This window comes from Nerophis ophidion, linkage group LG16, assembly GCF_033978795.1.
Source record: "Nerophis ophidion isolate RoL-2023_Sa linkage group LG16, RoL_Noph_v1.0, whole genome shotgun sequence".
NCBI classification, from domain to species: Eukaryota; Metazoa; Chordata; class Actinopteri; order Syngnathiformes; family Syngnathidae; genus Nerophis; species Nerophis ophidion.
In genome coordinates this window covers 27,678,392-27,750,480 of record NC_084626.1, presented here as the reverse complement: position 1 = coordinate 27,750,480, position 72,089 = coordinate 27,678,392, and the positions used below count along the sequence as shown (strand labels likewise).

The 72,089-nt window shown below is 40.9% G+C and overlaps 1 protein-coding gene across 1 annotated transcript; it reads left to right on the top strand.

Annotated features, from left to right (window-relative positions):
• Positions 1 to 13,752: 13,752 nt before the first annotated feature.
• Positions 13,753 to 43,682, top strand: lrrn1 (leucine rich repeat neuronal 1). The gene is made up of 2 exons (XM_061874775.1): positions 13,753 to 14,069; positions 40,655 to 43,682. Exon 2 carries the CDS (start codon positions 40,800 to 40,802, stop codon positions 42,951 to 42,953), a length of 2,154 nt encoding a protein of 717 aa, XP_061730759.1. The 5' UTR covers positions 13,753 to 14,069; positions 40,655 to 40,799; the 3' UTR covers positions 42,954 to 43,682.
• The last annotated feature ends 28,407 nt before the right edge of the window (positions 43,683 to 72,089 follow it).

Genomic DNA, 72,089 nt, shown 5'->3' with positions numbered 1-72,089 from the left:
CCAATGAGCCGCAGCTAAGGGAAAACAGCGCACAGGGGGAAAAAAAGGAAACAGACCAAAATAAGACCGCTGACAGGAACTAAAAACAGGAAATACTAAACACGCAGAGAAAAAACTAACACACAAACAAATTGTCAGTGGCAAGCCTGACAGCGTTGTTATTTTGGTGATCCTTCCTGTTTCGTCGGTGTTCTCCTGTAGCAGCTTCACGCCTTTCTTTGAGTGCTATTGCCCGCACCTGCTTTGTTTTCGCACTCAAGACTATTTAAGTCGTGAGTACGCTATCCTTCTTTGTGGGGACATTGTTGATTGTCATGTGCTTTGTGGACGCCATTTCTGCTCCACACGCTGTAAGTTTTTGCTGTCGTCCAACATTCTGGTTTTGCTCACTCAAGAGACGCAATATACTTTGCACACATTCAGTAGATCAGCTCTGCGTGTGCTATAAAGTTTCCATGTGTTTTAGCAGACGCAAACTTTTACTAAATCAGGCCCATATTGTTATCCTAATCATAATTTTGTCGTCCCCTACATTCTTCATCAGAATTAAACCTTTACACTTTTAAAATGTTCAGCTTGTTCATGACAGGCGTGCTACCATTTTTTAATTTTCCCCAAAAAATCCACAATTCCCAGGACATTCTTTCCCAGTTAAAATGGGTGGAAAATTTTGTAACTTGCAGATTTCTCGCATGTCTTAACTGGGGTTGTACGGTACACCTGTATTAGTATAGTACTGCTATACTAATGACTCAAATTCGGTACTATACCTCCTCTAAAAAGTACCTGTGCCCCACCCGGAATGAATCATATTCGGTACTATACTTCCTCTAAAAAGTACCGGTCCCCCACTCTTCGTTGTCTCGTCGTGTGATGCAGACGAGCATGTCTGTCCACAGTCAGCAGTGTTGTGACACTTTCATAATCACTAATCATATCAAGTACATTTAGTTGACAAATCATCCCTGTAAGATCAGAGATAGCTATAAATGATTTACTAGTCACCACAACAATCCAAGGTCATGACATTGGATGTGATTAATATTGGCCATTGTTGACAAAGTCAAGACAAGATTTCATCATATCCGATTACACAACTTTAAGACAGTCATTTTAACTTTGAATACACTACACATAGTTAATTAAGGTCATACTTATACAACAGCCATACATGTCACACTACGGGTGGCCGTATGAACAACGCCAACACTGTCATGAACATGTGCCATTGCCATATAGTGATACCACACTGAACAACAATGACAAACACATTTTGGGAGAATATTTGCACCGCAACACAACATAAACACTACCAAACAAATTCCCAGAATTCCCTGCAACACAAACTCTTCCGGGACGTTACAATATAAACAAACGCCATTGGTGGATTTACACTTAACATCCATTGAAATGATACAAACTACAGGAGGTATCTAGTAGATACTGCTAGGATTTCATTGATATTTTTTAGTATTACATAATCTTCTTTATTTAAAAAAAAAAAAGTGTATTATGTTTGTAAACTCCCAGAAATGTGTCCCTGGACTCATGAGGACTATTACTATGACCAATGTCTGATCCTGTAACTTCTTGGTATCGGATTGATACCCAAATTTGTGGTATCAACCAAAACTAATGTAAAGTATCAAACAACAGAAGAATAAGAGATTATTACATTTTAACAGAAGTGTAGATCGAACATGTTAAAAGAGAAAGTAACCAGGTATTAACAGTAAATGAACAAATAGATTAATAATTCATTTTCTACCACTTGTCCTGAATAACTTTGACGAAATAATAGAATGATAAATAATGCAATATGTTACTGCATACATAGGCAGACTAATTAGGAGCCTTTGTTTGTTTACTTACAACTAAAAGACAAGTTTTCTTATATGTTCACTATTTTATTTAGGGACTTAACTGCAATAAGAAACATATGTTTAATGTACCCTAAGAATTGTGTTAAAATAAGGCCAATAATGCATTTTTTTTGTGGTACCCTTTATTAAGAAAAATACCAAAAAGCACCGGAATACATTTTGGTACACTAGTCTTAACCGATCCAAACCATTCTAAAGTCAAAATGCTTCTTACTCATGTTAATGCTAACACTTGCTGCTGGGTTTTTGTTTTTTTTAGCTATATTTGCACGTAGAAACATCAGAGTCATATATTTTGATAGTTGACACATGCTAACTGTTTGCATGCTAGTTTTATTTAAGCTAACTTTGCACATATACACCTCAGAGCCATATATATTGGTACTTAACATATGTTAACAATAGCATGCTAGCCTTTTTACCTTTTTTTTTAATCACAGGTACGCCTCAGAGTCAAACATTTTGACACTTGAAGCATTTCTAATGGTAGCATGCTAACATTAGCATGTTAGGTTTTTCAAATATCTTTGAAGGTATACACCTAATCATATTTTTGTACATGACACATGCTGTTGAGTCATATTTTTGTTACCTGACGTTTTCTGGCTAGCGTGCTAACTGTTAGCATTTCAGTTCGGCTTTGGCTGTTCAGCAATGACATGAAATCTCTACTGGAACTGCAATTTCTAAACGTGTTTAGTCTTTTTTATGATTGGATTTAAACCCGCCATAATATATTTGTTTATTAGCTACAACTACACTAAACTATAAAGTTAAGTAAACTGCCAAAAAATACAAACCTGTGGGCTACGAATAGCCCACGCTGTTTTAGCCAGGTAATATAATTAAGGGTCTCTCTTTGCATATAGCATTTAAGGACTGACCAATCAGTCTCACTTATTTTCCTGAAAGAGGTCCATAGATGGCACAAATCAGATAACAATGTAAACATTTGCTTTGACAGTGTCAAAATGCACTCATTGGTTAGCTTGGACTAAGCTACGGTTAATTGACATCTCGGCTCACACTTACTGAGAGTTGTAGTGATCTCCATCTGCTCCTGGCCTCTCTTGTAGCTTGGTAAAAGTCCAGCTGACTGACAGTTGTCCGGACAGTCTGACCTCCAGAAGGCTCCAAAACCAAATTTCACAACACATCAGGCTCCAATCGCAGGTTGGTCTGGTCCCTCACACCACATCTCACCACGAGTACCTTTCAGGCACCTAGAAGTGAATCCATGCATGCAGATTTTAATGATAAATTCCGTTTTGTACAATGAAGGACTGATAGGCTACAGAGTTGACACAACAAAAAAAGATAACAGTGACATTTAATAGCAGTGTGATACCCTTTTTAGAGCAAGACGTTATCAGTAGCTTCAGCTGTTCAAACATACAAAGACCCCTAAAAATAAAACCAATCAAAGTCTGCTCACAATTGTGTGCAAGGCCTGGATACACCAGATTCGTTGTTGTTTTCGACTTTTTCAGGTTGACGGCATGATCAAAAGTCTGCATGGAGACTTCCGAAGTTTATATAGGTTGGCAGTGACAAGACTCGTCACAGCTCTTTGAATCTTGAGCTTCTAAATAAAGAGCTGCAAATGGGGCTGCGGTAGAGCACACTGCAAAGGTTGAGGAGTTTATACATAAAAAGCAAAGAGGTAAAGACACCCATTCTTTGTTCTCCTCACCCTTTGACCGAGGGTTGATGTTCTTTCTCAGCCCTTCAACTCAGCCGGTTGTGAGATTTTCTTACAATGAAAGTAAATCTGACAAAAGGTTCGTGCAGTTCTGTACAATTATTTTATTCCTCATGTGTTCACACCGAGTTTGTTCACACGGCTGCATTTTCATTAGGACGCTGTAACTTTTCCTTCGGTCCGAACTGTTGGTCTTGTGTTTATACCTAATTTGCCGAGCACAGAACTATTGGAGGATACAAGTTTATGTCCCTTAAGGTACCCTTAGAACGGGGGTTTCCAACTTTTTTTTACACCGCAGTCATGGCTGCCCTGAACTGTAGCTGCCATTACTATATGCAGTGATGTTCTCAAATGACCGTGAGTCTTGAACTATACAAACTATTGGAATGGTTGGAATCTGCGCTTTTGTATGATATACTAGTTTCTATGGTAATCGAAATCACAGCAGCTCAGACGAGGCCCCAAGCATTGAGGGTGGAGAGCGTTTCCACGGAGTGTTTCCAGAGCGAGCCTGAAAAGGCAGGTGTCAGGGACAGACGCGTAAGGAGATTTTTACAACAAAGTTCTAAAGCTTAGTGATGCATCAGATTGTTAGTGTTTTTTGTACCCATAGTGTTCATATTTTGCTGCGTTTGTTGCATTTTTGTTGTGTTTCGCTTGATTGTGAAATATGTCGATCGAGAGGGGGTGTCAATATTCAATGTTTTATCGTTCACAGTTAGTATTGTATATCCCACATTCTTTATTTTCATCAACATTCTGGGCGTCTCGTTCAGTTAAAAAAAGGAAAATTATATCCTGTTTTTTAAGGCGGTCTGTCAAACGTTTTTAGCATTCAACTCGTCTGCATCTTTTCTGATTAGACTAGACAACACATATTTGCAAAGCCATTTTCAAGAAGGATATTTAAAGAGAAAAAAACATCTTGTGAGACGATGTCGGCAGACTTGAGGGGTACCACTGGCTTATACGGCGTCAATGGGTTCTACAAATTGTGAGTTCAAATATTTTACTTTTTGACATTTAATGTTTTTTGCAATTCTAATTTTGACAGTACCACATAAGATATGTTTTAATTGCTGATGCGGGTTTATTGATTTTTAAATCCGCCAGATAACAACCTGTTTTGTACACTGTTGAGGTGTGCCAATGCCCAGTAAATGTGTTCCTGTACAGTATTTCTCCAGCAATGGTCGTGCGGTGACATAAATGATGGTATTTTGAGAGGTAGTTATTGAAGTCAGACATCACTGAAGGCCTAGGTGGGAAACGTGCAGCTCGCCAATGATATTTGCTATAAAACAGGGTTGTCAAACTCAAATACAGAGTGGGCCAAAATTTTAAACGGAACAAAGCGGCGGGCCAAGGTTGAACAAATTAACCTTTTACTAGGGACCCAAGCAAGTTTTACATTAAATATTGAACAAGCAAGGCTTATATAACTTTAGTGACATGCAAAATCCAGTTTCAAATAATAATAATAATAAATATCAATGGCATATCAAATAAAATTTGAATAAAAATATGATGTTTTTTTTTCCATTTGCAATCTTCTGAGGTAAATATCAAATTTTTTCCACAGGCTAATAATACATTTGAAAATAAAATAACAATAATGAATGAACCAAACATTCAAGCCTTGAAGTAGCAAGAGAAAATGCAAGAATAAAACGTTAATTATTGGTCAGTTTGCTGGAAGTTTCCCGGAAGAGTTAGTGCTGCAAGGTGTTCTGGGTATTTGTTCTGTTGTGTTACGGTGCGGATGTTCACCCGAAATGTGTTTGTCATTCTTGTTTGGCGTGGGTTCACAGTGTGGCGAATATTTGTAACAGTGCTAAAGTTGTTTATACGGCCACCCTCAGTGTGACCTGTATGGCTGTTGACCAAGTATGCATTGCATTCACTTGTGCGTGTGTGTGTGTGTAAAAGCCACAAATATTATGTGACACGCTGTTAGTATGGAGGAAAAGCGGACGTGACGACAGGTTGTAGAGAACGCTAAAGGCAGTGCCTTAAATGCACGCCCCCAATATAGTTGTCCAGGTGGAAATCGGTAGAAATTCGGGAGAATGGTTGCCCCGGGAGATTTTCGGAAGGGGCACTGAACTTCGGGAGTCTACCGGGAAAATTAGGAGGGTTGGCAAGTATGAGTATTAGCGGTGAATGCGGTGTTACAGCGGCACCGATATTGCCTAAAGGGCCAAATTAAATTACACGGCGGGCCAGATTTGGCCCACGGGCCAGAGTTTGACACCCATGCTATAAAACATTCAACCAGTCTGTTTTTTATGCGATTGCTGCTCTTTCATTTTGCAATTTTTTTTCCTGTTGCATTAGGTTGATTGGCAACACTAAATTGGCTGAAGTGTGCGAATGTGAGTGTGAATGTTGACTGTCTATCTGTGTTGGCCCTGTGATGAGGTGGCGACTTGTCCAGGGTGTACCCCACCTTCCGCCCGAATGCAGCTGAGATAGGCTCCAGCGACCCAGAAAGGGACAAGCGGTAGAAAAAGGGATGGATGGATGGCATTCGTTTTAAGTGTTTTTTTTTTTTTATGCTGGATAGGTTGATTGACAACACTAAATTGGCCCGAGTGTGTGAATGTCAGTGTGAATGTTGTCTGTCTAACTGTGTTGGCCCTGTGATGAGGTGGCGACTTGTCCAGGGTGTACGCCGCCTTCCGCCCATATGCAGCTGAGATAGACTCCAGCGACACCCCCCGCGACCCGGAACGGGAAAAGTGGTAGAAAACGGATGGATGGATGGAGGTTGATTGGCAAAACTAAATAGGCCCGATTGTGTGAATGTGAGGCAGCACGGTGGGAGAGAGTTTGGTTTTGCCAATACGGCGTATTTAGTTTACTAAATTGCACGGACTGTAAGGAAATATTAGCGCTGCACCAAACACGGCTAAAAGTCGTCTCTGTTCATGGCGTAATTACACAGTATTTTTGACATCTGTGTTGCTGAATCTTTTGCAATTTGTTCATTTAATAATGGAGACTATGAAGAAGAATGCTGTTGGTGGAAAGCGGTGGATTGCAGCTGTCTTTAGCACCGAGACACAGCCGGTGTTTCTTTGTTTGTTGTGAAGCTTTAACACAGGGCGGTCAAGCGAACATGTTTTCTCTACGTCAACCAGCATTTTTTGGATGGGGAAATTGTGATATATATATCTTACCAGAGACATCAGTGGATTATTCGTCGTCCTGCAGCAGCTGTTAAAAGGCAGCTGTGAGTTTGGCTCCTCGGCTTCTCTCTGAGACACTTCGTGTTCACCGCAGCCATCCGACCTCGAGGTATGTCTTTAGAATCTTTGAAATCTCACTAAAACACTATTAAAACAATAAGCAGATAAGGGATCTTCCAGAATTATCCTAGTAAATGTTTCTAATTACATCTGAAACGCTCACACTGCCGCCGCCCGCAGCCGTCGCTTTTTTCTAGTCCTTCACTATCAATATCCTAATTCACAAATCTTTCATCCTCGCTCAAATTAATGGGGAAATTGTCCCTTTCTCGGTCCGAATTGCTCTTACTGCTTGTGGCTCTCATTTAAAACAATGTGAATATGTATGGACCCCTGGAACTAGTGACATCACGCACACATACTTCCGGTAAAGGCAGGGCTTTTCTATTAGCGACCAAAAGTTGCAAACTTTATCGTCGATGTTCTCTACTAAATCCTTTCAGCAAAAATATGGTAATATCGCGAAATGATTAAGTATGACAAATAGAATGGACCTGCTATCTCCGTTAAAATAAGAAAATCTCATTTCAGTAGGCCTTTAAAGGCCTAATGAAACCCACTACTACCCACCACGCAGTCTGATAGTTTATATATCAATGATGAAATAATACCATTGCAACACATGCCAATACGGCCTTTTTAGTTTCCTAAATTGCAATTTTAAATTTCCCGGGAGTTTTTTCTTGAAAACGTTGCGTAATGATGACGTGTACGCTTGACATCACGGGCTATTAGGAATATGAGCACTGCACACACACACAGCTATTTTGGAGATCTGTGTTGCTGAATCCTTTGCAATTTGTTCAATTAATATTGGAGAACTCAAAGTAGAAAGATGGAGTTGGGAAGCTTTAGCCTTTAGCCACACAAACACACAGTGATTCCTTGTTTAAAATTCACAGAGGTGAAACTTTATTATGGATCAGAGTGGACATGTATCCCAACCGAATGTCAACCAGCAGGTTTCGGTGAGAAAATTGTGGTAAAAAGTTGCTTCTTACCGGATATCAGCTGAGCTTGCCTCATCCATAAAGCTGCCGTCGACTTCGCTGAGACACTGCGCGTCAACACACCCGTGGACACACCCCTCCGACTGTCAGGTACTGTTAAACTCACTAAAACAATAACAACACAATAGAAAGATAAGGGATTTCCCAAAATTATCCAAGTAAATGTTTCTAAAAACATATGAATTCCTCTCTATGCAATCGCAAATTTTTTTTTATTTTTTTTTCTAGCCCGTCGCTATCAATATCCTCAAACATGAATCTTTCATCCTCGCTCAAATTAATGGGGAAATTGTCGTTTTCTCAGTCTGAATAGCTGTTTTTGTTGGAGGCTCCCATTAAAATCAATGTGAATATGTGAGGAGCCATCAACATGTGACATCATCGTCTGCGACTTCCGGTAGAGGCAGGGCTTTTCTCTTAGCACCGAAAAATGCGAACTTTATCGTCAATGTTCTCTCCTAAATCCTTTCAGCAAAAATATGGTAATATCGCGAAATGATCAAGTATGACACATAGAATGGACCTGCTATCCCCGTTTAAATAAGAAAATCTCATTTCAGTAAGCCTTTAAATTTAGTACTTGATCATTTCGCCATATTGCCATATTTTTGCTGAAAGGATTTAGTAGAGAACATCCACGATAAAGTTCGCAACTTTCGGTGTTAAGAAAAATGCCCTGCCTTTACCGGAAGTCGCAGACAATGACGTCACACGTGTGGGGGCTCCTCACATATTCACATTATTTTTAATGGGAGCCTCCAACAAAACGTGCTATTCGGACCGAGAAAACGACAATTTCCCCATTAATTTGAGCGAGGATGAAAGATTCATGTTTGAGGAAATTGATAGCGACGGACTAGAAAAACATGCACCTGGGGATAGGTTGATTGGCAACACTAAAATAGCCCTAATGTGTGAATGTGAGTGTGAATGTTGTCTGTCTATCTGTGTTGGCCCTGTGATGAGGTGGCGACTTGTCCAGGGTGTAGACCGCCTTCCGCCCGATTGTAGCTGAGATAGGCGTCAGCGCCCCTCCGCGACCCCAAAAGGGAATAAGCGGTAGGAAATGGATGGATGAAAGATTCGTGTTTGAGGAAATTGATAGCGACGGACTAGAAAAACATGCACCTGGGGATAGGTTGATTGGCAACACTAAATTGGCCCTAGTGTGTGAATGTGAGTGTGAATGTTGTCTGTCTATCTGTGTTGGCCATGCGATGAGGTGGTGACTTGTCTAGGGTGTACGCCGCCTTCCGCCGGATTGTAGCTGAGATAGGCGCCAGCGCCCCACCGCGACCCCAAAAGGGAATAAGCGGTAGAAAATGGATGGATGGACTAGAAAAAAATAAATAATAAAAAACAAAAAATAAATAAGTAAAAAAAACAAAACGTGATTGCATCGGGACAGATTCCGATGTTTTTAGAGACATTTACTAGGTTAGTTCTGGGAAATCCCTTATCTTTCTATTGTGTTGCTAGTGTTTTGGTTAGTTAAATAGTACCTGATAGCCGGAAAGGTGTCTCCACGGGTGTCTTGACGCGCAGTGTCTCAGGGGAGTCGACGGCAGCTATGGACGGCACAAGCTCAGCTTTTCTCCGGTAAGAACTGACTTTTTAACCACAATTTTCTCACCGAAACCTGCTGGTTGACATTTGGTAGGGATCCATGTTGGCTTGACCGCACTCTGATCCATAGGAAAGTTTCACCTCCAGGAATTTTAAACGAGGGAATCACCGTGTGTTTGTGTGGCTAAAGGCTAAAGCTTCCCAACTCCACCTTTCTACTGTGACTTCTCCAATATTAATTGAACAAATTGCAAAAGATTCAGCAACACAGATGTCCAAAATACTGTGTAATTATGCCGTTAAAGCAGACGACTTTTAGCTGTGTGTGTGTGCAGCGCTCATATTTCCCTAAAACCCGTGACGTCTTGCGTACACGTTATCTTTCTACTGTGTTGCTAGTGTTTTAGTGAGTTAAATAGTACCTGATAGTCGGAAGAGTGTCTCCACGGGTGTCTTGACGCGCAGTGTCTCAGGGGAGTCGACGGCAGCTATGGACGACACAAGCTCAGCTTTTCTCCGGTAAGAACTGACTTTTTAACCACAATTTTCTCACCGAAACCTGCGTGTTGACATTTGGTCGAGATCCATAGGAAAGTTTCACCTCCAGGAATTTTAAACAAGGAATCACCGTGTGTTTGTGTGGCTAAAGGCTAAAGCTTCCCAACTCCACCTTTCTACTGTGACTTCTCCAATATTAATTGAACAAATTGCAAAAGATTCAGCAACACAGATGTCCAAAATACTGTATAATTATGCCGTTAAAGCAGACGGCTTTCAGCTGTGTGTGTGTGTGTGTGCAGCGCTCATCTTACTATTGTGTTGCTAGTGTTTAGTTAGTTAAATAGTACCTGATGGTCAGAAAAGGTGTCTCCACGGGTGTCTTGCCGCGCAGTGTCTCATGGGAGTCGACGGCAGCTATGGACGAGACAAGCTCAGCTTTTCTCCGGTAAGAAATGACTTTTTAACCACAATTTTCTCACCGAAACCTGCTGGTTGACATTTGGTAGGGATCCATGTTGGCTTGACCGCACTCTGATCCATAGGAAAGTTTCACCTCCAGGAATTTTAAACGAGGGAATCACCGTGTGTTTGTGTGGCTAAAGGCTAAAGCTTCCCAACTCCACCTTTCAACTGTGACTTCTCCATTATTAATTGAACAAATTGCAAAAGATTCAGCAACACAGATGTCCAAAATACTGTGTAATTATGCCGTTAAAGCAGACGACTTTTAGCTGTGTGTGTGTGCAGCGCTCATATTTCCTTAAAACCCGTGACGTCTTGCGTACACGTTATCTTTCTATTGTGTTGCTAGTGTTTTAGTGAGTTAAATAGTACCTGATAGTCGGAAGAGTGTCTCCACGGGTGTTTTGACGCGCAGTGTCTCAGGGGAGTCGACGGCAGCTATGGACGACACAAGCTCAGCTTTTCTCCGGTAAGAACTGACTTTTTAACCACAATTTTCTCACCGAAACCTGCGTGTTGACATTTGGTCGAGATCCATAGGAAAGTTTCACCTCCAGGAATTTTAAACAAGGAATCACCGTGTGTTTGTGTGGCTAAAGGCTAAAGCTTCCCAACTCCACCTTTCTACTGTGACTTCTCCAATATTAATTGAAAAATTTTGCAAAAGACTCAGCAACACAGATGTCCAAAATACTGTATAATTATGCCGTTAAAGCAGACGGCTTTCAGCTGTGTGTGTGTGTGCAGCGCTCATCTTACTATTGTGTTGCTAGTGTTTTAGTTAGTTAAATAGTACCTGATAGTCGGAAAGGTGTCTCCACGGGTGTCTTGCCGCGCAGTGTCTCAGGGGAGTCGACGGCAGCTATGGACGAGACAAGCTCAGCTTTTCTCCGGTAAGAAATGACTTTTTAACCACAATTTTCTCACCGAAACCTGCTGGTTGACATTTGGTAGGGATCCATGTTGGCTTGACCGCACTCTGATCCATAGGAAAGTTTCACCTCCAGGAATTTTAAACGAGGGAATCACCGTGTGTTTGTGTGGCTAAAGGCTAAAGCTTCCCAACTCCACCTTTCTACTGTGACTTATCCAATATTAATTGAACAAATTGCAAAAGATTCAGCAACACAGATGTCCAAAATACTGTGTAATTATGCCGTTAAAGTAGACGACTTTTAGCTGTGTGTGTGTGCAGCGCTCATATTTCCCTAAAACCCGTGACGTCTTGCGTACACGTTATCTTTCTACTGTGTTGCTAGTGTTTTAGTGAGTTAAATAGTACCTGATAGTCGGAAGAGTGTCTCCACGGGTGTCTTGACGCGCAGTGTCTCAGGGGAGTCGACGGCAGCTATGGACGACACAAGCTCAGCTTTTCTCCGGTAAGAACTGACTTTTTAACCACAATTTTCTCACCGAAACCTGCGTGTTGACATTTGGTCGAGATCCATAGGAAAGTTTCACCTCCAGGAATTTTAAACAAGGAATCACCGTGTGTTTGTATGGCTAAAGGCTAAAGCTTCCCAACTCCACCTTTCTACTGTGACTTCTCCAATATTAATTGAACAAATTGCAAAAGATTCAGCAACACAGATGTCCAAAATACTGTATAATTATGCCGTTAAAGCAGACGGCTTTCAGCTGTGTGTGTGTGTGCAGCGCTCATCTTACTATTGTGTTGCTAGTGTTTTAGTTAGTTAAATAGTACCTGATGGTCAGAAAAGGTGTCTCCACGGGTGTCTTGCCGCGCAGTGTCTCAGGGGAGTCGACGGCAGCTATGGACGAGACAAGCTCAACTTTTCTCCGGTAAGAAATGACTTTTTAACCACAATTTTCTCACCGAAACCTGCTGGTTGACATTTGGTAGGGATCCATGTTGGCTTGACCGCACTCTGATCCATAGGAAAGTTTCACCTCCAGGAATTTTAAACGAGGGAATCACCGTGTGTTTGTGTGGCTAAAGGCTAAAGCTTCCCAACTCCACCTTTCAACTGTGACTTCTCCAATATTAATTGAACAAATTGCAAAAGATTCAGCAACACAGATGTCCAAAATACTGTGTAATTATGCCGTTAAAGCAGACGACTTTTAGCTGTGTGTGTGTGCAGCGCTCATATTTCCCTAAAACCCGTGACGTCTTGCGTACACGTTATCTTTCTACTGTGTTGCTAGTGTTTTAGTGAGTTAAATAGTACCTGATAGTCGGAAGAGTGTCTCCACGGGTGTCTTGACGCGCAGGGTCTCAGGGGAGTCGACGGCAGCTATAGACGACACAAGCTCAGCTTTTCTCCGGTAAGAACTGACTTTTTAACCACAATTTTCTCACCGAAACCTGCGTGTTGACATTTGGTCGAGATCCATAGGAAAGTTTCACCTCCAGGAATTTTAAACAAGGAATCACCGTGTGTTTGTGTGGCTAAAGGCTAAAGCTTCCCAACTCCACCTTTCTACTTTGACTTCTCCAATATTAATTGAACAAATTGCAAAAGATTCAGCTACACAGATGTCCAAAATACTGTATAATTATGCCGTTAAAGCAGACGGCTTTCAGCTGTGTGTGTGTGTGTGTGTGTGTGCAGCGCTCGTCTTACTATTGTGTTGCTAGTGTTTTACTTAGTTAAATAGTACCTGATAGTCGGAAAGGTGTCTCCACGGGTGTCTTGCCGCGCAGTGTCTCAGGGGAGTCGACGGCAGCTATGGACGAGACAAGCTCAGCTTTTCTCCGGTAAGAAATTACTTTTTAACCACAATTTTCTCACCGAAACCTGCTGGTTGACATTTGGTAGGGATCCATGTTGGCTTGACCGCACTCTGATCCATAGGAAAGTTTCACCTCCAGGAATTTTAAACGAGGGAATCACCGTGTGCTAAAGGCTAAAGCTTCCCAACTCCACCTTTCAACTGTGACTTCTCCAATATTAATTGAACAAATTGCAAAAGATTCAGCAACACAGATGTCCAAAATACTGTGTATGTATGCCGTTAAAGCAGACAACTTTTAGCTGTGTGTGTGTGCAGCGCTCATATTTCCTTAAAACCCGTGATGTCTTGCGTACACGTCATCATTACACGACGTATGGAAGACGAAACTCCCGGGATATTTAAAATTGTAATTTAGTAAACTAAAAAGGCCGTATTGGCATGTGTTGCAATGTTAATATTTCATCATTGATATATAAACTATCAGACTGCGTGGTGGGTAGTAGTGGGTTTCAGTAGGCCTTTAAGGAATTGGTCTATTTTCCCCTCTAATAGCATAGTTGTACCCGCCCGTCCATCCCCCACCCCACCCCGGCCCCGCCGCCCTCTGCTGCCTTTGTTCTCCTCCCACCAAGCGGGAGCAGATGGTTCTCTGCTTGGCTTGGTGCGGGCTGACAGACAGCTGCTCTCCGCCAATAGGCTGCCCGGGAATCAGCTGACTGGCGTGGTTAGCGCCAGGTGTTTTTTTTTTAATCATTTTTTTGTGTTTTTTTTCCGCTTCTGTCGGAGTGTTAGCAGGGTGTCAATTTGCTCCGCGAAGGCTAGCAGCAGGTCGGCTCGTCTCCTCCGCCGACCACCGTGCATCTTTTCCGGCAGCAGCTGTGGAGGAATACACGTTTATATCCGTCTTTTTTTTTTGACAACAATTACAGTATTTCATGTTTCGACGAAGGACCCACGCCTTTTAATGACATTGACATGAAACGTCAACAAGGTGAGACCCACTGGAAAAACACCTGCTTTTATTCACATTTGTATTTTTTTGGACTTATTTTAAAAATGTCACTAATGGCGGGGAGTGTCGGGCACGATGTGTTTATTGTAACTAAGCACTTTGTTTTATCTCCCAGTGCTTTTATTTTGGACACACTCAAGGGCATGTAGCTACCAATTTACCTCAATAAAACCATTATTCATAATTAGACTTACCGAAAGTCCAAAAGGCAGCAGTTCGCCATAATAGAGAATATTATGAAATACATCGAGGCAGCAATGCGTCAAAAACTAACTTTGATCTCTTTGCGGCGCCGGGGGCTTGTACGCATGCGCAGCATCGGCTAAATGTGATTTGCATATTAATGTTAAAGTGAGAATGGGCAGATGTCTTCAGCTTCACAACAAGTGCGAGGAGGAGTTGCCTTTCTTGGAGATGCTGCACTGGGAGATATGGGGGGGTGTGTTGGCAGGGGGTCCTTTGTGGATTGTGCGGCTTCTTGCTGCAGCTGTTAGACTATTGTGATAGAACGCAGGTGTCAAAGTCAAGGCCCGGGGGCCAGATTTGGCCCGCCTCACCCCATTTGTGTGGCCCCCGAAAGAGTAAAAATAATGTGTAAATAAGGTGCCTTATCTTTTCTTAATAAATGTACTACAAAAATAAATATACTGCATACAATTACAATGTTATGTCCCGAATGCACATGAGATAGGTTCTAGCGACCCCAAAAAGGGACAAGCGGTAGTGTGTGTGTGTGTATATAAATATATATATATTAGGGCTGCGTATCTTTAAGTGTCCCATGATACGATTCAATATCAATTCTTGGGGTCGCGATTTGATTATATATCGATTTTTTTTGATTCAACACAATTCTTGATTCAAAAACGATATTTTTCCAACTCAAAACAATTCTGTATTCATTCAATACATAGATTTCAGCAGGATCTACCCCAGTCTGCTGACATGCTAGCAGAGTGTTAGATTAAAAAAAAAATAAAGCTTTTATAATTGTAAAGGACAATGTTTTATCAACTGATTGCAGTAATGTAACTTTGTTTTAACTATTAAACGAACCAAAAATACGACTTATTTTATCTTTGTGAAAACATTGGACACAGTGTGTTGTCAAGCTTATGAGATGCGATGCAAGTATAAGCCACTGTGACACTATTGTTTTTTTTTTTTTTTTTATAAATGTCTAATGATAATTTCAATGTGGGATTTTTAATCACTGCTATGCTGAAATAATAACTAATATTGATACTGTTGTTGATGATATTCATTTTTGTTTCACTGCTTTTGGTTTGTTCTGTGTCGTGTTTGTGTCTCCTCAATTGCTCTGTTTATTGCAGTTCTGAGTGTTGCTGGGTCAGGTTTGTTTTTGAAATTGGATTATATCGTTATGGTATTGCTGTGTATTGGTTTGTTGGATTGATAAAAAAATAATAATAATAATAATAATTTAAAAAATGAGAATCGATTCTGAATCGCACATCGTGATAATCGATTTTTTCCCAGACCCTTAAAAAAAAAAAAAAAAAAATATATATATATATATATATATACATACATATATATATACAGTATATATGTATATAAAATCCATCCATCCATTTTCTACCGCTTGTCCCGTTCAGGGTCGCAGGTGTCTATCTCAGCTACAATCGGGCGGAAGGCGGCGTACACCCTGGACAAGTCGCCACCTCATCGCAGGGCCAACACAGATGGACAGACAACATTCACACTCACATTCACACACTAGGGCCAATTTAGTGTTGCCAATAAACTGTATATTATGTATGACAAAAATAAATGTACTGCGTACAATTAAATATATATACACTTTAATCATCTCTAGTAATAAAACAAAATATATCATCATACATTTCAAAACAATTTTATCGTTCAAATAAAGATAACTTGTCACACACACACACACAATTACACTCAGAAATTACTCTCTGCGTTTGACTCATCTCCATGTTCCACCCCCTGGGAGGTGAGGGGAGCAGTGAGCAGCAGTGGTGGCCGCGCTCTGGAGTCATTTTGGTGATTTAACCCCAAATTCTAACCAAATAAGAAACAACAACCGTATATTTTAAAGTATAAAAAACTTGCTTGAATTTGGTACCGTTTTGCCAGTCCTTTAATTTAATTCTATGTATTTCTTTTTATTTCATATGCTGTAAAAAACAAAAAAAACCCTGCAAATATTACGGTAAAATTGTGGCGACTGAGCTGCCAGTTTTATACAGTACAATATTTAAGATTTGCTTTTGTACAGCGTATGTAAAAAAAGACATGTTTTATGTATACACATTTATATTCATATTGTATATTATTCACTGTTAAAATCGACCCTCTGAGGGCAACCGTAACTGCAATGTGGCCCTCAAAGAAAACAAGTTTGACACGCCGGCAAAGATGCTGACTAATATCCACCGATCCGGTGGCCATGTACTGCTTGCCTGTGTATCGGCTGGGGACATTTCTGCGCTGCGGATCCGCCTCCGCTTGGGATGGTTTCCTGCTGGCTCCGCTGTGAACGGGACTCTCGCTGCTGTGTTGGATCCGCTTTGGACTGGACTCTCGCGACTGTGTTGGATCCATTGTGGATTGAACTTTCACAGTATCATGTTAGACCCGCTCGACATCCATTGCTTTCCTCCTGTCCAAGGTTCTCATAGTCATCATTGTCACCGACGTCCCACTGGGTGTGAGTTTTCCTTGCCCTTATGTGGGCCTGCCGAGGATGTCGTGGTGGTTTGTGCAGCCCTTTGAGACACTAGTGATTTAGGGCTATATAAGTAAACATTGATTGATTGATTGATGTATTTTGTTGCTTTTCAAAATAAAGGGCACAGCAGCAAATTTCACTAGGAATAGATAGATATGTTTCTTATTGCAATCAAAGAACAATTACGGTATTAAATAACATAGTGAACATACTAGAAAACTTCTCTAAGCGAACGGGTTGCCAAAACTCCTAATTTGACTGCTGACATATGCGGTATATTGCAGCATTTCCGTATTATTTTGTCATGATTATGAGGGACGTGGTAGAAAATGGATGGATTCTACTGTTCCCTCTAATTTTTCACGTGTTTGAGCAAACGTAAAAACTCCCAGAGTTGAGCATGCGAGCATGTGAGCAATATCAGGCGTGCACACAGTGGCCATACCAGCATCACACCCGTCCCAGACCTGACTAAATAACAAGTTACACGTTTTATTTTAATAATCAAATGACAGTAGTCATTTTCATGAGATTATTTTTGTGATATAAGTGTTTTGACCCCTTTATGATTAAAATAAACATTTAATGACATTGTTTGTCTGGGTGGGGTTCCAACTCTGTAAATAATTTGTACCTCTTTCAAAAAAAACATTTAGTCCCCTTAAAACATTCTCATGTTACACAATGTGATGTAAGCATGGGATAAAGCAGACCTGGGCAAATTAAGGCCCTTTTTATTATTATTATTATTAAAATGGAAACTGTAGCTGCCATTATGATGTACAGTGATGTTTTTAAATGATTGTAAGTTTTGAACAATACAAAGTATTTTGATAGTTGCAATCTGCACTTTTGCATGATATACCAGTTACTATGGTAGTCTAAGTCAGTGGTTCTCAAATGGGGGTACGGGTACCCCTGGGGGGTACTTGAAGGTATGCCAAGGGGTACGTGAGATTTTTTTTTAAATATTCTAAAAATAGGAACAATTCAAAAATCCTTTATAAATTCATTTATTGAATAATATTTCAACAAAATATGAATGTAAGTTCATAAACTGTGAAAAGAAATGCAACAATGCAATATTCAGTGTTGACAGCTAGATTTCTTGTGGACATGTTCCATAAATATTTTTTGTTTAAAATATTCCTTTTTTGTGAAGAAATGTTTAGAATGAAGTTGATGAATCCAGATGGATCTCTATTACAATCCCCAAAGAGGGCACCTTAAGTTGATGATTACTTCTATGTGTAGAAATCTTTATTATAATCGAATCACTTGTTTATTTTTCAACAAGTTTTTAGTTATTTTTATATCTTTTTTTCCAAAATAGTTCAAGAAAGACCACTAAAAATGAGCAATATTTTGCACGGTTATACAATTTAATAAATCAGAAACTGATGACATAGTGCTGTATTTTTACTTCTTTATCTCTTTTTTTCAACCAAAAATGCTTTACTCTGATTAGGGGGTACTTGAATTAAAAAAAATTTTGAAAAAAGGTTGAGAACCACTGGTCTAAGTCAGTGTTTTTCAACCTTTTTTGAGCCAAGGCACATTTTTTTCATAAAAAAAATACGGAGTCACTCCACCATCAGAGAAGGTTAAAAAATGAAACTCCACCAGGTTGTCTGACCTTATTTTGAGTTTATTGTTGTTTCCTGTGTGTCATGCTTTAGTTCCTGTCTTGCGCTGGTATTTTGGTGACATTTCCTGTTTTGTTGGTGTTCTCCTGTAGCAGCTTCACGCCTTCTTTTGAGTGCTATTTCCCGAACCTGCTTTGTTTTCGCAATCAAAACTATTTAAGTTGTGCGTAGGCCATCCTTATTTGTGGAGACATTGTTGATTGTCATGTCAAGTACAAGCTGTAAGTTTTTGCTGTCGTCCAGCATTCTGTTTTTGTTGACTTTGTAGCCACTTCAGTTTTACTTTTGTTTTACATAGCCATCCCTATGCTTCAGTGCCTTTTCCTCGCGGGACTTGCCTTTTTGGTGATTTTTAGTTTAAGCGCTACATACCTCTTTACCTGCAGGCTGTCTCCCGCTGTGCACTGCATATTGGGATCACGACAAACCATCCTTGACGCGTTCCGACAACACAATGAACTAACTACCTGCTGCCACTTACTGATATGGAGTATTACAAGATTACCCTGCCAAGCTCTAGACAGCACAGGCACTAGACAATGGCACATTATTATGATTATAAATTTGCAAAAAATATATTTTGGACCAATTAGGTGAAGTTGCATAATTTCCCACGGCACACCAGACAATATCTCACGGCACAGTGGTTGAAAAACACTGGTCTAAGTCACAGCACCTCAGACAAGGCACCAAATAGTGTGGGTGGGGAGCGTTTCCACAGAGTTCTTTCCAGAGCGGCCAGCCTGAAATGCGGGTGTCAGGGACAGACGCGGAGGGAGTTTTTTACTACAAAGTTCTAAAGCTTTGTGATGTATCATATTGGTGGTGGGTTTATTTTACCCTTCACATTCATTTCAATGTGTTTGTTGCATTTTTGTTGCGTTTCGCTTAATTGTAAAATGTCGATCGAGATAGGGTGTGACGTTCATATGTTGTCAATATTCAGTGTTTTATCGTTCGTACTTAATATTGTAAATCCCACATTCTTTATTTTCATGTACATTCTGGGTGTCTCATTCAGTAAAAATATGTACAATTCCAGTCCGTTTTTTAAGGAATTCAATCAGACATTATTTTGAGGTTTTGAATTAGTGTTCCTAAAAATAGATATACCCGTCCACAGACACATTTTTTCTCTAAATTTTGCCCCCGAGTCAAAATAATTACCCAGGCCTGGGATAAAGTGTATAATCCTGTCACTTTCTGTCCGTAAAATATATCTTTTCATGAGCATTTCTATAATCTAGTAACAGCATTTCATGATTAATATCCATATATTTACATTCTTAATACATGACAGTGGGATAGGCACACATCTGATTGAGGAACCATTGTACAATGACCTGGAATTTACACTTTATGTGGTGTTTGAGGTGTCCGACTTTTTGTATGGCCGTAAAAACGTCAGCAGCTAAATGCCGTGAGTGTGTGTTGGTGCTAGTGAGAGAGAGAGAGCGGCTACTGTTGTTATGACAGATGACTGAGTTGGTTTAAGCCTGGTTAGTAAAGCAGAACATGACCAGTTTTGCTAGATGTATGTTTTTTACGATGTTTTTGGTGTGGTTACGGCCGAAGAGAAACTGTTTTGTTCAATATAGTAATCGATGGAATTCCTGTCCTATTTAAAGCGTCTCAACAGACGTTACAACGATCGAACGGTGTTGACGATCATTGTTTTATCTGTTGTTGGCCGCTTGTTGTCACCTGTCACTCACAGAGTTGCATTGCAAAATTCTACAAAACAAATTACCGTATTTCCTTGAATTGCCGCAGGGCATATAGTATGCGCCTGCCTTAAATTACTGCCGGGTCAAACTCGCTTCGCAAAATAATTAGTATTACCGCCTGGTCAAACTCGTGACATCACGAGTGACACTTCCCCTGTCATCATTTTCAAAATGGAGGAGGCTGGTTTCACTACAGGTAATTTGAAATCGCATAAAGGGAAGAAGATTAAGAGCTATTCAGTAGGATTTAAGGTCCAGGCTTACATCACACTCAAATTTTGACTCCATGCCTTTGGTAAGTGCCGGAGTGAGAAGAGGTTTTAAAACAATTAGCGCATGCTTACTTTTACCGCATGTCTTTGGTAAGCGCAGGAGTGAGAAGAGGTTTTAAATTAATTAGCACCCCGGCGGCAAATCAAGGAAATACGGTATGTGTTAATTTCGTGTGGAGTTCAGATTGGATTTTATATTGTGCGTGGCATAGTTGCTGTGCACACAGGATTTTTAATCCACTTGTTCTTTTTCGGTTAATATTTGATTATTTTCTGTATTAACATGTTGAAACTACACTTCTGTTAAAATCTACTATGCACTATGTAATTACAGGATCATACGTTGGTCATATTTAAAGTCGTCCTGTGTCCAGGGACATAATTACTTAGTCTATAAACAATAAAAAAAAAGACAAAGTATTTTGTATTATTAAAAAATATCGATGTCATTATTGTATTGTCGACTATAGTATCGTTAAAATCGATATTTGTGTATATTCACTCATTTGTTTGCATTCTGAAGTGCTAGCTTGTTGTTAGCGGTTAGCTTTTGTTTCCTCTTACGGTGTGTCATGAAGCATGTTTAACTATCCCTTGTCGTTCAGGGATGATACTTAAATATCGTAGTTTTTTTTGTCGCCATGGAACCGGGGAATAGTGATGTAGAAGTAGCTAAAATCACTGTGTGGACAGACGTTAGCCGCTAGCTAGTTAATAGCAAGCTACTAGCTAGCTATTTGTTAAAGCACTGCTTGAAAAGCGGCGCTTAATCGTTTATAACTCCATTTTTATCGTTAGTTTTGAAGCCAAAATATGTCCATTTTCCTTCTTTTGTCTCAACACTGTTTCTGCTTGCAAGTGGTCTGTGCGTGTGTCACGACATGTGCCTCAGCGCGCCATCAGACGCATGACAAAAAAACTAACTATTTTTCAATGGCAGTTAAGCATGTTTTTTCAATTTATTAGTACTGCGATACTTTATTATTACTGGTATATCATACAATCCTACTTGTATCCTTACTTTCAACGGCATCCATGTGACGAGTGGAAGGATGATAATGGGTTCTTTTTCAACAAGTTAGTTGCATATCTTGTATTATGATATTTGTTACTATGCCGTGCCCTTTTATATTGGAGGTGATTGTCTGCGTTGAATTTGTGACGTGTAATTCTCTGCCGAAACACTGGAGGTGGTGTTTCCCATAGAGACACCTCCTTTTTTTTGAAACCATTGCCGGCTATTTTTTATCTTTCTTAGTTCCTTACCGTCCTTTGTTGAAAATAGGGGTGTAAGGATAGGACAATGTGTTATCACGGTTATTGTTATAATTGTAAGATTGTTGAATGTGCTCGAAAAGTACTTAAACACACACTGAAATATTTTAACTAAGTTTGAAAAAAAAAAAAAAAAAAAATCAACATACTCGGCAGAAGAAACATAAAATATTGTTCTGGCTACTTAAGAGCCCAATCATTTCTATTGGAGGGTTTAAAATGTTTTTCCGTTGTAATTTGTAAAGGTGTTTTAGAGTGTTTTTTAAATGACAAAGGCAAAAATTATAGTATAACTATTAGGGACGAGCGATATATCGATATACTCGATATATCGCGGGTTTGTCACCGTGCGATATAGAAAATGACTATATTGTGATCCAATCCAATCCAATCCACTTTATTTATATAGCACATTTAAACAACAATAACGTTTCCAAAGTGCTGCACAGCCATGTTAAAAACAATTGTAAAAAAAATTAATAAATAAAATAAAATAAAAAAAGTATATATATATATATATATATATATATATATAATGCTCCACCAATGACTGAATAAAAACAAAAAATAAATAAATATAAAACAAATAAAAACAATATAAAAACAAATATGATTAAAAACTATTTTAAAGGGTAAAATCAATTAAAACAGTAAAATAGAAATCAAAGTGTATAAAAAACACAGAGGACAACAGAGGACCACACAACTCACATAGTGTTAAAAGCCAAAGAATAAAAGTGGGTCTTAAGACGAGACTTAAAACACTCCACTGTGGAAGCAGTTTGAACATGGAGGGGCAGAGTGTTCCAGAGCTTAGGACCGACCACAGAGAAGGCCCTGTCTCCCCTGGTCTTAAGTCTGGTCTTGGGCACCACGAGCTGGAACTGGCTCTCGGACCTCAGAGCGCGCGCAGGAATGTAAATTTGGATGAGGTCCGAGATATATTGAGGTGCCAGTCCATGTAAAGATTTAAAAACAAACAGCAATGTTTTAAAATCAATTCTAAAATGGACAGGGAGCCAGTGCAAACTCTGAAGAATTGGGGTTATATGCTGCTGATATTCGAGTACCGCATTTTTCGGATTATAAATCGCTCCGGAGTATAAATCGCACCAGCCGAAAATGCATAGTAAAGAAGGAAAAAAAAACATACATAAGTCGCACTAGAGTATAAGTCGCATTTTTTGTGGAAATCGATTTGATAAAATCTAACATCAAGAATAGACAGTTAAAAGGCAATTTAAAATAAATAAAGAATAGTGAACAACGGGCTGAATAAGTGTACGTTATATGAGGCATAAATAACCAACTGAGAAGGTGCCTGGTATGTTAACGTAACATATTATGGTAAGAGTCATTCAAATAACTATAACATACAGAACATGCTATACGTTTACCCAAACAATCTGTCACTTCTAATCGCTAAATCCGATGAAATCTTCTTCCTCGGTGTCGCTTCTAAATAACTCTGCCAACTCCAAAGGTAGACAATGCGCCGCTTCCTCTTCTATCAGTACATCCAGTTTCTTACGTGAATGAGATAAATTATATTATTTACTATTTTACGGTAATGTGTTGATAATTTTACACATAAATCGCTCTAGAGTATAAGTCTCACCTTTGGCAAACTATAAAAAAAACTGCGATTAATAATCCGAAAAATACGGTATATGTTCTCACACAGTTGCTTTTAGCTGCGGGCATTACACTACATGTGTTTCCCCACTCTTTCTTGTCTCTCCTTCTCACAGTGACATAAACAAGCGCACCTTCTTACGCACGTCACGCGTGCAATGTCACACTTTCTCCCCGAGCAGAGAGGTAGCTACATTGGTAACATTAGCAGTTAGCGGTGCGCTGCGAGTGGTAATACAAGAGAGAGAAGGTGCGAATATGGTAACAAATGGAGGAATAATTAATTTAAAGAAAACCAGCAGGGGGTCCATCGTCTGGCGGTGGTTTGGCTTCAAGCGGGAATACCAGTATGTTAAACAATTATGCGGCAAAAGCGTTGCTACAAAAAGTAGCAGCACTGCTAATGTAGCATCATTTGAAAAGTTACCCGGTGTAGCTCGGTTGGTAGAGCGGCCGTGCCAGCAACTTGAGGGTTGCAGGTTCGATCCACACTTCCGCCATCCTAGTCACTGCCGTTGTGTCCTTGGGCAAGACACTTTACCCACCTGCTCCCTGTGCCACCCACACTGGTTTAAATGTAAAAATTAGATATTGGGTTTCACTTTGTAAGCGCTTTGAGTCACTAGAGAAAAAGCGCTATATAAATATAATTCACTTCACTTCAGTACCCGCTAGAAAATAGAGTTTTTGAAACTGCATGTCAACATCTCCGTTCAGTGCCACACCCACAAAATGCCCAAGCAACAATTTCCAGATCAACACCGTAAGAAAAAAAATCAACAACAGGAGATAACGTCCGCAGGAACCTACTATAGAACCAAGGACATATATACACTGTTTGATTTCCTATTATGCAGCTAATTTTTGACAGTTTTTGAAACATCTTGTGTGACATCATGCACAAAAGTGCACTTTATTTGTTTTTAACTATTGTAGTGGCGTTCTGTACAACACGTGCACTTTAATTTAGAGTTTTTTGATATGTCATCTTAGTAACATTATGCACAAAAGTGCACTCTTAGCTTATTTAAAAATGTCTCTGACAAGCTTGCACTTTCTGTTTTGGAAATGACAATGTTTGTGCCATTGATTAATAATTGTTTAATAAGTACAGTTTTTGTCAATTGACTTAGTTGTGATTTCCTTATCTGCATGAAAGTTTAAAATGAGCATATATTAATGCAGTATGAACAAGAATGTTTTAATGTAGACACATTGAATCATCATACTGCTGTGATTATATGCATCAAGTGTTCATTCAAGGCAAAGGCAAAATATCGGATTCTATATCGTGTATCGGGACATGGCCCAAAATTATCGTTATTTGTATCGTATTAGGGCTTGAGGCATGGGTAACTTACACATCTGTGAAGGCACCATTACTGCTGAAAGGTACATACAGGTTTTGGAGCAACATATGTTGCCATCCAACCAACGTTATCATGGACGCCCCTGCTTATTTCAGCAAGACAATGCCAAGCCACGAGTTACAGCAGCGTGGCTTCATAGTAAAAGAGTGCGGGTTCCAGACTGACCTGCCTGTAGTCCAGACCTGTCTCCCTTTGAAAATGTGTGGAGCAATATGAAGCGTAAAATACGACAACGGAGAGCCCGAACTGTTGAACAACTTAAGGTGCACATCAAGCAAAAATGGGAAGGAATTTCACCCGAAAAGCTTCAAAAATTGGTCTCCTCAGTTCCCAAATAATCAATCTGTTTGTGTCTGCAGCAATCACTTTGTAAAATGTTTGTTTGAACATTTGATTTGTTTGAGAAACTTTCTGTGAGGCACTCGAGTTTATCCTCGACTATAGTCAGTGTTTGAGACCAGAACTAAACGTAAAGAAAGGACAAGATGCCTACATATAACTACGAAGACCTGGTTGTACAAATAAACTAACGTCTTGTTAAGTACTGTGTAATGTCATTGTCTATTTTCACAGCAGAAACTAAAAGCTTGGTTGTAGTTGTGCAGGAAAGTCAGAATGTTTCATTCGACACAGATGACCACATTAAAAATATCCTTAATAGTATTAGTAAACTAAATAAAGACATCTCTCATAGATTTGACAGCATATACTAAATCTTGATATCGCTCGCAAACATTGCTGAACAACTGGGACATCTTTAGCTAAATAATGTGATAACATAATAACTTTGCACCATGAAAAACAACTGCTGACAGAGATGAAACTAATATTTGCAGCAGGAGCTCATTAGCTTCACTTTTACAGCAGCACAGCACTCAATCATATCAATCAATGACGTTACTTAGCGATGCATGAACAAGTCCAACATTGTATTTCACAGATGAATGCCTAATTTGTGGACCTTTACAGATGTAAAGACATGATGTATCTCTAATCGTTTCTTCTTTATGTCCTTTTGAGTGTCAAAGAATGTAAGGTAGAGGCGAGCAGTAATGTTGTGGTGATGATAAATGGTTTGAATCTTTCAAAAATATTTTTTTCTTTCGAGTGTATAAATCCGTCCATTCCAATTTTGTTTATGATCATTTATATGTCTGCCTCTAAACCAGGGTTGTCAAACTAATTTTAGATTAAGGGCCACATGGAGAAAACTCTACTCTCAAGTGGGTCGGACTGGTAAAATCACGGCACGATAACTTAAAAATGAAGACAACTTCAAATTGTTTTCAAAATAAAACAAGCACATTCTGAAAATGTACAAATCATAATGTTGTTGGGGTTTTTTTACATTTACATGTTGCGGTTAATAATATTCCACCTTTATTTGTCGTTATTTATACTTTCTGAATACATTATGTGATCATGTTCATCAGTCAACTCATTGGTGTTCATTTTTTATCCATCAAGATACAAAAATATCAAAATCAAATTACAAGATGTTATTTATGTAGTTTGCTCATTTTCCTCGACTGGTGCACTAACATATGATTTATTTTTTTTACACGTAGCATATTCTCCCGAAATTGCTATTATGACATCTAGTGGACACATTTAGAACAGCAGTTTCTTTCTTTGAAAAATTTCGGCTCATTTTTATACTTTGCAAACTCATCCCACGGGCTCGGATAAAACCTGTTCGCGGGTCTGTTACGTTTGACACCCCTGCTCTAAAACGTTCAAGATACGCCCAAGTTAGCACTGATGCAGATGAATAAACAGTAGCCTAATGGAACTCTAGAGCGCCATCTGAAACCCTGTAGGTCAACACTGACTCTCCAATTACGTTACCTCTAGGTCACGTAATTGCAACACAACAATAGTTTATCTGTGATTGTTATTTTTTTGACCCACCAAAAAGAAAACTGTTATATTTTTTTCCAAATGTCTTTACCACATAAGTGTTTTACTTTGAAGTAGGACTGGGCGATATATCGATATACTAGATATATCGCGGGTTTGTCTCTATGCGATATAGAAAATGACTATATCGTGATTCTCCAGTATACGTTCTCACACGGTTGTTTTTAGCTGCTGGCATTACACTACAGGTGTTTCTCACTCTTAATTGTCTCTGCTTCTCACGGAGACGTAAAACAAGCGCACTTTCTTACATACGTCACATACCGTCGCGGAACAGAGAGGTAGCACCATGGGTAACGTTAGCTGTGGTGTGAGTAGTAATGCGAGAGAAAGAAGGTGAGAATCTGGTAACAAATGAAGGAAGAATTAATTTCCAAGAAAAACAGCAGGGCGTTCATCGTCTGGCGGTGGTTTGGCTTCAAGCGGGAATATGTTGAACAGACAACCATAATATGTCAAGTGTGGGGCAAAAGCCTTGCTACAAAAAGTAGCAGCACTGCTAATATGTAGCATCAATTGAAAAGTCACCTGCTAGAGAATGAAAAGTGCTTACTCCGCATGTCAAGATCACCATTTGGTGCCACATGCCCACACCATCAAAAGGCCGAGGCAACCATTTCCACATCCACACCGTATGAAAAAATAGTCAACAACAAAAGGAGATAATGTCCGCAGGAACCTACCACATAGCGAAGGACGAACACTATTTGATTTCCTATTTTGCAGCTCATTTTTATTTGACAGTTATTGAAATATCTTGTGTGACATCATGCACAAAAGTGCCCTTTATTTGTTTTAAACTATTGTAGTGGCGTTTTGTACAAAAAGTGCACTTTAATTTAGTGTTGTTTTGATATGTTTTCTTAGTGACATCATGCACAAAAGTGCACTAATAGCTTGTTTTAAAATGTCTCTGACAATCTTGCACTTTCTGTTTGGAAATGACATGAATGTTTGTGCCACTGCTTAATAACTGTTTAATAAATACAGTTTTGGTCCATTGACTTAGTTGTGATTTCTCTCTCTGCATGAAAGTTTAAAATGAGCATTCCGTATTTCTTTGAATTGCCGCCGGGTATATAGTATGAGCCTGCCTAGAATTACTGCCGGGTCAAACTCGTTTTGCAAAATAATTAGCGCATGCTTAGCATTACCGCCGGTTCAGGATTAACGCCGGGTCAAACTTGTTTCGCAAAATATTATTTTTATTAGCGCATGTCTGGATTTTCCGCCGGGTCAGACTCGTTTCGCAAAATAATAGCAAATGCCTCGAATTTCCGCCGAGTCAAATTCGTCACGTCACGAGTGACACTTCACCTGTCATCATTTTCAAAATGGAGGTGTCAGAGTTTGTTGGTGACGAACCCCAAGATGCAGAGAAGGAGGCAGGCATTGGGTAAGAAAACATGATTTCATTAAACACTAAAACAAGAACAAACCAAAAGGGTACCAATAAAAGCCGCGCACAAGGCGGATAACAAAATTGGCTAAGAACAAAAACACTCACCGTGACACGACGGAACTATGGCATGAGCAGAGTGAACAAAAGTAGACTAAGCTACAAGCGACAAGACAGGTAGTGGTTACATCGACACAACAATAATCCAGCATCTGACTGGAAGACAAAACAGGTAAAAATAGGAGTGGGCTGATTGACACCAGGTGTGGCCAGGTGCCAATCAGCCGCAGCTGAGGGGAAACACCGCCCAAGGAGAAAAACTGGAAACATACAAAATAAGAGCGTTGACAAGAAATAAAGACAGGAAACAAAGACACATGCAGAGGAAAAACTAAGACATAGACCAAACTGTCAGAGACAAGCCTGACAGGAGGAGGCTGATTTCAATTATTTGAAATCGCATAAAGGGAAGAAGATTAAGAACTATTCAGTAGGATTTAAGGTCCAAGCTATTGAATATGCTAAAAAGAACAGTAAGCAACTATGTTTTATTAATATACCGTAGCTGTGTGTGTCAAATATGAGTCTTTAAATGACTACCGCCTCCTGGTGGTAGAGGGCGCTAGTGATCCTTCTTGCGACTACTCGGCTGCAGAAGAAGTGACAACAAGCAGCAAGAGTGTGCAGCGATCGCTTAGTTTTTCCTCTCGCTTGCACTTTTAACATGGAGGATTAGATATCTAAAATAAAACAGATTTCTAAACTGGACTTCTAATCGAAGCAGAAGGTAATAAAGGAAAATCTCCATCGAGACAGACAAACTTTTAAAACCGAAGAAAGATAAGGAAGACTTCTATAAACAAGTTATCGTTGCTTTTGATCAGATAGAGCTGCGCATGGACTTCATTTATAAGTAAATGTAAAACCATAATAACGTTTTTTTTAATTAAATGTGCTTTTCATGATGGTATCCTTACGTCACACTCCAATTTATAAGCGCAGGCCTAAATTTACCGCATGCCTTTGGTAAGCGCCGGAGTGAGAAGAGGTTTTAAATTAATTAGCGCCCTGGCGGCAATTCAAGGAAATACGGTATATTAATGCAGTATGAACAAGAATGTTTTAATGTACTGCTGTGATTATATGTATCAAGTGGTCATTCAAGGCTAAGGCAAAATATCGTTATATAAATATCGTGTATCGCGATACGGCCTAAAAATATCGAGATATTAAAAAAAGGCCATATCGCCCAACCCTACTTTGAACCATGATGACACGTGTGTGCTTAACTAGCAGGTGTCTGTATTTATCACAATGTAAGTAGACAGCAGCGCTCATGGGGGTTGGGACCTATACTGCTCCAAGCGGTATTTAGTCCGTGTGGGCGTAAGGCATAGGGTGACTAGAATGGCGGGGGTGGGTATATTGAGCTAAAGCCTCTGACCATTATTCATAAAAGAAAGACGAAGGCATTAGCCCCTTTGTCCTATGTGGGCTAGAGGTCTCAGAGACAACAGATGTAGTTCCAATCCACTACCAGGGATCTCCTTAGGCATCATTTCACCAGTGATTCAAATGGTTAAACACTGATGATACTTTATAATCTCAAGGCTGTGCGTGCGTGTGTGTGCGTGTGTGTGTGTGTGTGTGTGTGGATGTTTGACCTTGATATGTCAGTGCCATCTGGCTCGGCTAATTTACCTGTGCTGCTGTTGGGTTTCTGGTAACAGGTGTGCGTGTGTGTGTGTGTGTGTGTGTGTGGTCAGACCAGGCAGTTTTGTTTTTCATTATCTATTGATTATCTAGTTCAGGAGTAGGGAACCTATGGCTCTAGAGCCAGATGCGGCTCTTTTGATGACTGCACCTGGCTCTCAGATAAATCTTAGCTGACATCAATCAATCAACGTGTACTTATATAGCCCTAAATCACTAGTGTCTCAAAGGGCTGCACAAACCACTACGACGTCCTCGGCAGGCCCACATAAGGGCAAGGAAAACTCACACCCAGTGGGACATCGGTGACAATAATGACCCAGTGGGACGTCGGTGACAATGATGACTATGAGAACCTTGGAGAGGAGGAAAGCAATGGATGTCGAGCGGGTCTAACATGATACTGTGAAAGTTCAATCCATAATGGATCCAACACAGTCGCGAGAGTCCAGTCCAAAGCGGATCCAACACAGCAGCGAGAGTCCCGTTCACAGCGGAGCCAGCAGGAAACCATCCCAAGCGGAGGCGGATCAGCAGCGCAGAGATGTCCCCAGCCGATACACAGGCAAGCAGTACATGGCCACCGGATCGGACCGGACCCCCTCCACAAAGGAGAGTGGGACATAGAAGAAAAAGAAAAGAAACGGCAGATCAACTGGTCTAAAAAGGGAGTCTATTTAAAGGCTAGAGTATACAAATGAGTTTTAAGTTGAGACTTAAATGCTTCTACTGTGGTGGCATCTCAAACTGTTACCGGGAGGGCATTCCAGAGTACTGGAGCCCGAAATGAAAAAGCTCTATAGCCCACAGACTTTTTTTGGGCTTTGGGAATCACTAATAAGCCGGAGTCCTTTGAACGCAGATTTCTTGCCGGGACATATGGTACAATACAATCGGCAAGATAGGATGGAGCTAGACCGCGTAGTATTTTATACGTAAGTAGTAAAACCTTAAAGTCACATCTTAAGTGCACAGGAAGCCAGTGCAGGTGAGCCAGTACAGGCGCTTAACATGATAAGTAATTAATATTTCTGCTGGTAATCACAGTGTTAAAAATAACGTTCAAATTATAAAACATTCTCATGCATTTTAATCCAACCATCCGTTTTCTAACGCACCTGTTCAAGATGTCGCATTAATGGAAAGAAGTAAAGTCTAGCGGCTGCTAGACTTTTGACAAGAACAAGAAAGTTTGATCATATTACGCCTGTACTGGCTCACCTGCACTGGCTTCCTGTGCACTTAAGATGTGACTTTAAGGTTTTACTACTTACGTATAAAATACTACACGGTCTAGCTCCATCCTATCTTGCCGATTGTATTGCACCATATGTCCCGGCAAGAAATCTGCGTTCAAAGGACTCCGGCTTGTTAGTGATTCCTAGAGCTCAAAAAAAGTCTGCGGGCTATAGAGCGTTTTCCGTTCGGGCTCCAGTACTCTGGATGCCCTCCCGGTAACAGTTCGAGATGCCACCTCAGTAGAAGCATTTAAGTCTCATCTTAAAACTCATCTGTATACTCTAGCCTTTAAATAGACCTCCTTTTTAGACCAGTTGATCTGCCGCTTCTTTTCTTTCTCCTATGTCCCCCCCTCCCTTGTGGAGGGGGTCCGGTCCGATGACCATGGATGAAGTACTGACTGTCCAGAGTCGAAACCCAGGATGGACCGCTTGTCGGGACCCAGGATGGACCGCTCGCCTGTATCGGTTGGGGACATCTCTACGCTGCTGATCCGCTTGAGATGGTTTCCTGTGGACGGGACTCTCACTGCTGTCTTGGAGCCACTATGGATTGAACTTTCACAGTATCATGTTAGACCCGCTCGACATCCATATCTTTCGGTCCCCTAGAGGGGGGGGGGGTTGCCCACATCTGAGGTCCTCTCCAAGGTTTCTCATAGTCAGCATTGTCACTGGCGTCCCACTGAATGTGAATTCTCCCTGCCCACTGGGTGTGAGTTTTCCTTGCCCTTTTGTGGGTTCTTCCGAGGATGTTGTAGTCGTAATGATTTGTGCAGTCCTTTGAGACATTTGTGATTTGGGGCTATATAAATAAACATTGATTGATTGATTGATTGATATATTTATTATTGGTTAACTTTTAGAATAACAATGTTATTAAAAAGAATAAGAGACTTATTGTACCTTAAAATGTTGGTCTTACTTAAAAATGCATGCATTTCTTGTATTCAATGTTAAAAAATATTATATGGCTCTCATGGAAATACATTTTGAAATATTTGGCTCTCATGGCTCTCTCAGCCAAAAAGGTTCCCGACCCCTGATATAGTTGATGGTGACAGCATGAATGATTATACATTTTAGAAAATAAAAAGGTAAATTGTTAAAAAAAAATGCCAATCTCTTTGCTAAAAGAGATTGGCATTTTTCATCTGTATTTAGTTTCCTTTAGTTTTGTGGTTCTCAAATGGGGATACGCGTACCCCAGGGGGTACTTGAAGGTGAGATTTTTTTTTAAATATTCTAAAAATAGCAACAATTCAAAAATCCTTTATAAATATATTTATTGAATAATACTTCAACAAAATATGAATGTAACTTCATAAACTGTAAAAAGAAATGCAACAATGCTATATTCAGTGTTGACAGCTAGATTTTTTTGTGGACATGTTACATAAATATTGATATTAAAATTTAGTTAAATGTTTAGAATTAAGTTGATGAATCCAGATGGATCTCTGTTAAAATCTCCAAAGAGGGCACTTTAAGTTGATGATTACTTCTATGTGTAGAAATATTTATTTATTATTGAATCACTTGTCTGTTTTTCAACAAGTTTTTAGTTATTTTTATATATTTTTTTCCAAATAGTTCAAGAAAGACCAAATGACAAATGAGCAATATTTTGCACTTATTAAATGTAATAAATCAGAAACTGATGACATAGAGCTGTATTTTACTTCTTTATCTCTTTTATCCAACCAAAAATGCTCTGCTCTGATTAGGGGGTACTTGAATTAAAAAAAAACATTTCACAGGGGGTACATCACTGAAAAAAGGTTAAAAACCACTGCTTTAGTTGCTCCATCCTGACACTCTTATGCTACATTTGCACTGCATAGTAGAATGTTTTTTTTTTTTGTGTACCGTATTTTCCGGACTATAAGCTAGGCTGACCATATTCTGAAATCCCCAAAAGAGGACACATATACGCGTGCCAAGGCGGGCAGCATGCCAAGGCCGGGACTAGGTGAAAATTTGACAATGATACTTGAACTTGGTTTATAAATAATATATTCATTTAAATATAGCATTTTTATCCTCTGTTGACAGCAGTGTTGGCGCGAGGAATTTTTAAAAATTGGGTCCCATGTGCCCCATCAAGTCATTTAAATGGGGTCCCACTTTTTTGTAAGCATTTTGAAATCAAATGATAAAACGTATGCATTGTCCTGTTATATCTCACATTATATACCGTATTTTTCGGACTATAAGTCGCAGTTTTTTTTCATAGTTTGGCCGGGGGTGCGACTTATACTCAGGAGCGATTTATGTGTGAAATTATTAACACATTACCGTAAAATATCAAATAATATTATTTATCTCATTCACGTAAGAGACTAGACGTATAAGATTTCATGGGATTTATCGATTAGGAGTGACAGATTGTTTGGTAAAGATATAGCATGTTCTATATGTTATAGTTATTTGAATGACTCTTACCATAATATGTTACGTTAACATACAAGGCACCTTCTCAGTTGTTATTTATGCCTCACTATTCTTTATTTATTTTAATTTGCCTTTCAAATGTCTATTCTTGGTGTTGGGTTTTATCAAATCAATTTCCCCCAAAAATGCGACTTATACTCCAGTGCGACTTATACATGTTTCTTTCCTTCTTTATTATGCATTTTCGGCAGGTGCGACTTATACTCCGGAGCGACTTATACTCCGAAAAATACGGTGCTGTGTTTTGGAAAAAGGCTGTCATAAACGTTACTTAATCCATTAAAAGAAATGATGTAAAAAGAAGACACATTTGTATGCATATGGAAATGTATTCAGTTATTCACTTTCTTCTTTCCTTCACAGATCTAAACTTGACCACTGCTGGTAGTTTTTTTCTATTTTTTTTTATTTGATAAGTTGTAGGTGTATTTATTTCAGTATAAAAGTGTAAAAAGTGTTTTGTTTCGGTCATGAAATGATGGTAATGGTGTGCCAGGGCATACATACATTTTATATTTAACGCTTAAATCTCGGGAGTATACATCAACTTTAGATCTATTCCTCATTTAAAAATGTTTTAGTTTTTTGGTTGTTTTTTTGGTGGTTGTTTTCCGCCCTTTTTTTGTCAAACAACCCTATGTTTTTTATGGCAAACACACAAAATATGCAATTGTAGCATCCCGGAAGAGTCAGTGTTGCAAGGGGTTCTGGGTATTTGTTCTGTTGTCTTTATGTTGTGTTACGGTGCTGATGTTCTTCCGAAATGTGTTTGTCATTCTTGTTTGGTGTGGGTTCACAGTCTGGCACATATTTGGAACAGTGTTAAAGTTTTTTATATGGCCACCTTCAGTGTGACCTGTATGGTTGTTGACTAAGTATGCCTTCATTGCCAATCAATCCACTACCTTGCTCTCTGCCTAGTCCTCGCGAATGATGCGTGTCCACACCGTCACAATTTGTTTTGTTATAAAAATAAACATAGAAATACACGCAATCTTGAAGCAAAATGCCGGACATTAGAGGCATTTAAGAAACCCCGCCCGGACACTCCGTACAGTCCCGCAAAAGAGGACGTATGGTCAGTTTACTATAAGCCACTACTGTTTTGCCCGAGCATTGAACTCTCATGATCCGTTGCCCGTATCATGTTTTGTTTCGTGTTTGACTCCCTTAGTTCTATTTTGAGCACCCCTGGGTTTGTGTTGTGGTTACCATGACTGCAGACTAGTTTCACCTGCCTCTGATTAATGTTCGGGACGCTCCCCTGCTTTTGGGCACTAATCAGAGAGCTACTTATTTCCTGCTTTTCGCCACAATCAGTTTGGCTGTCTTGTTTGCTTTACGCAACAGTTATGTTTGATGAATTCTTATCTCTATTACTCTTGATTCCGGTTTATATGCTAAGCTATTGCTTGCTAGTTCCTTTGCTCCCCGTGCAATCGGCACGCGTCTCTTTGTTCGTATCCGGTATTTTTGTATGTTATATGATCTATGAGGAATAAATCATATTCTTACCTGCACGCTTTCCGGAGTTCCGTCTGCATTTTGAGAAAACCATCCGCGCATTACCACCTGACCCAGACGTCTATGGATTTTTCTAAGATAAAACTAAATTATGGAATGGATTAAGCAAAGATCGTACCAAAATGATCCACTTTAAGAAACTGTTCACACTTAAACTGTCTACACAGCACAAGGAAGAAGACTCCTGATAAACATCTTGAACTTTATTAAAAAAGGAGAACATCTTATATATGGGGCGGCATAGCTCGGTTGGCAGAGCGGCCGTGCCCGCAACTTAAGGGTTGCAGGTTCGATTCCCGCTTGCGCCATCCTAGTCACTGCCGTTGTGTCCTTGGGCAAGACACTTTACCCACCTGTTCCCAGTGCTACACTGCTTTAAATGTAACATAGATATTGGGTTTCACTATGTAAAGCGCTTTGAGTCACTAGAGAAAAGCGCTATATGAATATAATTCACTTCACTTATTTATATCAAAGAATGTATAAAGACATATTACCTCTTTGTTTTGTTTGATCAGCTGTTTTACCACCATGTTACATGCACCCTTTGGAAACAATTAAGGCACGAAAATAAATATTTACAAAGTTTATGTAAATATCTTATTTCACAACGTACTAGACGGTATATATCTGCGGCTTATATTGCGGTGCAGCTAATACATGAAAAATGTTTTTTCTCTTCTAAAATTTAGTGGTTGCGGTAGAACTGGGCGATATATCGATATACGATATATATGGCGGGTTTGTCTCTGTGCGATATAGAAAATGACTATCGTAATATTCGAGTAAACGTTCTCACGCAGTTGTTTTTAGCTGCGGGCATTACACTACAGGTTCTCCTTGCTCTTTCCTGTGTGTCCTTCTCACAGACAAGCAGGCGCACATTCTTACAAACGTCACATATTGTTACGTCATACGTACACGCCCTCGCCCATCAGAGAGGTAGCGGCGTGGCTAACGTTAGCTGTGATGCTAGCGGGTTGTTGCGAGAGAAAGAAGGTGCGAATCTGGTAACAAATGAAGGAAGAATTAATTCCCAAGAAAAACAGCACGGGGCCCATCGTCTGGCGGTGGTTCGGCTTCAAGCAGGAATATGTCGAATAGACAACTTTAATTTGTCATGTGTGGGGCACAAGTGTTGCTACCAAAAATAGCATTACTGCTAATATGTAGCATCATTTGAAAAGTCACCTGCTAATAACTTTAATAAATACAGTTTTGGTAAATTGACTTAGTTGTGATTTCCTTCTCTGCATGAAAGTTTAAAAGTAGCATACAGTGGGGCAAAAAAGTATTTAGTCAGCCACCGATTGTGCAAGTTCTCCCACTTAAAATGATGACAGAGGTCTGTAATTTTCATCATAGGTACACTTCAACTGTGAGAGACAGAATGTGAAAAAAAAATCCACGAATTCACATTGTAGGAATTTTAAAGAATTTATTTGTAAATGATGGGGGAAAATAAGTATTTGGTCAACCATTCAAAGCTCTCACTGATGGAAGGAGGTTTTGGCTCAAAATCTCACGATACATGGCCCCATTCATTCTTTCCTTAACACGGATCCATCGTCCTGTCCCCTTAGCAGAAAAACAGCCCCAAAGCATGATGTTTCCACCCCTGTGATTCACAGTAGGAATGGTGTTCCTGGGATGCAACTCAGTATTCTTCTTTCTCCAAACATGACGAGTTGAATTTATACCAAAAAGTTCTATTTTGGTTTCATCTGACCACATGACATTCTCCCAATCCTCTGCTGTATCATCCATGTATCCATTTCGGTATAAACTCAACTCGTCGTGTTTGGAGGAAGAAGAATACTGAGTTGCACCCCAAGAACACCATACCTACTGTGAAGCATGGGGGTGGAAACATCATGCTTTGGGGCTGTTTTTCTGCTAAGGGGACAGGACGATTGATCCGTGTTAAGGAAAGAATGAATGGGGCCATGTATCGTGAGATTTTGAGCCAAAACCTCCTTCCATCAGTGAGAGCTTTGAATGGTTGACCACCATAATTTACAAATAAATAATTAAAAATCCCTACAATGTGAATTCCTGGATTTTTTTTCACATTCTGTCTCTCACAGTTGAAGTGTACCTATGATGAAAATTACAGACCTCTGTCATCATTTTAAGTGGGAGAACTTGCACAATCGGTGGCTGACTAAATACTTTTTTGCCCCACTGTATGCTACTTTTAAACTTTCATGCAGAGAAGGAAATCACAACTAAGTCAATTTACCAAAACTGTATTTATTAAAGTTATTGGCAGGTGACTTTTCAAATGATGCTACATATTAGCAGTAATGCTATTTTTGGTAGCAACACTTGTGCCCCACACATGACAAATTAAAGTTGTCTATTCGACATATTCCTGCTTGAAGCCGAACCACCGCCAGACGATGAGCCCCGTGCTGTTTTTCATTTACAAATAAATTCTTTAAAATTCCTACAATGTGAATTCCTGGATTTTTATTCACATTCTGTCTCTCACAGTTGAAGTGTACCTATGATGAAAATGACAGACCTCTGTCATCATTTTAAGTGGGAGAACTTGCATAATCGGTGGCTGACTAAATACTTTTTTGCCCCATTGTATATTAGTGCAGTATGAACAAGAATGTTTTAATGTAGACACAGAATCACCATACTGCTGTGATTATATGTATCCAGTCTTCATTCAAGGCTAAGGCAAAATACCTAGAAATATATCGTGATATTAAAAAAAAGGCAATATCGCCCAGCCCTAGGTTGCGGCTTATATACAGTTGTAGCTCTTAGATAGTCGTTCACATTGCAAAAAAGTTGCGATGTCAAAAGGGAGCACGATGTGACCCGCATGCAGACATGATGTCATGACGTCACACATGCTGCAGTGTTTATAGAAACAAACACGGCTCCAATTCTATTAGGTCTCAGCTCCTATCTCAAAACTGTCTTAAATTGAGCTACCAATGTACACTTGCCTAATCCAGAATAATACACTAGATATCATAATGTCCTGTACAGTCATTTAGCTTGAAGAAAAACAGATCACTACATGCCTGCATCACCAGTGGCACTCCTGTACTTAGTGCCATAAGGAATCCCGAGTATGGGAGGTGGCCACTCCTGTCTTCTCTATGCTGTTGCCAGGCAGGTTCCATTCAGACAAATTGGTCAGCTCTGTTGTCGTAAAGCCTATTATGGTCTAGCTGATTATGTTGACCATAATGCCGTGACAATGGAGACATGGGCCTGTGAAGCTTTGCCTCCTTTAGTAAATAAACCTAATTGAGTAATGGGATCTCTTAAGTGTTGCTCCTGTTAATACAAGCACATGGATTTGTTAATGAAGTGCTGGTAAACTAATCCTGTTTGTTAGAAATTTGGAAGGATAACGCTGTTGTATATATAGTGTGTCTGTTGAGTGTTTGCCTGGGGGAAACAAATATTTGCTTGAGATTTAGTATAAAGTGGGACTTTATGAAAACATTTCACACTAAACATTCTTTACTGTAAAGGGATGGTTTTTCAAATTCCCAATTGCAAACCCCGTTTCCATAAGAGTTGGGAAATTGTGTTAGATGGAAATATAAACAGAATACAATGATTTGCAAATCATTTTCAACCCATATTCAGTTGAATATGCTACAAAGACAACATATTTGATGTTCAAACTGATAAACATTTTTTTGTTGTTGCAAATAATCATTAACTTTAGAATTTGATGCTAGCAACACGTGACAAAGTAGTTGGGAAAGGTGGCAATAAATACTGATAAAGTTGAGGAATGCTCATCAAACACTTATTTGGAACATCCCACATGTGTAAAGGCTAATTGGGAACAGGTGGGTGCCATGATTGGGTATAAAAACAGCTTCCCAAAAAATGTTCAGTCTTTCACAGGAAAGGATGGGGTGAGGTACACCCCTTTGTCCACAACTACGTGAGTAAATAGTCAAACAGTTTAAGAACAACGTTTCTCAAAGTGCAATTTCCAGAAATTTAGGGATTTCAACATCTGCGGTCCATAATATCATCAAAAGGTTCAGAGAATCTGGAGAAATCACTCCACATAAGCGGCATGGCCGGAAACCAACATTGAATGATCGTGACCTTCGATCCCTCAGACGGCACTGTATCAAAAACTGACATCGATCTCTAAAGGATATCACCACATGGGCTCAGGAACACTTCAGAAAACCACTGTCACTAAATACAAATTGTCGCCACATCTGTAAGTGCAAGTTAAAGCTTTACTATGCAAAGCGAAAGCCATTTATCAATCAAATCCAGAAACGCCGCCGACTTCTCTGGGCCCGAGATCATCTAAGATGGACTGATGCAAAGTAGAAAAGTGTTCTTTTTGAAGTTCAAAAGCCAGCATCTGTGATGGTATGGGGGTGCATTAGTTAGTGCCCAAGGCATGGGTAACTTACACATCTGTGAAGGCACCATTATTGCTGAAAGGTACATTCAGGTTTCGGAAAAACATCTGCTGCCATCTAAGCGCCGTCTTTTTTATGGACGCCCCTGCTTATTTCAGTAAGACAATGCCAAGTCACATTCATCACGTGTTACGACAGCGTGGCTTCGTAAAAAAAGAGTGCAAGTACTTTTCTGGCCCGCCTGCAGTCCAGACCTGTCTCCCATCAAAAATGTGTGGCGCATTATGAAGCGTAAAATACGACAGCGGAGATCCCTGACTGCTGAATGACTGAAGCTCTACATAAAACAAGAATGGGAAAAAATTCCACTTTCAAAGCTTCAACAATTAGTTTCCTCAGTTCCTAAACATTTATTGAGTGTTGTTAAAATAAAAGGTGATGTAACACCGTGGTGAACATGCCCTTTCCCAACTACTTTGGCATGTGTTGCAGCCATTAAATTCTAAGTTAAATATCATTTGCACAAAAAAATATATAGTTATAAGTTTGATCATCAAATATCTTGTCCATGTAGTGCATTCAACTGAATATGGGTTGAAAATGATTTGCAAATCATTGCATTCCGTTTATATATACCCCTAACAGAATTTCCCAACTCATATGGAAACGGGGTTTGTACTTCCCAGATCCGAGTTATTAGATTCCAATTACCTACAGCTTCATTTTAAATTTGTATTACACATCAGACAATTTGTGCCAACTACCTGACATTCTATGTAGTATTTGAAGTCCTAATCTCATCGTGAACTATTGAGTCTGAGTTAGATTCGTGGAAGGTTTTAAAAATGTTACTTCTGTAACAACTGTTTTCTGCTAAAAAACTTTTTGTCCTGAATTCCAGACACTGAAGTTCTTGCATTAAAAATCATGGATGTGCATCTCTTCATTGTGGTTCACAGTAATGCCTTGTTTGGTTTAATGATGTTCGAGAAGTTAATGATCAAGTCTGTATGATGAAAGCTCTCCAAGGAATGTTATCCATTTTCCAAGTGGTTCACAGCAGTGTTTTGTGCTTGCGTCGTAATGAGCTAACTTGCAGTTCCAAAACTGTTGATGCTGCATATAACTCACAAGGAAACAGGGAAAGTAATTGTTCTCTTTGGTACCTAATTATATGTTATGATTTACTGATTTACACATTATATGCTTGCCTATCCATTCAATGTGTAATTGAAGCAAAATCACCACATTGTGCTTGACACAATGTTCTATAATGACATGCATTTGTCTTTTCTTTTTCAGATTATTCTGCTACATAATCCTTCTCTTCATCTGGCTTCAGCTTCCAGTACTTACACTCAACTCAGGATCCAGGAAAAGATCTGGTTGATGACTGTTAGGTCCCCTTTCCCGAAGTCATCTGCCCCTTAAACCGTCCTTCCGCAGCATGGCTGGATGGAGGTTAGGTTGCTTTGGTCCAGGCCAGATGTTGGCTGTACTGATTGTGGTATCAACAAGGATATCCTTTATCCAAAGCAATGATTGCCCCCAGCTTTGTGTGTGTGAGATCCGGCCTTGGTTCACCCCACAATCAACATACAGAGAAGCTATCACTGTAGACTGCAATGACCTGCATTTGACACGCATCCCAGGGAACCTCTCGAGTGATACTCAAGTTCTTCTTCTGCAAAGTAACTACATCGGAAGGACCAGCGAGGAACTGGAGCAGCTTTTCAATTTAACTGAGCTTGACCTATCCCAGAATAATTTTAGTAGCATTCAAGATGTTGGCCTCATCAATATGTCCCAGCTCACCACACTGCATTTAGAAGAGAATCAGATCACAGAAATGCCTGATTACTGTCTGCAAGACCTCAACAATCTACAAGAACTCTATATTAACCACAATCAGATTAATACTATTTCTGCAAAAGCTTTCTCTGGACTCCACAATTTGCTGAGGCTTCACCTAAACTCCAACAAGCTTCAGACCATCAACAGCCAGTGGTTTAAAACAACGCCCAATCTAGAGATCCTCATGATTGGGGAAAATCCTATTAGTGGAATTACAGATTTTAACTTCAAGCCCCTGGGTAATCTAAGAAGCCTGGTCCTGGCTGGGATGGATTTGACAGAAATTCCTGGAAATGCCTTTGTGGGACTAGACAACCTTGAAAGCCTCTCTTTCTATGATAATAAGCTGGTTAGAATTCCTCAAAAAGCCCTTCAACAACTACCTAACCTCAAGTTCTTGGATTTAAACAAGAACCCAGTGCACAAGATTCAGGAAGGAGATTTCAAGAACATGCTAAGGCTAAAAGAGCTGGGTATAAACAACATGGGTGAACTGGTTTCTATGGACCGCTACGCTCTGGATAATCTTCCTGAGCTCACTAAACTGGAGGCGACAAACAATCCCAAGTTTTCCTTTATCAACAGTCACGCCTTCCATGATGTCCCAGCCTTGGAAAGTTTAATGCTGAACAATAATGCCCTGAATGCCCTCTATCAGACCACTGTGGCTTCTCTCCCCAACTTGCGTGAGATCAGCATCCACAGCAACCCTTTTCGTTGTGATTGCGTGATTCAGTGGATGGCCATCAACAAGACTACAGTTCGTCTCATGGAGCCTTTATCCATGTTTTGTGCCATGCCAACAGAGGTGAGGGGTAGGCATGTGCAGGATGTTCTGCAGAAGAACTTTGCAAACCAGTGCTTGCCAATGATCAGCCATGATACCTTTCCCAGTCACTTCAACATAGACATTGGTACGACTATAGACTTGGATTGCAGAGCCATGTCCCAGCCTGGACCAGAAATCTATTGGGTGACACCGACAGGGAACAAGGTCATGATCGGCACGCAATCTGATAGGTACAGCCTCAGCAGTGAAGGTACCTTAAGGATTTCTCATATTCAAGTTGAGGACTCCGGCAGGTACACCTGCGTGGCTCAGAATTCAGAAGGCGCCGACACGAGAGTGACAGCCATACGGGTGAACGGCACTCTGTTGGACAGCACTCAGCTTATGAAAATTTATGTCAAACAGGCAGAGTCCCACTCAATTCTCGTCTCCTGGAAGGTAAACTCGAATGTGATGACCTCCAACCTTAAGTGGTCATCTGCCACCATGAAAATAGACAACCCACATATCACATATACCGCTAAAGTACCTGTGGATGTACACGAGTACAACCTGACACATTTGCAACCGGCAACAGAGTACGAGGTTTGCCTCACCGTCTCTAATATCCACCAACAAACCCAGAAATCGTGCGTGAACGTGACGACAAAACCAACCACCTTTGCTGTCGAGGTATCCGACCAAGTGACCAACAACGCTCTGGCGGCAGTCATGGGGACGATGTTCACGATCATCAGCCTGGCGTCTTTGTGCGTGTACATTGCCAAAAGGTGGAAAAGGAAAAACTACCATCATTCCCTAAAAAAGTACATGCAGAAAACCTCCTCAATACCCCTAAACGAACTGTACCCTCCGCTTATCAACCTGTGGGAAGCGGACAATGAGAAAGAGAAAGAAGGCTCTTCTGAGAGCAAACCCAGCCAGGTGGACACCACACGCAGCTACTATATGTGGTGAGAGCGACCACTCCTTTTGCCGACAGACATTGGTCAAAGCACATAGGGTATATGTGCATGTAAAAGTAAACTACCTTATCTTTTTTCGTACTTGATTTGTTTTCTAAAACAGTTCTGTTCCTTAGTTCTACACATTGCCTTTTGAAACCATGTCTTTTAATGACGGGCACTGGCAGCTTTCTTTGTCTTACTGAATAAAGTAGACACTCTGTTTTATTTTTAGTCCAGGTTATGAGAACACAGCATGAGTATTGTCACAGTTTCAGTAGACATGTGCTAATTCACACACTTTCTAACTCGTTTTCCCTAGCAGGAGTGTTAGGAAGCTATCTTTCTCTTGTAAAGCAGTTTCACTGTTGTGCACTGAAATATATACACTGACTTGTCCAACAATGCAAATGTAAGCTGAGAAAGTATGTCTAGACTTTATATACTATCGAACAACGTTAGGGGTTTTCATGTAATGTTGTATCAACGATTTCCTTTACTTTTTTTGTACATTGATAATCATGTTTGATTTAGACTTTGCAAAGCAACTACTGTAAACCAGCAATAGAAACATGAATGTTCCAAATTAGGTGAATTGATGTAATCTAAGGCTTTCTACATTTCTTTGATATTTCTTACCCTTGCTAGAATGTTTACAATCACTTGCTTCTTGTGGTTTACACACAAATATGTTGTTTATTGAGGAGCAAATTAAATAAAATCTTTCAGCTTATTTTTAAAACCCTGATTTCAACATGACTTTTTGTTCCGAATGCACCACACTGCTGATTGGTTATAACGTTATGGGATTTATGGTTGGACGAGCGCACACGTTTTACATTTATTCATGTTGAAGTGATAGCTAGGTGTTAAAAAAAACAACCCAAATGTTGATTGAGACTTGAAAACTTGAGCTTCTACACTATGTCAGCCTCTGCACAGCAATTATCAAAGAATAATCAAAATGTGAGTCCAGGCAGAGGCAGAGTTTGCCACAGGATATTCAAAGGCCTACTGAAATGAGATTTTCTTATTTAAACGGGGATAGCAGGTCCATTCTATGTGTCATACTTGATCATTTCGGGATATTGCCATATTTTTGCTGAAAGGATTTAGAAGAGAACATCGACGATAAAGTTCTCAATTTTTGGTCACAATAAACAAGCCTTGCCTTTATCGGAAGTAGCAGACGATGTGCGCGTGATGTCACGGGTTGTAGGGCTCCTCACATCCTCACATTGTTTACAATCATAGCCAGCAGCAGCTAGAGCCATTCGGACCAAGAAAGCGACAATTTCCCCATTAATTTGAGCGAAGATGAAAGATTTGTGGATGAGGAAATTTAGAGTGAAGGACTTGAAGGAAAAAAGGCGATTGTTCAGATGTTTTTAGACACATTTTCTAGGATAATACTGGAAAATCCCTTATCTGCCTATTGTGTTGCTAGAGTTTTAGTGAGTTAAATAGTACCTGAAAGTCGGAGGGGTGTGGCCACGGGTGTGTTGACGCCAGAGTCTCTGAGGGAAGTCACGCAGCTGCAGCAGGACCGAAGCTCCGCTGATCTCCGGTAAGAGCCGACTTATTACCACAATTTTCTCACCGAAAACTGCCGGTTGACATGTAGTCGGGATCCATGTTCGCTTGACCGCTCTGATCCATAGTAAAGCTTCACCTCCGGGAATTTTAAACAAGGAAACACCGTGTGTTTGTGTGGCTAAAGGCTAAAAGCTTCTCACCTCCATCTTTCTACTTTGACGTCTCCATTATTAATTGAACAAATTGCAAAAGATTCAGCAACACAGATGTCCAGAATACTGTTTAATTATGCGATTAAAGCAGACTACTTATAGCTTGGATCGGGCTGGAAAATAATATCCACTACAACCCGAGACTTCAAACGCACGCGTCATCATACGAGTCATCATACCGCGACGTTTTCAACACGACACTTCGCGGGAAATTTAAAATTGCAATTTAGTAAACTAAAAAGGCCGTATTGGCATGTGTTGCAATGTTAATATTTCATCATTGATGTATAAACTATCAGACTGCGTGGTCGGTAGTAGTGGGTTTCAGTAGGTCTTTAAATGTACTGCTACAGAACTCCGAGAGATGACGTCATGCAAAATAAAAACACAGGAAAAATATAGTTTGAGAAAGTTTGTCTGTGTTGTTTAAAGTTACGGTGTACCAGGATGCTTCAACAATCCAGGAGACAGGAAGGGGAGAGTGTTTTACCGCGTTTCCAAAAATCCGAAAGACGACACGAGTGGATTACCTTCGTAAAACAAGCTAGAAACGAGCGATAAACTGACAAAATCGAACGTTTTGTTTGGGGGTTGTGTTTTTGTTGTTGTTTTTAATCAAGCATATCCATCTGGCTGTGAGTGTGGGATCGGAACTGCGCATTAAGGGCCTACCACCGAGCCACGCCGCCTCAGCAACTTCAGGGTTCCAGGTTCGATACCCGCTTCCTTAGACTTAGACAAACTATATTGATCCACAAGGGAAATTGTTCCACACAGTAGCTCATTTACAAAAGATGGAAAGGATAATGCAAGTACAGCATAAACTATACAATAGTAGCAATATAACATATGTACATTTTACATATACAGTATATTATATATACTGATATATTTTTATATATTATTTTTAAAAATCCCAATTACCATGTACAATATTACAGTAGACAGTATGTAACAGCTGCAGCATAAACTAGAGTGTAGATTCAGCAGAAAATAGACATTATAAACAAAGAGAGGTAGGGGAGGAGTATATTTACAGCTAGATTCACCAAGTCAAGTAATTCATATATATATATATATATATATGTATATATATATATATATATACAGTATATATATATATATAAATATACAGTACATATATACATATACAGTATATTATTTATATATATATATATATATATATATATAAGAAATACTTGACTTTGACAAGTATTTCTAGCTATATATATATATATATGTATATATAAATAAAATAAATACTTGAATTTCAGTGTTCATTTATCTACACATTTACACACACATAACACTCATCTACTCATTGTTGAGTTAAGGGTTGAATCGGAATGTCTTATTGTGGCAGTCCGCTCCCTGTATGATCAGTGTCAGAGCTTGGTCCGCATTGCTGGCAGTAAGTCGGACACGTTTCCAGTGAAGGTTGGACTCCGCCAAGGCTGTCCTTTGTCACCGATTCTGTTCATAACTTTTATGGACAGAATTTCTAGGCGCAGTCAAGGCGTTGAGGGGTTCCGGTTTGGTGGCCACGGGATTAGGTCTCTGCTTTTTGCAGATGATGTAGTCTTGATGGCTTCATCTGGCCGGGATCTTCAGCTCTCACTGGATCGGTTCGCAGCCGAGTGTGAAGCGACTGGAATGAGAATCAGCACCTCCAAGTCCGAGTCCATGGTTCTCGCCCGGAAAAGGGTGGAGTGCCATCTCCGGGTTGGGGAGGAGACCCTGCCCCAAGTGGAGGAGTTCAAGTACCTAGGAGTCTTGTTCACGAGTGGGGGAAGAGTGGATCGTGAGATCGACAGGCGGATCGGTGCGGCGTCTTCAGTAATGCGGACGTTGTATCGATCCGTTGTGGTGAAGAAGGAGCTGAGCCGGAAGGCAAAGCTCTCAATTTACCGGTCGATCTACGTTCCCATCCTCACCTATGGTCATGAGCTTTGGGTCATGACCGAAAGGATAAGATCACGGGTACAAGCGGCCGAAATGAGTTTCCTCCGCCGGGTGGCGGGGCTCTCCCTTAGAGATAGGGTGAGAAGCTCTGCCATCCGGGAGGAGCTCAACGTAAAGCCGCTGCTCCTCCACATCGAGAGGAGCCAGATGAGGTGGTTCGGGCATCTGGTCAGGATGCCACCCGAACGCCTCCCTAGGGATGTGTTTAGGGCACGTCCAGCTGGTAGGAGGCCACGGGGAAGACCCAGGAACCGTTGGAAAGACTATGTCTCCCGGCTGGCCTGGGAACGCCTCGGGATCCCCCGGGAAGAGCTAGACGAAGTGGCTGGAGATAGGGAAGTCTGGGCTTCCCTGCTTAGGCTGCTGCCCCCGCGACCCGACCTCGGATAAGCGGAAGATGATGGATGGATGGATGGATGGGTTGAATTGCCCATCCTTGTATTTCTAACCACATGCATGTACAGTAGATGGCAGTATTGTCCTGTTTAAGAGTGTCACAACGTTGCTGTTCACGGCAGACAAACTGCTTTACTGTAGACGAAAACGGACTGCTGTTGTTGTGTGTTGTTACCGCGCTGGGAAGACGTTAATGAAACTGCCTAACAACAAACCCACATAAACTAAGAACTCGCCCTCGATCTTTCTACGGATATAACGTCATTGAGCACACATGCTGTTGTGGGAAAGCGGACGTGAAAGCAGGCTGTCGACACGTCACTCGGGTCTGCCTGAATTTCGGGAGAGGCGCTGAATTTCGGGAGTCTCCCGGAAAATCCGGGAGGGTTGGCAAGTATGTTTCTACAGGCATCAGCAAGTTAAGTTAAGTTAAAGTTAAAGTACCAATGATTGTCACACACACACTAGGTGTGGTGAAATTTGCCCTCTGCATTTAACCCATCCCCTTGATCACCCCCTGGGAGGTGAGGGGAGCAGTGGGCAGCAGGGGTGCCGCGCCCGGGAGTCATTTATGGTAATTTAACCCCCAATTCCAACACTTGATGCTGGGTCCCATTATTTTATAGTGTTTGGTGTGACTCGGCCCGGGTTTGAACTCCCAACCTACCAATCTCAGGGTGGACACTCTAACCACTAGGCCATTGAGTAGGCAATTTAAAATTTAAAGCCGTATGCCCTTAGCATTCACCTATTACACAGGTGTCAAACTCATTTTTAGCTCAGGGGCCACATGGAGGAAAATCTATGGTAAAATCATGGCATGATAACTTAAAAACAAAGACTATTTGAGATTGTTTTTTTTGGGGGGGGGGGGAATTCAGAAAATGTACAGATCACAAATAATCCTGACTACAAAACACTTCAAATTCTATAGAAAAAAAAAATTCAGTTTGAAAAACACAATGAACTTAGTCTTTGTCTCAGTGTATCTACAAAGCCAATAAATATGAAGTCACAGTCTATCTGGGATTGGATAAAATAAATAAAAGTGGACCCCAACTTAAGTTGATAAACTTATTCGAGGGTGTTACCATTTAGTGGTCAATTGTACGGAATGTGTACAATTCTACTAATTAAAGTTTCAATCAATCAATCACTTCTAGATGGCAAATTTTTCATATCCAGGTACTAATCCTGTGCCAACTCAACAAACTACACACGCGGAAGTAGAAACTGTTGAATATAGTTGAGTTACACTCACTTTTCTCATTTTAGACATTTAGGAGCATTGAAGAACAAGACCTAAAACTACAGGTTTTGCGTTTCATTAGTTCGAGGAGAGGAGCTCAGTCACACATGAATTGATTAACGTGGACCCCGACTTAAACTAGTTGAAAAAAGTATTCGGGTGTTAACATTTAGTGGTCAATTGTTCGGAATATGTACTGTACTTTGCAATCTACTAATAAAAGTTTCAATCAATCAATCAAAGCGTTAGCACAGCCACATGCGTACTTCTTGCTTAGCCCCTCTATCAAGCATTTGCTTGCCCAACAGAGTTGCTATTGCGACACCCAGTGGACACATTTGGATCAGCAGTTCCTCGGACTCAATTTTATACTTAGCAAACTCATGTTTGCAAGCCTGATCCCGCTCACGAGCCGTACGTTTGACATCTCTGATTTAGACAAAATAATAGAATGAGAAATGACACAATATGTTACTGCAGTGGTTCTCAAATGGGGGTACGCGTACCCCTGGGGGTACTTGAAGGTATGCCAAGGGGTACGTGAGATTTTTTTTTAGAAATATTCTAAAAATAGCAACAATTCAAAAATCCTTTATAAATATATTTATTGAATAATACTTCAAAAAAATATGAAGTTCATAAACTGTGAAAAGAAATACAACAATGCAATATTCAGTGTTGACAGCTAGATTTTTTGTGGACATGTTCCATAAATATTGATGTTAAAGATTTATTTTTTTGTGAAGAAATGTTTAGAATTAAGTTGATGAATCTTTTACAATCCCCAAAGAGGACACTTTAAGTTGATGATTACCTCTATGTGTAGGAACTTTTATTTATAATTGAATCAATTATTTATTTTTCAACAAGTTTTTAGTTATATCTTTTTTTCAAACTAGTTCAAAAAAGACCCTACAAATAAACAATATTTTGCACTGTTATACAATTTAATAAATCAGAAACTGATGACATAGTGCTGTATTTTACTTCTTTGTCTCTTTTTTTCAACCAAAAATGCTTTGCTCTGATTAGGGGGTACTTGAATTAAAAACATGTTCACAGGGGGTGCATCACTGAAAAAAGGTTGAGAACCACTGGGTTACTGCATACACCGGCCGCCAAACTAGAAAAGTTTGCTATTTTACTACTAAAAGAGAAATTGTCTAATATGTTTACCATCTTATTGAAAATTAAAATAGTTTTTTTAATGCAATTAGAAGCACATATTTATTGTATTATAAGATCTGCTAAAATAAAACCAATAATGACAATTTATAGTTGTCTCCTTTATTTAGGAAATTATTGAAAAGTATCGGTATCAAAATATTTGCATCGCCAGACATGACAAGAGAGGAAAATCCACTTAATTGTTTTTTTTATTACCACAGTCGTAATGAATTAATCATGCATCCCTATGGTGGCAGATTGTTTTGCTTATCTTCTTTTGGCTTTAACCAGTATTGATTGCATTTTCTGTTGATTTTCAAAGGTTGTTGTTTTTTTTTTTCTAGTGCAGGACGGAGAAACTACTCCTTTTTAGAAACAGCGGGTCTGATCCGCCTCCCTCTCCATCGAAAAACAATTTTGAGTCCTGGAAAGCAATTATTGTCAAGGTCATATGAACCCGCAGCACAACCAAGGACTTGTGTTGTTGCAATTATTTAGCCTCCATGCTGCTCTTCTGAATGATGGCAGATGGTATACAGATCTCTTGAAATTCTGCACGTCTGTAGTTATTTTTTTTCTAATATGTTTTGTCATAAGTCATACTGTACAGTCTACTGTACATGACGGTGGGATGCAAGGACATGGCTGTGAAACCGAGAGAGCGATCACTGCATCGCAGTCCTGCAAAGTAAATTCAAGGATAATCAATGCCGTCGCCTCACTTGGGGGTATAGGACACTTCTTTTGGTTGCTTTATAGTCTGATACAATTAACTGCTGTTCACCGACTTACAGTATAATAACTATTCAATGGGACTTTAAAGGCCTACTGAAATGAGATTTTCTTATTTAAATGGGGATAGCAGGTCCATTCTATGTGTCATACTTGATCATTTCGCGATATTGCCATATTTTTGCTGAAAGGATTTAGTAGAGAACATCGACGATAAAGTTCTCAACTTTTGGTCGCTAATAAAAAAGCCTTGCCTTTACCGGAAGTCGCAGACGATGACGTCACCGGTGTGAGGGCTCCTCACGTCCTCATATTGTTTATAATGTGAGCCTCCAGCAGCAAGAGCTATTCAGACCGAGAAAGCGACAATTCCCCCATTAATTTGAGGGAGGATGAAAGATTCGTGGATGAGGAAATTTGGAGTGAAGGACTAGAAAAAAAACAAAAAATAAAGGCGATTGCATTGGGAGCGATTCAGATGTTTTGAGACACATTTACTAGGATAATTCTAGGAAATTCCTTATCTTTCTATTGTGTTGCTAGTCTTTTAGTGAGTTAAATAGTACCTGAAAGTCAGAGGGGTGTGTCCACGGGTGTGTTGACGCTAGTCTCTGAGAAACGTCACAAAGCTGCAGCAGGACAGAAGCTCCGCTGATCTCCGGTAAGAGGCGACTTTTTACCACAAATTTCTCACCAAGAAACTGAAGCTATTGAGCGAATAGCTATTGACGCTATTCATAGCCATAGCATGGCCGAATAGCTGCGTTAGCATCGCCGGTAAAATGTGCGGACCAAACGATCAGGACTTTTGTATCTTATGACACTGGAGCAACTTAAATCCGTCGATTGGTAAGTGTTTTTTTCACATTAAATGTGGGTGGAAGTAAACGTAATATTGTTGCAAATGCATCTGCAGGTTATCCGTACATCTCTGTGCCATGTCTGCTTCAGCAACGCCGGTATATAGCATGTTAGCATCGATTAGCTGGCAGTCAGGCCGCGACCAAGTATGTCTGATTTGCACATAAGTCAACATCAACAAAACTCACCTTTGTGATTTCGTTGAATTTATCGTTGCAAATGCATCTGCAGGTTATCCATACATATCTGTACCATGTCTGTCATCGCCGGTAAATAGCATGATGGCGTCGATTAGCGTAGCATGTTAGCATCGATTAGCGTAGCATGTTGGCATCGATTAGCTGGCAGTCACGCCGCAACCAAATATGTCTGATCAGCTCATAAGTCAATATCAACAAAACTCACCTTTGTGAATTCGTTGACTTTATCGTTGCAAATGCATCTGCAGGTTATCCATACTTCTCTGTGCCATGTCTGTCATCGCCGGTAAAATGTGGAGACACTCCGGCACATTCAATGGGGGTCTGGCGGCAGACACTTTGGCATCTTCGGGCCAGTGGTGCAACTTGAATCCCTCCCTGTTAGTGTTGTTACACCCTCCGACAACACACCGACGAGGCATGATGTCTCCAAGGTTCCAAAAAACAGTCGAAAAAACGGAAAACAACAGAGCGGAGTTATGTGTTGAAAATGAAAATGGCGGCTGTATTACCTCGGTGACGTTACGTTGTGACGTCATCGCAAAAAGAGAGATAAATACAGAAAGGCGTTTAATTCGCCAAAATTCACCCATTTAGAGTTCGGAAATCGGTTAAAAAAATATATGGTCTTTTTTCTGCACCATCAAGGTATATATTGACGCTTGCATAGGTCTGGTGATAATGTTCCCCTTTAAGATCGTTTTTAATCCTATTATTATTTTTTTTACATTGGTTTTATTTTTTATTCAGTCATTGGTGGAGCTAAGTATATTTGAATATTGTTTTTAATATCGCTGTGCAGCACTTTGGAAACATTTATGTGCTATACAAATAAAGTGGATTGGATTGATAATCCGCTGCATTCTATGGTCTGAAAAATACGTTAATGCTCCAACATCGTTATCGAAGTGAAACATGTTTTATCGAGACACCGCTCCCAACAAGCAGGTGTCCCGCCCAACATGGTCTGATGATGCTAAGTAGACATAAATTCTCTTTAATGGCATCATTTATTGTGCAGCCTTCAACAGCCCTTAAGATGGTCTCCATGGAGATATATGAGCACGTAAATCAAAGTAAGCAAAAGTGGAAGCGGAGTCGCATTAGTGGTGCCTGACTAGAGAGGGCAATGTCAACAAGATGACTTTGCGTCGCCATTAAAAAAAATCACGTGTGGTCCAAATAAGAGTCGACCGCCTCCCGGGCCTGAGGAAGCAGTATCCAGGAGGCTTTTCAGCCCGGACGATTCATTCTGAAGGCATCTTTTGTCAAGAGGACCTTTTTTTTTTTTGTCTGCTGACAGAAGCTCCGTGTTCTGTCGGGCGTTTGAAATTCAAATGTCGTCTTTCAATTCTAGGTCTCACTAACGCCTTTGATGGAGACGCCGCAAACACGGGTTGAGCGAGAACAAAAAAAAATTCCTTCCCTCAAAATAGATGCCGGCATTCAGAAGAAAAGATGCCAAAACATGATCATAAAGCTTTTCGGGACAAGTGTTTGACAATGATGTGGAACTGAAATAGATTAGTATGAGTATTATTGTACCGGTACTGTCATGTTTAATGTGGGGGGTTTTTGTGTGTGTTTTTTTGCAGTTTTTACATTTGTAAAGTGGATCAAAGCTGTCCCAATTAATTATTTATAGCTCACACTCAACCTCTATGAGTCCCCAGTAAACGGGAACATGAAAGATATGAGAAATAGAGTAAATTCTCGTATTTGTTTCAATCAATCAATCAATCAATGTTTACTGATATAGCCCTAAATCACTAGTGTCTCAAAGGGCTGCACAAACCACTACGACATCCTCGGTAGGCCCACATAAGGGCAAGGAAAACTCACACCCAGTGGGACGTCGGTGACAATGATGACTATGAGAACCTTGGAGAGGAGGAAAGCAATGGATGTCGAGCGGGTCTAAAATGATACTGTGAAAGTTCAATCCATAATGGATCCAACACAGTCGCGAGAGTCCAGTCCAAAGCGGATCCAACACAGCAGCGAGAGTCCCCTTCACAGCGGAGCCAGCAGGAAACCATCCCAAGCGGAGGCGGATCAGCAGCGCAGAGATGTCCCCAGCCGATACACAGGCAAGCAGTACATGGTTTCGATACTCTTTGAGAATGTGTGAAAAATACGACTGATTAAAGCAGTGGTTCTTTACCTTTTTTCAGTCATGTACCCCCTGTGAAAATTTTTTTAAATTCAAGTACCCCCTAATCAGAGCAAAGCGTTTTTGGTTGAAAAAAACAGCTAAAGAAATAAAATACATCAGTTTCTGATTTATTAAATTGTATAACAGTGCAAATTATTGCTCATTTGTAGTGGTCTTTCTTGAACTATTTGGGAAAAACAGATATAAAAATAACTAAAAACTTGTTGAAAAATAAACAAGTGATTCAATTATAAATAAAGATTTCTACACATAGAAGTAATCATCAACTTAAAGGCCTACTGAAACCCACTACTACCCACCACGCAGTCTGATAGTCGGCCTTTTTAGTTTACTAAATTGCAATTTTAAATTTCCCGGGACTTTTTTCTTGAAAAGGTCACGTAATGATGACGTGTACGCGTGACGTCACGGGCTGTTATGAATATGAGCGCTGCACACACACACAGCTAAAAGTCATCTGCTTTAACGGCATAATTACACAGTATTTTAGACATCTGTGTTGCTGAATCTTTTGCAATTTGTTCAATTAATATTGGAGAAGTCAAAGTAGAAAGACGGAGTTGGGAAGCTTTAGCCTTTAGCCACACAAACGCACGGTGATTCCCTTGTTTAAAATTCACGGAGTTGAAACTTTACTATGGATCACAGCGGACATGGATCCCAACCACATGTCAACCAGCAGGTTTCGGTGAGAAAATTGTGGTTAAAAAGTCGCCACTTACTGGATATCAGCTGAGCTTGTGCCGTCCATACAGCTGCCATCGACTTCCCAGAGACACTGCACGTCAACACGCGGCCGTGGACGTACACCTCCGACTATCAGGTACTGTTAAACTCACTAAAACACTAGCAACACAATAGAAAGATAAGGGATTTCCCAGAATTATCCTAGTAAATGTGTCTAAAAACATATGAATCCGTCTCAATGCAACGCGATTGCAATTCTTTTTTTTTTTCTTCTAGTCCGTCGCTATCAATATCCTCAAACACAAATCTTTCATCCTCGCTCAAATTAATGGGGAAATTGTCGTTTTCTCGGTCTGAATAGCTCTTTTTGTTGGAGGCTCCCATTAAAAACAATGTGAATATGTGAGGAGCCATCAACATGTGACGTCATCGTCTGAGACTTCCGGTAAAGGCAGGGCTTTTCTCCAGTTGCGAACTTTATCGTGGATGTTCTCTACTAAATCCTTTCAGCAAAAATAGGGCAATATCGCGAAATGATCGAGTATGACACATAGAACGGACCTGCTATCCCCGTTTAAATAAGAAAATCTCATTTCAGTAAGCCTTTAAAGTGCCCTCTTTGGGGATTGTAATAGAGAGCCATCTGGATTCATCAACTTAATTCTAAACATTTCTTCACAAAAAAATGTATCTTTAGCATCAATATTTATGGAACATGTCCACAAAAAATCTGGCTATCAACACTGAATATTGCCTTGTTGCATATTTTTTCACAGTTTATGAACTTACATTCATATTTTGTCGAAGTATTATTCAATAAATATATTTATGAAGGATTTTTGAATTCTTGCTAGTTTTAGAATATTTTTAAAAAATCTCAAATACCCCTTGGCATACCTTGAAGTACCTCCAGGGGTACGCATACCCCTATTGGAGAACCACTGAATTAAAGGACTCGCCCATTTAAAAGCTGTGACGCGTTGGTCGCATGGTGATGCGGGTTTCGTTCTCCCAAGGTTGCAGTCGGGCTTCGGACACAGCGTGCAGGTAGGAAAATTGATTTATTAAGAAACAAAACATCCATCCATCCATTTTTTACTGCTTATTTCCTTTTGGGGTTGCGGGGGGCGCTGGCGCCTATCTCAGCTACAATCGGGCGGAAGGCGGTGTACAAACCTGGACAAGTCGCCAGCTCATCGCAGGGTCAACACAGATAGACAGACAACATTCACACACTAGGGCCAATTTAGTGTTGCCAATCAACCTATCCCCAGGTGCATGTCTTTGGAGGTGGGAGGAAGCCGGAGTACCCGGAGGGAACCCACGCATTCACGGGGAGAACATGCAAACTCCACACAGAAAGATCCCGAGCCCGGTATTGAACCTAGGACTACTCAGGACCTTCGTATTGTGAGGCAGGCGCGCTAACCCCTCGCCCACCGTGAAGCCCCAATAAATATTAATAAATAATTATTAATTATTTTATATATAAATATATATATTTATCCCAGGAACACCATCCCTACCTACCGTCAAGCATGGTGGTGGTAGTATTATGCTTTGGGTCTGTTTTGCTGCCAATGGAACTGGTGCTTTACAGAGAGTAAATGGGACAATGAAAAAGGAGGATTACCTCCAAATTCTTCAGGACAACTTAAATTCATCAGTCCAGAGGTTGGGTCCTGGGCGCAGTTGGGTGTTCCAACAGGACAATGACCCCAAACACACTTTAAAAGTGGTAAAGGAATGGCTATATTAGGCTAGAATTAAGGTTTTAGAATGGCCATCCCAAAATCCTGACTTAAACGTGTGGACAATGCTGAAGAAACAAGTCCAAGTCAGAAAACCAACACATTTAGCTAAACCGCACCAATTTTGTCAAGAAGTGTGGTCAAAAATTCAACCACAAGCTTGTGGATGGCTACCAAAAGCGCTTTATAGCAGTGAAACTTGCCAAGGGACATGTAAGCAAATATGAACATTGCTGTATGTATACTTTCGTCCGAGCAGATTTTCTCACATTTTCAGTAGACCCATAATAAATTCATAAAAGAACCAAACTTCGTGAATGTTTTTTTGTGACCAACAAGTATGTGCTCCAATCACTTTATCACAAAAAAATAAGATTTGTAGAAATGATTGGAAACTCAAGAAAGCTGTGACTTTATGTTCTTTACAAGGGTTTGTAAACTTTTGATCGCTACTGTTTATACACACATACACGTTATATATGTATATAAATATATATATTTTTAACACTAAACTGGCCCTAGTGTGTGATTGTGAGTATGAATGTTGTCTGTCTGTGTTGGCCCTGCGATGAGGTGGCGACTTGTCCAGGGTGTAAAACCTTCCGCCTGATTGTAGCTGAGATAGGTACCAACGCCCCCGGCAACCCCAAAGGGAATAAGCAGTAGAAAATGGATGGATGGATTTTTTTTTTTTTTAACTTCAGACGTTTCGTGGGACCGGATTTTGGAAGGGTCGCATAGTTTGGGGACCACTGTCTTTAAGCAATCAATCAATCAATCAATGTTTATGTATGTAGCCCTAAATCACAAGTGTCTCAAAGGGCTGCACAAGCCACAACAACATCCTCGGTTCAGAGCCCACATAAGGGTAAGGAAAAACTCACAACCCAGTGGGTTCAATGTAAATGGCTATGAGAAACCTTGGAGAGGACCGCAGATTTTGGTGATGCCCCTATTAGGTTAGGCAGGTAGAATATAATAGAAGAATAGAATGGACTTTATCGTCATTATATTTGCATATAACGAGATTAAAGACTCCAACTCAAGGTGCGGTAGTGGGAACAAATTTGGGGTAAAATAAATAAGAGGTAATAAAGGAAAAAAAACTAACAATTGAAATAAAACAGACCACTATCCAATAAAAATAATAAGCAATCCTGTACAATATACAAAACACTATAGAAATACAAAATACTCTACAATATAAAGAACAAGACAAGAGTACCGAAGTAATAAATAACAATTAGTGTCGGACGTATTGCACTCGAAGGGTAGTATTGCACAGTAGGGTATTAGGGCAGGATATTGAATAGGGGTGAATTATTATTATCATCAATCAATCAATCAATGTTTATTTATATAGCCCTAAATCACAAATGCCTCAAAGGACTGTACAGACCACTATGACTACGACATCCTTGGAAGAACCCACATAAGGGCAAGGAAAACTCACACCCAGTGGGACGCCAGTGACAATGATGACTATGAGAACCTTGGAGAGGACCTCATATGTGGGCAACCCCCCCCTCTAGGGGACCGAAAGCAATGGATGTCGAGCGGGTCTAACATGATACTGTGAAAGTTCAATCCATAGTGGCTCCAAAACAGCCGCGAGAGTTCAGTTCAAAGCGGATCCAAGACAGCAGCGAGAGTCCCGTCCACAGGAAACCATCTCAAGCGGAGGCGGATCAGCATCGTAGAGATGTCCCCAACTGATACACAGGCGAGCGGTCCATCCTGGGTCCCGACTCTAAACAGCCAGTACTTCCATGGTCATCGGACTGGACCCCCTCCACCAAAGAGGGGGGGACAGAGGAGAAAAAGAAAAGAAAAGCGGCAGATCAACTGGTCTAAAAATGAGGTTTATTTAAAGGCTAGAGTATACAAATGAGTTTTAAGGTGAGACTTAAATGCTTCTACTGAGGTGGCATCTCGAACTTTTACCGGGAGGGCATTCCAGAGTACTGGAGCCCGAACAGAAAACACTCTATAGCCCGCAGACTTTTTTTGGACAAGGAATCACTAATAAGCCGGAGTCCTTTGAACGCAGATTTCTTGCCAGGACACATGGTACAATACAATCGGCGAGATAGGATGGAGCTAGACCGTGTAGTATTTTATACGTAAGTAGTAAAACCTTAAAGTCACATCTTAAGTGCACAGGAAGCCAGTGCAGGTGAGCCAGTACAGGCGTAATGTGATCAAACTTTCTTGTTCTTGTCAAGAGTCTAGCAGCCGCATTTTGTACCAACTGTAATCTTTTAATGCTAGACATGGGGAGACCCGGAAATAATACGTTACAGTAATCGAGATGAGACGTAACAAACGCATGAATAATGATCTCAGCGTCGTTAGTGGACAAAATGGAGCGAATTTTAACGGTATTACGGAGATGAAAGAAGGCCGTTTTAGTAACGCTTTTAATGTGTGACTCAAAGGAGAGAGTTGGGTCGAAGATAATACCCAGATTCTTTACAGAGTCGCCTTGTTTAATTATTTGGTTGTCAAATGTTAGAGTTGTATTATTAAATAGAGGTCGGTGTCTAGCAGGACCGATAATCAGCATTTCCATTTTTTGGGCGTTGAGTTGCAAAAAATTAGTGGACATCCATTGTTTAATTTCATTAAGACACGCCTCCAGCTGACTACAATCCGGCGTGTTGGTCAGCTTTAGGGGCATGTAGAGTTGGGTGTCATCAGCATAACAGTGAAAGCTAACACCGTATTTGCGTATGACGTCACCCAGTGGCAGCATGTAGATGCTGAAGAGTGCAGGGCCAAGGACCGAACCCTGGGGAACTCCACACGTTACCTTAACATAGTCCGAGGTCACACTGTTATAGGAGACGCACTGCACCCTGTCAGTAAGATAAGAGTTAAACCAAGACAGGGCTAAGTCTGACATACCAATTCGTGTTTTGATACGCTCTAATAAAATATTATAAGTTATAGTTCAACATGGGTAGCGTACGTGATTGACCACTATTCAAAGACAAATTTAATTAGCAAACTTTTAGAACGTAACATAACAACTACAGGGCTTCCGGCAGTCCTGGGTTCAATTCCAGGCTGAGGATCTTTCTGTGTGGAGTTTGCATGTTCTCCCCGTGAATGCGTGGGTTCCCTCCGGGTACTCCGGCTTCCTCCCACTTCCAAAGACATGCACCTGGGGATAGGTTGATTGGCAACACTAAATTGGCCCTAGTGTGTGAATGTTGTCTGTCTATCTGTGTTGGCCCTGCGATGAGGTGGCGACTTGTCCAGGGTGTACACCGCCTTCCGCCCGATTGTAGCTGAGATAGGCGCCAGCGCCCCCCGCGTCCCCGAAAGGGAATAAGCGGTAGAAAATGGATGGACAACAACTACAGTAGTTGTATGGAGTAATGTAATAATAATGTACAGCATTTACATTGAGATAGGACTCCTACGATACCTCCTTTTGGCTGCTTTGTCCATCAAACACACCATCAGCAGCTATTTGGTCTTGTGTCGTTAATTCGGTGTATTAGATCATTCATAACGTTGCAACAATTATTACAGGGACAGTACTGATTACACAACAGCTCATTTAACTAAATGCTTATGTTTAGATTATGCTATTTAGCTTATGTTTATAATTATTTCATAAACACGAGAAGGAATATGAAGATTAAAATATATTTGATGGCGTTAAAAGTCCAATTAAGGTTTTCATGATTATATCAAATGCTTGTTATGAGAAACGTGTTTTAATTACAACCTAAAGTGAAATGAGCAGCCTGATTCAATTGCGGACCAATCCTATTTAAGAATGAATGAGATGAACAAAGTCGTTTACAACCTCGATCATAAAGACATCCATTATAAAAAAAAAAAAAAAAAAATCACCATCGGTGGTTAAGAGGCTTTTTTTCCACGCAAGAAGGATGCCAAAGCCGCTCACACCTTCCTCATCTGGCGCACAGCCCAGCTTTTCTAAAAAGCAGATTGTGTGGCAAGGTCTACTGAGAGTCATGCTGTCAATTTTACACGTGTTGTGTGGGCCATGTTGGACCTCACTTGGCAATTCCAGCGTGGTCTCCCTTGCGAGCATATCTCTCAGCCGTCGTAATTGGATAAGCTGCCAGCTGCGGGACTGAGCTGGTGTTTGCTCGTTTGTGTGTGTGTGTGGAAGATTGTTGTCGAAACAACACAAAAGCTCGCTACAAGGGGCCCGAATGTTTCACATCCAAGCAGTCTTTGGCACTGGCTCACCTGGGAAGCTGTAATATGTTCATTAAAGGCCTACTGAAATGAGATTTTCTTATTTAGACGGGGATAGCAGGTCCGTTCTATGTGTCGTACTTGATCATGGGGCAACAACTACAAAACTTCACTACATCCCATGGTTGCACTCCAAAAACGTGCAATATGAATTCTACACAAGGTGGGATAAAACACTGGATCGGTTCGCAGCCGAGTGTGAAGCGACCGGAATGAGAATCAGCACCTCCAAGTCCGAGTCCATGGTTCTCGCCCGGAAAAGGGTGGAGTGCCATCTCCGGGTTGGGGAGGAGACCCTGCCCCAAGTGGAGGAGTTCAAGTACCTAGGAGTCTTGTTCACGAGTGGGGGAAGAGTGGATCGTGAGATCGACAGGCGGATCGGTGCGGCGTCTTCAGTAATGCGGACGTTGTACCGGTCCGTTGTGGTGAAGAAGGAGCTGAGCCGGAAGGCAAAGCTCTCAATTTACCGGTCGATCTACGTTCCCATCCTCACCTATGGTCATGAGCTTTGGGTCATGACCGAAAGGATAAGATCACGGGTACAAGCGGCCCAAATGAGTTTCCTCTCCCTTAGAGATAGGGTGAGAAGCTCTGCCATCCGGGAGGAACTCAAAGTAAAGCCGCTGCTCCTTCACATCGAGAGGAGCCAGATGAGGTGGTTCGGGCATCTGGTCAGGATGCCACCCGAACGCCTCCCTAGGGAGGTGTTTAGGGCACGTCCAACCGGTAGGAGGCCACGGGGAAGACCCAGGACACGTTGGGAAGACTATGTCTCCCGGCTGGCCTGGGAACGCCTCGGGATCCCCCGGGAAGAGCTAGACGAAGTGGCTGGGGAGAGGGAAGTCTGGGTTTCCCTGGTTAGGCTGTTTCCCCCGCGACCCGACCTCGGATAAGCGGAAGATGATGGATGGATGGATGGACAAGGTGGGATATTATTAATATTATTATCATTTTTTTCCCAGGATGGCACTGCTGTAGTGGCTGCTGTAGGCAGGAGCTCTGTGCTCTTGTATCATCCTTTTGTGTTTCCCTCTTGTTTTCATGTTTTTTTGCATTTTGGTCCGGGACCCTTTGGGACTGTGTGACAAGGGGTGCCACTTTCGTGACCTCTGTGGTGCTTTTTTTGTGGACTTCTGGATCTGCCTCCCGGGAGCCTTTTGGCCATGGAGACCAGCTGCTGGGTCTCTGCCACACCGGAGTCTGTTTGGATGTACTGGAGGAAATGCGGATGAGGGGACAGGGCTGCGGAGCTAGCACTGAGCGCTGGGACGGAGAGGCTTCGCGGTGTCTCGACTGGGTGAGCAGGTGTCGGACACCTCAGTCACCTTGGACGTATCCTCGCTCATCCATGCGGACTGGACACTGGCCGAGAGTGGAGTCGGCTGTCTTGGTTGCTTTGTTGGGTCTGCTCCTGTCTCTGGCCATGCTCCCTCCACCCCAGCGGACGATGGCGTGGAACACCGCAGAGGCCACCACAGTGGATATGTTTATTTTACTTTTTATTCATAGCTGTATGTAGAAGTGTCTGCTTGTATCTGCTGCTTTAATGTCTTTAATGTCCTCTGTGTTCTTTGATGTTTGATGTTTCCCTCTTACACACATAGAAGAGGGATGTGTACTATGGCTATGAGTTGGTGTTTTTTTTTTTTTTTTCCCCCTTGGCCTCAGTCTGGACCCCCACTCCAGGGCCCAGGCTAAGACAGAGTTTTTTTTAATTTTATTTTAATCTTCTATTCTTTTATCCCACCCCACCCCCCCCCCCCCCCCCCTGTTTACCTGTATGTCATCTTTTTTGTAAGGGGCGCTGGAAGCCGGCAGACCCGTCAGCGATCCTGTTCTGTCTCCCTGTAATGTTTGTCTGATCTTGAATGGGATTGTGCTGAAAATTTGAATTTTCCTGAAGGAACTCTCCTGACGGAATAAATAAAGTACTATCTATCTATCTATCTATATTGTGACCACACAAATATTTTATTTTTTACAATCTAAATGATTAAAACTGCCTGATCTAGTTGATTTTAATAAAGCTCAATTACTATTTAAAGCAAACAAAAAGGTTCTACCTGCCAATATTCAAAAAAAATTTCAAACACAGAGAAGGAGTTCATAATCTAAGGGGGTGTAGTATCTTTACTATTCCAACTGTAAGAACTACGAGGAAAAGTTTGTGTGTGTCGGTGCGTGGAGTGAAACTTTGGAACGGATTGGATGTGGGGCTCAAGCAATGTTCAAATGTCCATCAGTTCAAAACAAGATACAAAAAAATGGTATGGGAAATGTATATGAATGTGAACATGGATGCCTAAGTGTTAAACTCCATCACTGGCTAATAATGATTATTAGCCTGTTCATTTTAGAATTGATTTCAAAACATTGCTGTTTGTTTTTAAATCTTTACATGGACTGGCACCTCAATATATCTCGGACCTCATCCAAATTTACATCCCTGCGCGCGCTCTGAGGTCCGAGAGCCAGCTCCAGCTCGTGGTGCCCAAGACCAGACTTAAGACCAGGGGAGACAGGGCCTTCTCTGTGGTCGGCCCTAAGCTCTGGAACACTCTGCCCCTCCATGTTCAAACTGCTTCCACAGTGGAGTGTTTTAAGTCTCGTCTTAAGACCCACTTTTATTCTTTGGCTTTTAACACTATGTGAGTTGTGTGGTCCTCCGTCCTCTGTTGTCCTCTGTGTTTTTTATACACTTTGATTTCTATTTTACTCTTTTAATTGATTTTACCCTTTAAAATAGTTTTTAATCCTATTTGTTTTTATATTGTTTTTATTGGTTTTTTATTTATTTATTTTTTGTTTTTATTCAGTCATTGGTGGAGCATAATATATATATATATACTTTTTTAATTTTATTTTATTTATTTATTTATTTATTTTACAATTGTTTTTAACATGGCTGTGCAGCACTTTGGAAACATTATTGTTGTTTAAATGTGCTATATAAATAAAGTGGATTGGATTGGATTATTATTATTATTGTTGTTATTATCATCATCATCATCATCTACATTAGTTTATATGTATTATTGTCATCATTTGTTGTCATTGCTATTGTTCATATTATTATTATTATTGTTATCATTATTATTATTGTTTAGACATTGTTGATATTATCATTATTATTATTACTTCTATGACATCACCCAACTAGTTAAACTATATGAATTAGTATCAATAAGAGGAATACATTGAATTGTGTGTGTGTGTGTGTGTGTGTGTGCAATCCTACATGCAATTTGAGTCATACTAATATTCTGCAAATGTAAAAACAAATATGAATTCTGACTAAAGAATTGGTGCCGATGGAAACTAAGAAAAGGGATTTGGGAACACTATCTGGAGTACAGGGCAGGCGAGTGGGGGATCTTATGTTGGTGGATAACTCCTCTGGCAGGGGGCTCCCCTCGTCTCTTTTAATGCACAGCATAGGACACATAGCAAGAGTGGTCCTCAGGTCCTGTTGATCAGGGGCAGTAGCTCCACAGCCACAGATCCACTATTAACCACTAATATCACAGTCAAAATGAAAGCTTGTTCCCATAGGCACCATAAACTGTTAATAATGTATATATACTATTATATGTATAGTATTTATATAGGTGTGTGTGTGTGTGTGTGCGTATTTTGGGTATATGCATGTGTGTATGTATGTGATTGTGTGTATATGTATGTATATATATAGATATGTATATATGTATATGGATTGTATATATGTGTGTGTTGTGTATATATGTGTGTGTACATATGTATATATGCAAGTGTGTGTGAATTTAAATGTATTATATATAGATAATATATAGCATCTATGCAGCAACCACTGAATTGAATTATATTATATTTATTATTGTATTATATATTGTGTATATATATATATATATATATATATATGTATATATATATATATATATATATATTGTATATGTATAGGGGTGGGACCAAATAAGTTTACTTCTTCCCACTCCCTTTTGAGCCAATCTTGACATCTACCAAAGATTAGTCACATGTAATGTTTTCAATGTAGGTGTAAAAATAATGTATATATATATATATATTTATTTTGTATTTTATGTAATTCTTTTGTTTTGTTTGCATGGCTCAAAATAAACCATTCATTTTGCGATATTGCCATATTTTTGCTGAAAGGATTTAGTAGAGAACAGCCACGATAAAGTTCGCAACTTTCGGTGCTAAGAGAAAAGCCCTGCCTCTACCGGAAGTCGCAGACGATGACGTCACATGTTGATGCCTCCTCACATATTCACATTGTTTTTAATGGGAGCCTCCAACAAAAAGAGCTATTCGGACCGAGAAAAGGACAATTTCCCCATTAATTTGAGCGAGGATGAAAGATTCGTGTTTGAGGATATTGATAGCGACGGACTAGAAAAAAAAAAAAAAAAACGCGATTGCATTGGGACGGATTCCGATGTTTTTAGACACATTTACTAGGGCTGGGCGATAAAACGATAATATATATCGCAATAGACATGTGATCAATATCAATAGAAAATGGGGTCGATAGAACGTTCGATAATTTCACTGTTAGAAAAAAAATATGAAGAAAGCCGATCTGGAAGCGCACGGCATTCTGGGGGGTGTAGACAGAGGAAGGTCTTTAGCCTCTCGACCTGACACGGCCGAGCCTGGACCGCAGGGCACTCTGGGAAATGCTAACAGAAAAAAACAAAAAAAAAAAACAAAAGCAACAACGGCTAGCTGATGACGAGGAGTGAAACGATTGATACTTCCATCCATCCATTTCTACCGCTTATTCCCTTTCGGGGTCGTGGGGGGCGCTGGCGCCTATCTCAGCTACAATCGGGCGGAAGGCAGGGTACACCCTGGACAAGTCGCCACCTCATCGCAGGGCCAACACAGATAGACAGACAACATTCACACAGTAGGGCCAATTTAGTGTTGCCAATCAACCTATCCCCAGGTGCATGTCTTTGGAAGTGGGAGGAAGCCGGAGTACCCGGAGGGAACACACGCATTCACGGGGAGAACATGCAAACTCCACACAGAAAGATCCCGAGCCTGGATTTGAACCCAGGACTGCAGGAACTTCGTATTGTGAGGCAGACGCACTAACCCCTCTGCCACCGTGAAGCCAACGATTGATACGTCTATTAGTAGATTGCACAGTTCAGTACATATTCCCTACAATTGAATACTAAATGGTAACACCCCAATAAGTTTTTCAACTTGTTTAAGTCGGGGTCCTCGTCAATCAACGAAACGGGAATATGAGTGCGGCAGCACGAGAGGAAATTGTAAATAAAAAAGGAAACGTCACCAGTTTAAATAAATTATAAATGGGTTGTACTTGTATAGCGCTTTTCTACCTTCAAGGTACTCAAAGCGCTTTGACACTACTTCCGCATTTACCCATTCACACACACATTCACACACTGATGGAGGGAGCTGCCATGCAAGGCGCCAACCAGCACCCATCAGGAGCAAGGGTGAAGTGTCTTGCTCAGGACACAACGGACGTGACGAGGTTGGTACTAGGTGGGAATTGAACCAGTGACGCTCGGGTTGCGCACGGCCACTCTCCCCACTGCGCCACGCAGTTTGGCAGTATTTGGGATTTTTTTAAGTCCGATACGAATCAGAGTAATAGTGTCTGCAAACTTTGCACGACGACCAAGTCTGGGAACACGACAAACTTATTTTATCACCTGAGCCGCTCTCACCCGCTGGAGTACAGCAGTTTCAAACAACCACAACATCAGCCGGTGCAAGTGGAACAGCAGCGAAGCGGCAAGAACAGACCATCATGGAGAGGTACTCGGCAGCAGTGCCATACGACAACAATTCCAAACGTTGTAAAGAAATAACGGACGCAGTGGTGTATCAATTAGCTAAAGACATGCTACCGCTCAGCATAGTTGAGAAGTCTGGGTAAGCATTTATTTTGATTGATTGATTGATTGATACTTTTATTAGTAGATTGCACAGTACAGTACATATTCCGTACAATTGACCACTAAATGGTGACACCCCAATAAGTTTTTCAACTTGTTTAAGTCGGGGTCCACGTTAATCAATTCATTTAATGTCAGTATTTGCACATCGACCAGTATTTAAATTTATTTGACTGTTTTTTATAATGCTGACCTCGTTCTAAAGGTTAAAGGTTATATCAATTCCAAACGTTGTAAAGAAATAACGGACGCAGTGGTGTATCAATTAGCTAAAGACATGCTACCGCTCAGCATAGTTGAGAAGTCTGGGTAAGCATTTATTTTGATTGATTGATTGATTGATACTTTTATTAGTAGATTGCACAGTACAGTACATATTCCGTACAATTGACCACTAAATGGTGACACCCCAATAAGTTTTTCAACTTGTTTAAGTCGGGGTCCACGTTAATCAATTCATTTAATGTCAGTATTTGCACATCGACCAGTATTTAAATTTATTTGACTGTTTTTTATAATGCTGACCTCGTTCTAAAGGTTAAAGGTTATATTTAAAATACATTTATTTAAATTCAACATTTTTTCTCCTGATCTTTATTTAGAATGTTTTTTTTAATTTTTTTTAATCAATGATTATCAAGCTTTAAGAAGGGGGACCGGAGGGTATGTTCCAACTATCGTGGGATCACACTCCTCAGCCTTCCCGGTAAGGTTTATTCAGGTGTACTGGAGAGGAGGCTACGCCGGATAGTCGAACCTCGGATTCAGGAGGAACAGTGTGGTTTTTGTCCTGGTCGTGGAACTGTGGACCAGCTCTATACTCTCGGCAGGGTTCTTGAGGGTGCATGGGAGTTTGCCCAACCAGTCTACATGTGCTTTGTGGACCTGGAGAAGGCATTCGACCGTGTCCCTCGGGAAGTCCTGTGGGGAGTGCTCAGAGAGTATGGGGTATCGGACTGTCTTATTGTGGCGGTCCGCTCCCTGTATGATCAGTGCCAGAGCTTGGTCCGCATTGCTGGCAGTAAGTCGGACACATTTCCAGTGAGGGTTGGACTCCGCCAAGGCTGTCCTTTGTCACCGATTCTGTTCATAACTTTTATGGACAGAATTTCTAGGCGCACTCAAGGCTTTGAGGGGTTCCGGTTTGGTGACCGCAGGATTAGGTCTCTGCTTTTTGCAGATGATGTGGTCCTGATGGCTTCATTTGACTGGAATCTTCAGCTCTCACTGGATCGGTTCGTAGCAGAGTGTGAAGCGAGCGGAATGAGAATCAGCACCTCCAAGTCCGAGTCCATGGTTCTCGCCCGGAAAAGGGTGGAGTGCCATCTCCAGGTTGGGGAGGAGACACTGCCCCAAGTGGAGGAGTTTAAGTACTTAAGAGTCTTGTTCACGAGTGAGGGAAGAGTGGATCGTGAGATCGACAGGCGGATCGGTGCGGCGTCTTCAGTAATGCGGACGTTGTACCGATCCGTTGTGGTGAAGAAGGAGCTGAGCCGGAAGGCAAAGCTCTCAATTTACCGGTCGATCTACGTTCCCATCGTCACCTATGGTCATGAGCTTTGGGTCATGACCGAAAGGATAAGATCACGTGTACAAGCGGCCAAAATGAGTTTCCTCCGCCGTGTGGCGGGGCTCTCCCTTAGAGATAGGGTGAGAAGCTCTGCCATCCGGGAGGAACTCAAAGTAAAGCCGCTGCTCCTCCACATCGAGAGGAGCCAGATGAGGTGGTTCGGGCATCTGGTCAGGATGCCACCCGAACGCCTCCCTAGGGAGGTGTTTAGGGCACGTCCAACCGGTAGGAGGCCACGGGGAAGACCCAGGACACGTTGGGAAGACTATGTCTCCCGGCTGGCCTGGGAACGCCTCGGGATCCCCCGGGAAGAGCTAGACGAAGTGGCTGGGGAGAGGGAAGTCTGGGTTTCCCTGCTTAGGCTGTTGCCCCCGCGACCCGACCTCGGATAAGCGGAAGAAGATGGATGGATGGATGGAATTATCAACATCGACTGATAAAAAACACTTATATCGTGATACATTTTTTTGTCATATCGCCCAGCCCGAACATTTACTAGGTTATTCCTGGAATATCCCTTATCTTTCTATTGTGTTGCTAGTGTTTGAGTGAGTTAAATAGTACCTGATAGTCGAAAGGGTGTCTCCACGGGTGTCTTGCCGCGCAGTGTCTCAGGGGAGTCGACGGCAGCTATGGACGGCACAAGCTCAGCTTTTCTCCGGTAAGAACTGACTTTTTAACGACAATTTTCTCACCAAAACCTGCCGGTTGACATGTGGTCGGGATCCATGTTCTCTTGACCGCTCTGATCCATAGTAAATTTCCACCTCCAGGAATTTTAAACAAGGAATCACCGTGTGTTTGTGTGGCTAAAGGCTAAAGCTTCCCAACTCCATCTTTCTACTTTGACTTCTCCAATATTAATTGAACAAATTGCAAAAGATTCAGCAACACAGATGTCCCAAAAACCGTATAATTATGCCGTTAAATCAGACGACTTTTAGCTGTGTGTGTGTGCAGCGCTCGTACTTCCTAAAAACCTGTGACGTCGAAGACGAAACTCCCGGGAAATTTAAAATTGCAATTTAGTAAACTAAAAAGGCCGTATTGGCATGTGTTGCAATGTTAATATTTCATCATTGATATATAAACTATCAGACTGCGTGGTGGGTAGTAGTGGCTTTAAGACACTGAAAAGGGTCCCTTTAAAGGGGAACATTATCACAATTTCTGACTGGTTAAAACCAATAAAAATCAGTTCTCAGTGGCTTATTTTATTTTTCGAAGTTTTTCTCAAAATTTTTCCCATCACGCAATATCCTGAAAAACGGCTTCAACGTGCCTGATTTACACCATCGGTATATCCACCCGTCTATTATCCTGTGACGTCACTGCGTGAAGCCACCAGAAACAAACATGGCAGATAGCGCAGAAAGGTATAGCATAGTAGCTCGGATTCAGACTCGGATTTCAGCGGCGTAAGCGATTCAACAGATTACGCATGTATTGAAACGGATGGTTGGAGTGTGGAGGCAGGTAGCGAAAACGAAATTAAAGAAGAAACAGAAGCTTTTGAGCCATATCACGACAGACAGCGGCACGGAAGGATCCGCAGACGAATTTGGCGATCGCCTTCTAACCAAAGATTGGTATGTGTTTGTTTGGCGTTAAATGTGGGAGGAAGGAAAGGCTGGATGCAAATATAGCTACAAATGAGGCATAATGATGCAATATGTACATACAGCTAGCCTAAATAGCATGTTAGCATCGATTAGCTGGCAGTCATGCCGTGGCCAAATATGTCTGATTAGCACACTCCACATAAGTCAATAACACCAACAAAACTCACCTTTGTGATTTTGTTGACTTTATCGTTGGAAATGCATCTGCTTTGAGTGTCGCAGGATATCCACACATCTCTGTCGTAGCATCGCTATCGTCGGTAGCGATGCTACGACAGAACAGAACAAACGAGGGACTTTCGCATCTTTTGACCACTGGTGCAACTTGAATCCGTCGATTGGTATGTGTTTGTTCTGCATTAAATGTGGGTGGAGTTAAAGGCTGGATGCAAATATAGCTACAAATGAGACATAATGATGCAATATGTACATACAGCTAGCCTAAATAGCATGTTAGCATCGATTAGCTTGCAGTCATGCCGTGACCAAATATGTCTGATTAGCACACTCCACATAAGTCAATAACACCAACAAAACTCACCTTTGTGATTTTGTTGACTTTATCGTTGGAAATGCATCTGCTTTGAGTGTCGCAGGATATCCACACATTCTTGCCATCTCTGTCGTAGCATAGCTGTCGTCGGTAAAGTGTGGGGGACAAACGAGGGACTTTCGCAACTGGTGCAACTTGAATCCGTCTCTGTTGGTGTTGTTACACCCTCCGACAACACACCGACGAGGCATAATGTCTCCAAGGTACGGGAAAACTGTCAAAAAAACAGAAAATAACAGAGCTGATTTGACTTGGTGTGTGTAATGTGTTTGAGAAAATGGCGGGTCGCTTCACGATGTGACGTCACGGGCGAAAGGTCATTGCTCCGACAGGCGAACAATTGAAAGGCGTTTAAATGCCCTCCCGGTAACAGTTCGAGATGCTACCTCAGTAGAAGCATTTAAGTCTCACCTTAAAACTCATCTGTATACTCTAGCCTTTAAATAGACCTCCTTTTTAGACCAGTTGATCTGCCGCTTCTTTTCTTTCTCCTATGTCCCCCCCTCCCTTGTGGAGGGGGTCCGGTCCGATGACCATGGATGAAGTACTGGCTGTCCAGAGTCGAGACCCAGGATGGACCGCTCGTCGGGACCCAGGATGGACCGCTCGCCTGTATCGGTTGGGGACATCTCTACGCTGCTGATCCGCTTGAGATGGTTTCCTGTGGACGGGACTCTCGCTGCTGTCTTGGAGCCACTATGGATTGAACTTTCACAGTATCATGTTAGACCCGCTCGACATCCATTGCTTTCGGTCCCCTAGAGGGGGGGGGGGGTTGCCCACATCTGAGGTCCTCTCCAAGGTTTCTCATAGTCAGCATTGTCACTGGCGTCCCACTGGATATGAATTCTCCCTGCCCACTGGGTGTGAGTTTTCCTTGCCCTTTTGTGGGTTCTTCCGAGGATGTTGTAGTCGTAATGATTTGTGCAGTCCTTTGAGACATTTGTGATTTGGGGCTATATAAATAAACATTGATTGATTGATTGATTAAATCGCCAAATTCACCCTTTTAGAGTTCGGAAGTCGGTTAAAAAGACATATGGTCTTTTTCCTGCAACATCAAGGTATATATTGACGCTTACATAGGTCTGGTGATAATGTTCCCCTTTAATGATGACGACATTGGCATTTCATTAATAGTTCTAGACCGGGGGTCTGCAACCCGCGGCTCTTGAGCCGCATAGCGCCGCCCTAGTGGCTCTCTGGAGCTTTTTTAAAAAAATGTATGAAAAATGGAAAAAGATAAAAGGGAAAAAATATGTTTTGTTTTAATATGGTTTCTGTAGGACAAGGGTCGGCAGCCTAAAATGATGAAAGAACCATATCGGACCAAAAATACAAAAACAAATATTTCTGGAGCCGCAAACAAATAAAAGCCATATTATGTACAGATAGTGTGTCATGAGATATAAATTGATTTAAGATGACTTAAAGCAGGGGTCTCTAACTCAAGTTACCTGGGGGCAACTGGATGCAGAAAATGCGTGAGGCTGGGCCGCAAGAAAATATTTCTTAAAAAATGTAATATGCACTTTTTAATGAATTCACCTTCTTTGAATGGCTTTCCCTCCCTAGCAACATACTTGCCAACCCTCACGATTTTTCCAGGAGACTCCTGAATTTCAGTGCACCTCCTGACAATCTACCGTTGCAACCATTTTACCGAATTCGTCCCAATTTTCACCCGGCCGACATTATTAGGGGCTGCCGTGACTGCAATCAATCAATCAATCAATCAATGTTTATTTATATAGCCCCAAATCCCAAATGTCTCAAAGGACTGCACAAATCATTACGACTACGACATCCTCGGAAGAACCCACAAAAGGGCAAGGAAAACTCACACCCAGTGGGCAGGGAGAATTCACATCCAGTGGGACGCCAGTGACAATGCTGACTATGAGAAACCTTGGAGAGGACCTCAGAAGTGGGCAACCCCTCCCCCCCTCCTCTAGGGGACCGAAAGCAATGGATGTCAAGCGGGTCTAACACGCACTGGGTTTCTGCACTGCCTTTAACGTCCCCTACAACAGTGGTTCTCAACCTTTTTTCACGGAAGGGACACTAACCTTTTGTTTATTTTTGGTTTAAGCGTTAGATACCTTTTTACCTACACGCTGCCTCCCGCATATTGTGATCCCGACAAAGCAAATAGCTTCCTGCTGCCACCTACTGATATGGAAGAGTATTGCACGGTTACTCTGGCGAGCTCTAGACAGCACAGACACTCAACAACGGCACATTATTTGCAGACTATAATTACTGGTTTGCAAAACATATTTTCAACCTAATTA

Coding starts and splice junctions, on each gene's coding strand:
- lrrn1 (XM_061874775.1), top strand. CDS start 40,800: ATGGCTGGATGGAGGTTAGGTTGCTTTGGTCCAGGCCAGATGTTGGCT.